Source organism: Brachyistius frenatus, unplaced genomic scaffold (genome assembly GCF_029030835.1).
Source record: "Brachyistius frenatus isolate BFR_SWC_R1_liver_20210118 unplaced genomic scaffold, ASM2903083v1 Contig_6, whole genome shotgun sequence".
Lineage (NCBI taxonomy): Eukaryota > Metazoa > Chordata > Actinopteri > Embiotocidae > Brachyistius > Brachyistius frenatus.
The window spans coordinates 2820120-2885009 of NW_027210605.1; the positions used below are offsets into that span (position 1 = coordinate 2820120).

The following is a 64890-nucleotide window of genomic DNA, read 5'->3' on the forward strand; positions in this document are numbered from 1 at the left end:
GATTGTAGTCCGGTTCTTGGTGGGGGTGGTGGTGGTGGTGTGTGTGTGTGTGTGTGTGTGGGGGGGGGTGCTGTTGGAGTTGTCACAGGCCGGTGCTGTAGTCAGACACTGCAAGTCGCTCTCCCCTAAAACCACTGGAATAACTCGTAGCCTTATGCCTAAAATCTGCCACTGAACAGAAAGCAAAAAGCGCTATGAAATAGCTTCTGTGAATTTGTTCAGCATCCTGTATGTAAAACCGGGCTTTTGTAATAGTCTATCACATCATCCCGTAATTCAAGGTCAATATTCAGGCATAAGCTATTAATCCTATTGATGTTAATAGCTGGTAAACAGCACATTAGGCCTGCAGGCGACACAGTATTGGATCTTTAATTGCTGTCGCTGCAAACTGGCTATAGTCTAGTATGTGCACATAATAAATGTTTCACATATGGTGCGAGCCCACATCTTTCAGCTCACTAAATGAATCATTCATGGCATCATCGCCACCAGTTTCGGTAAAACAACAGAGGGTCTCTCATCGGTCTTTGATTGGCGCCAGTCATCATGACCTAATATTTCCTATTAGTTGAAATCATCTGAAACCGTGATGTAATTTAAGTGTAAAAGCTATTTTCATCATTGCCAGTGGAGTGCAGTAGAGCCTTATTTTTGCGCCTTAGATGGATCAGTCCACAGCTATTACTGGTAATTAAATAGTACAATTCTACAATACAATTTGTTTTGTATAAATATTAGTCAGTAGAGGAAAGATTACAATATTTCCCTTGATAGAAACATCATGACAACAAGAAGTGCACTCGTGAGCACTTAAAATGATTATCATACGAGGCTACTCAGATAAATTCAAAAATCAATTAGGGAAGACTCATGATATAACAAAGACCTACTGAAATGATTAGGTAAAATTAAATACAGTACCCAAAATTATTTTTGGTAGATTCTTGTGCTATGTCTCAGTTTTCTATTTGATTAAAAATAATCATAATAATAATAATAATACCATGTATTACATGTACAATACAATAACTGTATTAAAAACAAGTTAATACTAGTTTTATGCCTGTAATTGACAAAGGGTTTTTAACAGATTATGTTCAGTCAAGGTTTGTCTGCATTAATCTACCACAAGGGGGCAGTGCGGTACTGTGATTTGCCATGAGATGCTCTAATATAGAACCATAGGCCCCTGTAGCATCTTTGTCACTTTAAAAATATGTGGTTGTTTTTTTTTTTGGCAATGTCGTGTGTTGGTACAAACTCATGTGGAATTTCTCTGAACTGACTTAAGGGGACGCTCTGCTGGTTCATGACACACCAAGCCTGAGGTGTGTCAGTACTGGCCGAGTGACAGCTGCCATTTTCCTGCACAGTATGTCATAACTGATGAAGTTAAATCTGCCTCCTGCTTTCTTTAATGGCTGAGCTGATAAATAGTTCTCACGGGGCCCTGTTTGACCCGTGATTAATCCTTCCAGCCATGGCAGTGATTTATGTTCCCACTCCTCCTCTGCTGAGTGAGCAAAAGGCTACTTAATGGTTTTTAAAACCGGCCAGGTGGAGTAGTCTGCGCACTTAGAGGTTCTTGAGGAGTCAGTCCAGCAATTGATTGTGTTATTTATCTCTTGACCTTTTCAGTAAAAGTTGAGAGAGCACACATGCACTTTTTTTTTAATACTTTGCAGTGTTATACTGAATATTAACAGTTGGGTGCCGGCCAGAAAAATTACAGTCTTCAGCTGTTTATGCCACAGAGTGACTTCACAGAAGCAGCTGTTAAAGGGCTTCTCAACAGGCGCTGATGAGAGAAGACATTGTTTCTCAATCAGTTTCAGTGCTGTCACGGGACTGAGATCCAGCTGATCAAAGGCACGAGCAGATAATGATAAACAAGCTGGATGAAGAGTCTGAGCGTTCCGGTGTTTGAGAGAATAATCACAAAAAGACAACCTTTCAAAAGGGAATTGCACATTTCCATGTCACACAGAGAGAAAAAAAAGACACTTAATATTAAACAGTATCCAATTAACTGCACCATCCAACCATCTGCTCCACAGATTTCTTTTCTGTCAAGGTTGAGAAGGCCAATGCTCGCTGAATCTGTTTATCATTCATGTGCCCTGTTATTAACAGGTGAGATGCTCCATGTCTCTCAGTAATTGGACCCCAGTGTGTGTGTGTGTGTGTGTGTGTGTGTGTGTGTGTCAGCATGAGACCGACAATGTATGTGTGTCTATTTAGGCAGGCAGCATTGTTTCACGTTCACAAAGTTGGAGTCGTGACTCGCAGATACTGAAAAACAGTTCAGAGAGTAGCAGCAAGTTAGAGGCACCCTCACTCTGTAATAAATATAATATTCAATAAATCAGGATTACGTGTACTTCTCCTAAACTTTAGTGTTAAAAACAATTGCTTTTGTTGAATACATTAATGTAAACCAGAAACTTTTATGTAGGCACTGTAAATAGTATTTACGGTAATAATAATTGATTTAAGTGAATTTAATTTGTTCATATATTGCCAAATGACAGCATAAATGACCTCAGGGGACTTAACACAGTAAAGTCGAGAGCTTACAATATTGATAAATTCATTAATTCATTAATGGACGAATTGTTGAGTTAAAAGAAAGGAGGAGAGAAAGCTTTAAAAAAAAAAAAAAAAAGTAAATCAAGCAAAGATCAAACAACAGATGGAAGTAAAAAATAGAGTGGGAAAGAAAAACAAGTCACTACAAGAGGTGTGCAACTTCTTGGTTGGGGCTGTAATAGAACATCTGGAAGCACTTCTGGGATTTGAATCACTTTTGTGTCCCTTAAAACAAAGCATTGGAGTTTCTATGGACAAATTTGTGTTATTATATACAAACACTACTTAAACAGTTTAGGTTCTAAAATTCTGTGTATTTTTTTTAATGACTGCACTGGTTAACACAGATTATTTCCATTATAAACACAGATCCATTATTCAATGTAAATTTATTCATCATTGTAAAAATTTTGTGACAGCTGAAAACTATAAAAGGAATTGTGTAAAATGTATTTTCAGATTATCCCGTGCTGGTTTTATTTTGGTGTAACATTTCCACATTTTAGATGTATAAAAACCATCTATTCTATCCGACGGAGACTGGGCTATTTTTGGAAACTCAGAGGACACTCTATCACTTGCCTCTGGTAAACAGTCAGCTTTGATGACGGGAACACTGCCAGCTAAAACACAGCTCCCAGAACACTGGACTCTGTTTCCAAAGATGGTTACAAGAACCACTTTTTGTCACATGTCTTTTACAATATCTCGAGATGAGATAAAAGACATTCGACTTTTGGTCTCTGGACACCTTGAATTGAGCTGATAAAGATCACCTGGTTCTGGAGTGTATTTTTTCACCTCTTCTTTCTTTGTCTTTCTTGTTACTTTATATTTCTCAAAAGGGCATTTTTATTCTTCAAGGTTGCCATTGTATCAAAAATATGTGTGTTTCTACAATATATAAAAAAAACTCAAGAATAAAAACAGTAATTGTAATGCATTTATGGTAATGTGAAAATCAGGAGCAACACTTCATCTCAATCAGTTTATTCAAAAAAGACAGCTTTTATCATGTTCCATACCATATGCCTCTGTATCTGTAAAGCAGATAAATATTTTTCCCTCTTTTGCATTTCAAACAATTCATCAATCATCCGTCAAAGTAAACCAAAACTGTCAATACTGACAGTACATCGGGTAATCTAAAAATAATAGTGTGTTTTCTCCTTTTTAACAGTCAATAACTCACATTACCAAAAGACTCCTTGTCAAAGGACACATGGAAGGATGTTGGAAGAGGAGGTTTTGTGTGTTCGAAGTTTATTTATTTATTTAATTCATTTAGTTGTGACTTGAGTGTCATCCTCATACATAGCTGTTTGCTGCTGCCTCGAGTGACATCAAAGGTGCTGGCTTCAGTCACAGAGGGAATCTTGCATCTGAGGAGCTGTCATGGTGTCCTGATTTCTGAGCATCTGAAAGTACAGCGCCGCATTCGGGACAGAAACAGGACGGAATAAAACCGAGGCTTGTCCTTTCTTTTTGTATGTGTGTGAGAGATGACACACAGTGTAGCTGGTCAGATGGATATTTCCCTCCGCTAAAACTCATATTATGCATCCTAACTGTAGAAAAGATTCTTTAATATTTATTTGAGACGTTGCTACATCCTCTTCACTTATAAGCATTTAAATTATTGCTTTATCAAGCAGTCAGTGATTATCATGTGATCTCTGTGAGCCCCGCATATCAGTTTCATTAATAAAAGACTAAAGTATTGTTACAGTATACACAGATTAAAGTGTATGTTACTCTACAACGCTCACACTGTATACATATATTTCTCTTCTTTATTAACGTCTCACTGACATACTGCAGATAAGTCACAATACAAAAAGATATATTGTGGGAATGACATTCAGCTGAAAGTGTTATTGTTGATCCTCCAAGCCTGCAAATTCTAAAACTTAAGTCCTGAGAGGAAAATGCAGTGTGACATGTGGGTGAGGAATTGATTATACTGGCATTAGTCAAATACTTTTAAGACCAACTCTAATTCCCTTTGAATACTCAGTCAGTGTTGTTGCTTCAAAGGGAGATGACGATTGACTGCAAGTTCCCTTCACTTCCATTACATCCATTGTCTGAATAGTAGCGCTGCACATAAATCTGTTTACACCATAATTCAAGAAATTATCCACATGTTTCTTGTGTCACTAGGATCGAAGGTTTATTTGATATGAAACCACGTTAAAGAATTTATTCATGTGATAAGTGGAAAACTGGGAATCCTGTCTGTTCAAAACTCAAGTAAAATATAAACCCAAGCTTCTGAGAAAAATTGTCCAATCAGTCCGATCCGAATGAGAAAGGAAAACAAAAGGAGATTTGCAATGATTGAGCAATAAACCAGTGTCAGGCCTCAATCATCACTCGGATTGTGGCTCTTTCATCTTATCATTATGTTACAGTGGGTACTCCTGCCTTGAACGGGGCTTTGTCTCTGTCTTGGTGTCTGTAAACCAGATTGGCCGTGTTAAATGAGAATCCTCCAGACGAGTTGGCATGTAGTCTATAGGCTTGTCCTCTCCCCTTTCACTTGTTGATCCTCTGCTCACATATCTGAAGACAGCAGCTCTTCCATGGCTCCTAGAGACGGATTGTGACGGGGGATGAGGGAAAGGGCTGCCAAATGGATCCAGGGATGAGCTAAGAGAAATTTCCAAAGGAGGCTGCAGAGAGAGAGAGGAGGGGGGAATACATAATCAGGATTCACATGGGTAGAAAAAAGCAGGCATTAAAGTAGTAATTGTTTGTTCACATCATGCCCTTTTGTAACCTCAGTGAATGGTCAAAACACATTGCTCTCTATTGCTATGTCTCAGTTAACGCACCGTGAAGTTGTTTGTCCGTCTAGTTTGCTAAGCCTTGAAAACACATCTCAGAGCCTCTCCAAAGCACAAGAACCCTCCTCAATCTGTATGTGACACCTTACTCTCATAGACTCCAGTGTAATATCAAGTGTGGCTGACCTCTCTTTCTGTAGCACGCTGCACTCAATCACTGAGAAACAACCTCCATAACAGGCAATCATTTAAAATGAAACACTGGAGGACTGAATAAGCAGTTTGATAATGTTTAATAATCAAAATGCAGAGATTTCATTGACAAAGTGTCTAAGGTTATACTACATGCCACCAACAATCACAAGCCCCTTTTCTTAATATCATTGTCTTTTTCTTTCTTTCGAAACAACAGATGCGACCAGGTGGTTTCCATGACAACTATCCTCAACTATGCTCAAATGACTCGAATGTCAGTGGGAAGGCAGACTTTCATCTCTTAGACTGTTGGCATTTCAGCTCCAAGTCCTCAGTGATAGCCAAGGAAGACGCACCACCTGTCTCAGGCAGATGTAACGCTGCACTGGAGTGAACTTGAACCAGGAAGCGATAGAGGGGCAGAATGGAGAGGCAGACAGGATGGAGATCCACTGATACGACTCGAGGCTTGCACAGACAAAGAGAGAACTGCTTCTCTGATGGAAATTCTTTTAAATGAGCTCCCTGTAGAGTCCTCAGAGAGATAGGTGCCGCAGAGGAGGGGAGGTGGGGATGTGTGTGTGTGGGGGGGAAGCAACCAGGCAAAATTTGCGCTGAGGAGAAATGACATGTTCCTCCTTCTTTGTCTGTCACGCTCAGAGTTTAATTCATATTCTAATTCAGAGCTACAGTTCAGCTGGCAGGCGCCACATGGAGCTCTGAGTAAAACTCTTATAGGATGGGCAACATCACAGAAGAGATTCAGTGCCAAAAGGTTACCTAGACAGTCAACCAAAGTGCTGCTGACAACACATCATTTTGCAGTGGGTGGGGTGAGGTGATTTATTGAGGTTATTTCCCACATCATAATTAGCTGCTATTCTGAAACATGGCAGATGGGTACACACAAAGGCAGAGACCGACTTTGATGAGAATGTGATATGCTGAGGAGGAAGGAAGTACTGACAGTTTATCATAGAGATATACCAACAACCGGTGGCTAACAAAGAAGAAGGAGGGCAGATCTCCCAATGGGCACTGATCTGAATCCCCCTCCTCCCCCCAAGCTTTCCAGATGTTACAACCCCTGCATGGTTCACACTACTGAGGGAGCTGAGGCTCTGGGCAATGAAAGATATCAACCTTGCCTTTCACTGACTGAAATAAAACAGCCTCGCCTGCTGAAAACACATGAAATAGTGTGAGTGAAGTGTCTAAAAATACAAATACAAGAAGCTACCATAGAAAATATAAGTAGCTTTCCCAACCATGTTATGTTCAAGAAGAGACATAAACAACAGACTGCTCTATACTATATTTATATTTGCATCCAACTCCAATGTTAGATGTCAGTATATTTTAAGTTTCTAACATTCATAGCCTGCAGACTTTAAAAGATGCTGTAAATGGTTTGTAGTTTGTTTTAATTACAATGAATTCCAAACATTTGTCAGTTAGTGTACTCCTAAATAATAAACATATGTGGAGAAGAGGGGGGTGGATTATGCTGCTGGACTTTTATTTATTGCAGGACTTTTTTACATCGTGATCCTTTTTCACCATGAAAGTAACTGTATTGGAACACATATTTGCTATATCAAGCCTTTCTTTTAAAGAAAAAATAGACTGTTGTTCAATATTCAAGATATTTTCTGTGGCTGCCTGTTTCCTTGTTAATTTTTTGTTTTGTTTGTTGCTTAAATGATACTCTCCACTTAAATTTTTTTGCATGACATAAAAAAGGCATTTTTAACTTGTGATAGTTTAATTATTCTTCAGTTGAGCTTAATATCCCCCTATTACCTCGAAAACAAATAACCTGTCATTCAGTGCACAAAGTATCAGATGTCATATGGATTTAGAGATGAGTGAAGATGACTTGTGTGTTGTGTAAAACATCAAATTCATAATCATGTTTCCATTCATGTTCTGTGTGGTAGAAGTACAGAATTAGTGGCCAATAAGAAAACTCTTTCTAACAGCTTCCTTCAAAGTGAATACATGTATGAAATGCTGCTGTTCACTAAGGGAGGGGGAAAAGAAGGTCTTGTCAGGCTTTGAAGGGATCATGTGCTCCTCAGAGCCGGAGGACAGGCTACAGAAAACAAACCAGCGAAACACTGAGGTCACCACAGTGAATCTTACAAGGGCAGTCTGGTTTAGTCTTGAGCTTCCATGATGTTGAGGGACTTGGGAGAGACAGATTAAAAAAGAACACTCATAGCTGGTGCAGTGGAGCCACAGATATCCTGACACACTTTTAATCTTATCTCTGCATCTCCACACTTCAGTTTGCAATGAAGGATTTCTGTAAACTGTTTAGTCTCAAGCCAGACTTTAAGAAGAACTACCTTCACTTATCAAAATGTCAGCAAAGCATGGAGATCATCTAACAGAAGTAATGTGATTCTATGTAGAGTGTGAAATGTTATTACAATGCTTTCAGCAAGTGAACCCGCTCCAGACAGATTAACATAGAGAGGAAAGTAGGACCCTGTAGCCAGGGAATAAAAGTGCTATCAGACAGGCTTTCTTTCACTATCCATGCCCCTTTATTAACCTCTTTACCCGTCTCATTTCTATATCTCTTTGATCTGTCAATGTCATCTGCAGTATTTTTCTCTATCAGTTAAACATCTCACCTCCAGTCGCAGCTCTCTATCCTCCTCTTTATTGCACGCTTGTCTTCCTTCCCCCCCTCAGGTCTTAGGTGCTCTTTTCTATCATTTGTCCTTTTAATTTCACTATCACAACTCAGTACTGCGTGCTATTTTTTAAGTGGAGTTGGAGAGAGGCTGAGAGAACTTGTAAAAGTTTACAGTCCTGACATGAATGATGTGAGACCCTTGTAAGAGTCAGGTTAAACTGTGCTATCATGGCTCCGATCGGTGACAAATGCACATCAGATTCAGCTGCATCTATATTTTGCAGCCCCTTTTCAAAAGTTATTGTGAGATCAATATTTAATTTTTGGTAAATCTGTTTGAGATGAATCAGACGTGACAGGCGGTATGACGGCTCCACTAAATCACACCAGAATTGTAAGAGCATTGGGAGAATCATTCAGAGAGAGCAGCTGGATGTGTGTGTGTGTGTGTGTGTGTGTGTGTGGAGGACACTGTAAGCGAAATATGAGAGCAAATGCTTAATGTGCATTAGCTCCTGTACGAGTCTGCCTCTTTCTTTGATGCCTCCTGCCGTTTTCCTTCCATTTCACCATCATCAGGCTTTTCCACACGTATCCCCTCCGATTTGGCAGTCAAAACAACAGCATCTTTTTTCATCCAATTCAAGGCAAGGCAAGTTTTGTTGTATAGCACATTTCAACAACAAGGCAATTCAAAGTGCTTCACATAAAACCATTAAAAGCATCAAAACATAAGGCAAAAGAAAATGACATTTAAAACCAATTAAGAACAGTGATTAAAACGTTAAAAACAGTGATTAAAACATCAAGCAAGCTAACAAATTGCTAAATAGTTTAAAGTCAATTCTCTGTGTAAAACCAGGAAGCCAGGAAGCCATTGTAAAGACCTCAGAACTGGAGTGATGTGATCCACTTTCTTGGTCTTAGTGAGAACTCGGGCTGCAGCGTTCTGAATCAGCTGCAGCTGTCTGATTGACTTTTTACAGACTTTTTACGGTGTGTAAACACACCGTTACAATAGTCGAGTCTGCTGAAGATACAGTAAATGCACGAACATATTTTCCAAATCCTGTTGAGACATGAATCTTCTAATCCTTGATATATTCTTCAGGTGATAGTAGGCTGATTTTGTAATTGTCTTAATATGGCTGTTCAGATTGAGGTCTGAATGCATGACTACACCTGGATTTCTGGCTTGGTTTGTGGTTTTTAACATCAGTAATTGAAGCTAAGCACTGACTTTCAATCATTCTCCCTGGGCACCAAAAACAATTACCTTTGTTTTATTTTTGTTTAATTGAATAAAATTCTGGCACATCCAGTTGTAGATTTGTTCAATGCATTTACAGCCCTTGTATGGGATTATAGTCCCCTGGCGATGTAGTTATGTAAATTTGTGTGTTGTCTACACAACTATGATAACACACTTTGTTGTTTTCCATAATCTGAACTAGTGGAAGCACGTAGATGTTGAACAGAAGAGGCCCCAGAATTGAACCTTGGGGAACACCACATGTCATCATAGTCCACTCTGATGTGTAATTAGCTACAGACACAAGGTATTCTCAGTCCTTCAAGTAGGATTCAAACCAGTTTAGTGCTGTGCCAGAAAGTCCCACCCAGTTTTCTAGTCTGTCTAGTAGTATGTCATGGTCGACCATGTCGAATGCAGCACTGCGATCCAATAAAACTAAGACTGAAATTCTGCCACTGTCTGTATTTAAGTGGATGCCGTTGAAAACCTTAACAAGAGCAGTTTCGGTACTGTGATGCTGTCAAAAGCCTGACTGGAAGACTTCAAAACAGTTATTTATGGCCAAGAAGTTGTTCAGCTGTTGAAAAATAGCTTTTTCAATTATTTTACTTAAAAATGGGGGGTTTGATATTGGCCTATAATTTTTAATTATTGTGGTTTCTAAGTTGGTCTTCTTTAGGAGTGGTTTAATAACTGCAGTTTTTAGGGCCTGTGGGAAGACACCTGAGAGAAGGGATGTGTTTACAATTTGTAAAAGATCAGTGGTCATGTAATTCGAAATATTGATAAAAAAGTGTGTTGGTAGAATATCCAAGCAGCAGGTGGATGACTTCAGATGTTGTACAATGTCTTCAAGGCTTCCATGGTTGATTGAATGAAATTGTGCCAGGATATTTGAGGGGATTATTTATAGACGGGGACAACACATATCCTGTGGTTGGTGTGGAGGCACTGACTGCTTGTCTAATTTTCAGAATTTTGTCAGTGAAAAGGGAGGCAAATTGATTGCAGGCCCTGGTGGATTGGAGCGCAGCAGCTACTGACACCGGAGGGTTTGTTAGCCTGGCAACGGTAGCAAATAAGGCGCGTGTATTGTTATTGTTTTTGGTAATGATGTCAAAGAAGGACTGCCTTGCATTTCTCAGTTCCAGATTATAACTGCAAAGTCTCTTTTTAAAGATGTCACAATGAACCTGAGATTTGTTTTTCGCTACCTGCGCTCAGCTTTTCTGCACTTTCTTTTCCCTATTTTGACTCCTCCTGTAGGCTCTCTTTCGGCGAGGGCATCTTTCCCTGAAGGTCTCTACGGCAATGCTGTGTGGTTATCTCTTGTTTAGACTCCTCTTGTCTCTTGTCTTTGGCAGAGGGCACAGATGGGTGACGCAGGAAGTGAAATAGGTTAGAGGTAAACAATTTTACCCCTGACTTGTTCAAAAGTAGAAATTGTTGCTAAAATGCACTGAATGCATTCAGTTGACAGCCATTTGTTCAGTGCAAACAGCCTGCTGAAATGTTCATCTCCTCCTCTGACTGGTGGGAGAGGGCCACTGATAACACCTCAGCATTGACAGAGCTGACTGTGTTTAACAGATCAATAAAGTCTCGCTTCAGAACTTTAGACTGTTGTTTCACAACATCACAGCTTCCTGTATGCACAATGATGTTTTTCACATTTGGATGTTGAGCCACGATGTCCAGGATTCTGTCAGAGACCTTATCTTTCAGAAAGCAGAGTATTTTGGTGTTCTTGCTGCACATCATTCTGACATATTTAACAGCAAAGTCACCCACAATCAGAGTCTCGGGCCCAGTCATTAGCTTTCCCTGCGGCCCTTTGCGTTCAGATTTACTCTCAGTTCTTACCCTGCTATAAGAAGATAACTGGTTATTAAGGTCATCAGATTGAGATTTAGGATCCTGCAACAATGGAGCACATCTGTTTTCAAGTTGTAGGTTTGGTTGTTGTGGGGGTTTTATGCTGGTTTTACTTTTTGCAGCTGTCCTGTGCTGTGTCCTTCTGAGTACAGGGGTTGAGGAGGTGTTTTGTCTGTGTGGTAGTGCAGGCCAGCCAGTCACGTCACCAATCTCAGGGCGCTGGGCTCTGCCTGTTAGTCGTCCTCCCACATCTTGAGGATATGATCTAGGCTTTGCACCGAGAGTTCCAGGGAGGGGAACCATTTGAAGATTTATTATCTGCTACACAGCCCTCCTGTTTCTTGGTAGCCCTAGTGGTGCTAGTTAGCTGTGTCTTTGCTTGTCCACTGTTTTGAGTCCATTGGTAAGGTGGTATCATTCCCACACAGTCCATTTACCTCCACGTTCACTTCTCGTCGGTGGATTTTTGCTTCCAGGTCTGCAATCTTCTGCAGGAGTTTGTGGTAGTCGTCCGTGGAAAAGTGCAGCATCTTGTTGGTACTTCGCTTTAGCTTCGCTGCTAATTAGCCTTAGCTACACTCCTGTAGTCATGAGGAGGTCATAAACATTTTTGAAAAATGGCTTAACACAAAAAGAAAAAGTCTGAGTAATCTGTAGGTTTCCAAGTGCAGCTCCTCATAGTTTACCACAAAAGAGAAACAAATAAAAGCAGAAAAATGCAAACAAAGGCCAGAGCCAGCAGAAAAGTGTCTGCATTGCTTGTGCTCATCAGCATTATTTTTTTAAAATATTTTCTCAGTCCAGCTCTACACAGTGGAAGAGTGTAAAGCCTGGCTAGCAGCTATGTGAGACTTCCATCCTTCCAGTCGGCCAGATGTAACACTAAAACCTGTAAATGTCAACCTTATGGTGGTGCTAGGGTAAAAATAAGTCATGGGATCATCAAAAACATGAGAATGTATAACCTGGAAGCCATAAATGTCTGTATAGAATTTCATGGCAATCCATCCAATAGTTGTTGAGATATTTGGACCAAAGCAGTGAACCCACAGACTGACAAGGTCATATCTAGAGCCATGCAACTATTGTGACTAAAACACTAACATAATATGAAATGCTACTGTAAGATGCTGACAATAAACTGCTAAGTTGTTACTTTGTTGTGCATCTCTCTCCTTTGATTCCTGTCTAATAAAATAATAAAATGCCCTCAGAATATTTAAATCACTAACATAGTGCTTTAGTTTTTGAGAGAAAGTTGACAGTGCTTGTATATTTGCCCATTGGTTGACTACAATATCTGTTGTCATGCTTTAGATAATTACAAGATTGTGATTGCTCAGTAAACTGTTTTCGTCAAGACCTGCACCCTGGCCCACAGTCACGGCCTTCTCACCACCTCATCACACTTCTCATTTTATTTAAAACGCTGAAACGTCCCCATTATCACTTCGACCAACGGTTCCCACCTCGTCCTACCTTCCTCACCTCTGAATACCCTCCAACCTTGCGAGGCTCAGGTGTTTTATGAGGCCACCACATTAGCGTGCACTTATAGCTTAGAGTCAGAGCCTGCTGAACTGGGAAATAAAATTTGCATTGGTCATTTAATAGAAGTGTCCAACAGCAATTCAATTTTTTCTCCTTACCACAAATGCACCTCTCAATTTAATTCAGTTTAATTCAATTTAAAATGCTTGATTGGCACTTCTCCTGTTGTGTATCTGCAAGGTGTGAGCTAAAATAAGGAGAACATAACAGAGTGAGTGAGTTTGGGTGTTACTACAGCAACGTAACCGTGAAATCCCTGGTTTGAGTGTGAATTTAAATACAAAGATTTTGAGTCCAGTATTTCAGAGTACCAATTTGAGACTCATTCGTATCATCACCGCCTCAAAGAACGGGCTGTTCGGTCTGTAGTGCCTTTAACCTCAGTTTTGATTTGTATGTATGTGGCAGTGGAATGAAATATAACTTTGTTTTTTTTAATAATTAATTCACAGCCAAGTTCAGTCCGGCAGATGTTGGTTGCTCTTCTTTTTTGACTGGTACTGCTGTTTTTTAATTGCAGTTGTTTTGTTTTTTTTGCTTGTTATTTCAAGAATCAATAACTTTTCTGACAGATTTGATATTTAAATTGTTTTCCAAACAGTTTTAGAAAACCCTTTGTTTAAACTATTTTATATTGTGCGATTCAATAACTTCAGATGAACTGTTTACAATTTTAAATGTCATCTTCCAGTCAGGAGCCCATTCTTATGACCTGCTTGGTGGTTTGAGTACTGTATGTTCTATCTCCTCTCCCTCCCTCTCACTTTAACAGAGCCGTGGGCTTTTGGAGATCTCACAAAATCTCTGGCTTCATAGAGGGTTCATGTTGTATCTCAAAAAACTCTTTCAGGCCCAAAAGCACGGCTCATGGAAAGATAAAAATGGACACAAAACACGTAAAGCACTTACCTCGAAGCAGTCTGTAGTGAGGAGGAGTATATGAAGAAAACCAAAAAGTAACAGCATCAGCAGCATGCATAATCAGAAAGTGAGAGTGTGAGCTCGTCAAAGTACAGAGACCACTTCATTTACTTGTTTGAATGTGACTGGTGATTATAAGAGCCCTTGCACCATGAGTTCGTAATGATCAGTTGATGGCAAAAATAACTTCATTGCTCAGCCTGTTTTAACAAAATATTCTATGTCTGTCTAAAGCACTTAGGTCAGGAGAGGTTGGGGCATTTAGAGCAAATGGTTATGCAGTTATTCTAAAAGGCTTGATAAATCTCCAGATATTTTTTCTCCTTACTTGAAGGACAAGGGAGCAGATTGGACGCAACTAAAGGTACAAGCTTGTTGCAATTCCCTTAAAATGCTGCAGAGTCCCTTTCATTTGACACTTTTGCTCAGCCAGGATGCTGCTGCTGCTGAATATAGGTCATGATCTTGAAGATTACAGTGCCCAAAAGAAAACCTGAGTGAAGTAGCTATAAGGTGCTCGTGCATTTGGCTCTGAATGCAAAATCGTGAAAAAGAGGAACTACAGCCATTCTCATCTCTAAATAAGACTTTTTGAGGGTGTAATAAAATGAAAGATCTCTAAATATGTATTTATGTTTCCTCTGATCAATGTGTAGTATTTATCAGGGTAGTTAAAGGGAATAATTTGTTGTAAAAGCTGAACGATCCAAACAGTCTCCGGGGAACATTGGAACTGAATTCCAAACAGCGAAATGAAATAGTGCGGCTGTTTCGCTTTGAGGACTCATAGCCACCAATGAATACAGAAAACAACCTACAACTATCACAACATCAAGAAAACATGCTTGCAGGAAGCAAACCACATCAGTTTCTGAATCCAGGTCAGCACTGATTGACTGAGTCGAGTTTATTGATGGCTGCATAATAAAAGTGTTTACCAAAGTCATCATTCAGAGGCAGTGCAGCAAACCAAGAGCTCCCGTCAATAAAGCCACACAGCCACAAACAATTGCGCTTGGATGTCCAGCTCCACGTATGTCACAGCAGGCCTGCATGGTCTCAGACTGCCTCCTCCCAATTTTGCCAAACACAGCTGCTCTCTCCCTGCTTCTCAGAGTCTTTCACTTTCTAAAAGATGTGGGACACAATACCGCATGGAGATACACAGCAGCATGTTTATTCCCACAAAGCATCTTGTTACTTACTTCGACTGAGGAGCTGCAAGTTGCGGACCTCTTCTCTGACCTGCAGCTGGAGGACTTGTTGGAGAACCTCCTGCCGCAGCGTCTCCTGGATGATTCCCATCCTCTCCAGCTTCTCCCCGTTCAGACGTAGCAACGCCCGTCCTGCCAGGAGGAGGCATGAATGGGTTAAGTTTCTCCAATAATTCAGAAAAATAGCCTTGTTTGCAAGCATTAATATTACCATAGGAATTGAGTAAATCAAATTAGCCTTTGTAAACAAATTTTCAGTCTGAAAGATTACAAAATAATCAACATTATGGTGGTTGTAAAAAGATGTTTATTATTGTACTATATTTGTCAACAATTATAAATCTTCTACAAAGTCCCTTTTCATATAATTGCAACTTTGTTTACTATGTCATTCATTATGAGTTTACACACCAACTTACGCTTTTGGGAGTTAATGCTTTGACAATTACATGAATAAAGACAAATAGCTCCTTACGGCGGCATTAAAGTGTGTTACACAGTGTTTATTCAATGTTTATAAACTGCTTATTAATGATAAATGGAGCAATTTAAATAAATAAATAAACGTGTAATTGACAGGTATCTCTTTAAAATACAAATTTTAAGGGTTAAGCACATGGCCCAAAAAGGCCTCCAGGTTCAAAACGCAACTGGATTTTCAGGCGTTTTGCAAATTTTCCAAAAGTTAATTTACATTTCCTCCTAATCTTTAAACTTTCTGAAAGGAAACTTGAAATTAGCATATGGGGGCATTCATATTGCATTTGTTGAGAAAGTGTTTGCCAATTAATGTTTGACATTTACTGTCCCAGTGCCCATCTTAATTTATGTTTTTAGCTTGTCGATTCACTCTGCAATTCACATAAATGGGTGAGGTGTTTATTTTCTGGTGAGCACTGCAGCTCCCCAGTTAGAAACAATAAAGAGGCTGGCAATGGGAGGATTACACTGGCTGGCTGTTTTCTGTGGTTACGTTTTACTATAGGGTTTGGCATTTAACCCTGGGGACACACACATTTAACATACCATTACCCACAGTAAACAGCTTTTACAACCAAGCTGCACTTGCACAAACACTGAGACAATATGAGAAACTTGCATGTGTGGAGGTGCAAACACACACAGAGGTTACTATGGGCAGGAGAGCTGTATCCTTCACTGCTGCAGAAAGAAGAGGAATCCATCATACCTGCAGCAGCTCTGTGCGATGCCCAAATCATAATTAGACTCATTACTCATGCAGCTCCCTCCTCATATCATTTCATTCATTCCCATTTAATTTCCCTGAACATCAGCACATCATCTGTCTTTTTCTCTTTTTCTGTATCTGTGCTTAAATATGTTCTGCAGAGGAAAAGTCCTGCAGATTATGTATGTAAGAGTACAAGTATGTAGAGTAGGTACTTCATACTCACATTCACTCTGTTTCTCTGTCTCTTTCACTCACACACACATTAAAACCCAATTTATTGTTCCTTTATTAACCCACAAATAAAAGAAGAAAGAATGGAACAAAATGAAACAGTGGAGGACCAGAGAAAAGAGACTGAAAAGAGAATTAGAGTCCTCTTGTTTCCACAGTCTTTTTCCTGAGCCGATGAAATATAAATACCCCTAATTAAGAGTCTGTAGTCATATTTTATAAGACATGGTGGAGAACGTGTGTGTGTGTGTGTGTGTGTGTGTGTGTGTGTGTGTGTGTGTGTGTGTGTGTGTGTGTGTGTGTGTGTGTGTGTGTGTGTGTGTGTGTGTGTGTGTGTGTGTGATAGTGTGTTACAATAGACTGAGGTAGGTGTGTTGTGACCCTCAGTGGAACCAGACATGTGCTAAATTCTTCTAAAACCATCTGTAACAAAAAATGTAACATGGCCCAATGCCATATTATCCTCAAAAGTTTAACCACAGCAACACGGGTAAGTTACTCGTAAAAAGCAATAACCTTCAGGTGCCCCAAAACTGATACAGTAACAATACGACACTACTCCAAGAAAAATGTTAGAGATTTTTTTGAGTCCAGATTAATCTAACAGATTGAAAATTCTGCTACTGGAACCCTTTTGTTTGCAGCAGTCTATGCGGCTTCACTTGTTGACAGTCTTTTCCATGTTTTCAGCTGCACTCAGCTGACTCATCTGCTGACCGATGCACTCTCACAAATCAAACTGCAGCTCTGTCTATTCCAATCTTAATTTTATTTCCTTTATGTAACTACTGCACTGTGTATGTATGCGTGTGTCTGTGTACCCTCTGGACGTCGACTGAAATAGGATTTCAGATTGAAAAATACATTTGATGAAAGTATTGAGATTTAGAAATTTGTTTACTTAGTCCAGTCTCTCGAGATGGCACTGAAGTACTAATCTGTACTTCTAATCTGTACAGTTTCCACTGCCTAAAGGGTACAATAGAGAGAAAACGTTTCAGTTAAAATGCTTTGTTAAAGTTAAATGATTGATATTATGTAGGGAACCAAAAGACTACTGAACATTCTATCAAAAAGCAGCAATAATTATGTTTGGGTTTTTTTCACATGCCAGCTCTTTGAGATTTGACGTATAACTCTCACTGGAACTAGACAAGCCAAATGAGGACAGAACTGTTCAGCCAGTCTTTGCCTTACAGACAGATGGGCTGGAACAATACAGACAAGAGATACCTCTACTGTGTGTATGGCTCCACTCCCTGTGAGAAAGAGCAATGACAAACCAGTTATAATGGTTGAATGGTTAGCGTGTGTATGCATGTGTGTCTACATGTTGTTTAAAGGCAGATTATTTGCTTCCCCTCAGAGTCCAGGTGCTCCCTGTTTCCAGCACATTCAGCTGAACAATCCATTTTGTGTGCGCACAACTGTCTTGGGGATACAACAATCATCATTTTCTATGTATTTTGTGGACTCTTATTTTATTTTTGCACACACACACACACACACACACACACACACACACACACACACACACACACACACACACACACACACACACACACACACACACACACACACACACAATTCTGTCTGCATGCACACACTCATCAACCTCTTCACCCCATCCCCACTAAAGCCCTCTCGTGTGTGCTTGCCAACAGCAGTGCCTGCGTGTCCTAGAAAAAACACTGCCCTTCCTCTGTGAATGTGCGTGAGTGTGTATGGGTGTGTGTGTGTGCGTGTGTGTGTACAAATGAGACAAAGCAGATGAATGGAGCTCAAATCAATTCCCCTCAGACAGACTTAATACAGCTCCTAATAATTGCCTGCAGAGAGGCAAAGTATGCTGTCAAAGAGAGGAAAGAGACACAAAAACAAAAGCTCTTTCAATAAAGATCACTTCTCTCAATTTGGCCCCAAAATAAATTGCTTATTAACAATGTCTATGGGCAAATGGGAAGCAGTTCTGCCTGGGCTAGGGCAATAATGACTCTTAAAGGAGTCTGAAAAGCAATCCAAGAGGGAGGAAAGTAAAGACTTAGTTTAAACCTTTGATAGTAGACCAATCCTCTTCATGCTGTCCCTAAAGGCATACATACAGTGTTACATTTCTGTACGCCTGTATACACAGTGCCAACAAGGTTGTGTGGCTTCACAGCTGCATTTACTATTTAACCATCCTTCACTTTACTTCACCTACAGTATGTGGTCTATATACACCGTAGGTTCTCTTTATATCTCCATCCATTCTACCTATCTGTCACTCACACCTGGTATGAAGTTAGGATGTATTACCCAGATAAGGAAAAAAGAATATTAATACAAGGTGTATATTTAGCAGCAGCTGGAATGCAATCCCGTTTGTAACACCACATTTGGAGGTGGTCTAGCTTACTTTGTGATCCGATCTCAGTTTGTGAATGCAATCTGTGACGTCTGCAGCCACGTCATGACAAAGTAACGGTACACAAGCTGAGGATAGCAGGTATCAGTTTATTGACTTCACACCTGCTGACCTACTGTACATTAGCAATTTTTTTTTTATCACAATGTGGGCAGAAAGTGGCTAAGAAATAATAAACAAAATAAAAACACATGGCATAAATGCAATTCGTGTGAATTGGAGTCATTTTTCCGAGAATTCCTCCAGACTCAGATCGGATTTTTTTTTAACTTGAGGCAAAAACAGCCTTCTGTCACTAAACCACATGCACATCTGCCAGTTTTCAGTGCTGCAATTGCCAAACAACAAAGTATTTTACAGTGGTGGAGGAAGTATTTAGATCATTGAATTACATTAACACCATAAAACTCAAGAAAGAAGAAATTATGAATTATAAAAGACCTTATGTGACAGCTTCTTGCTTCTCTGCTCAGCTTGGCTTTCTTGCCCTCTTTTTCATTCCAATGAAAAGAATCCAAGCAAAGCAGAGGTTGTAGAAGTCTAGTCTGACTGATAGCCTGAGGTGGCTAACGTTAGCATGCTTCTAATATAAAGTATATCAATTATTGCAAAACTAAAAACTAAAGTGTAATTCACGTACTTCATGACGTCTTCTTTATACGTGTTACTGTTATAGGACATTTTAGCATTGACCGTTACAGTGGCCACTGTTTCAATAAAATAATAACACAATATGAAATACAAAAATACAGGTAAAAGTACAGTATTCAAAATGTTCTGCAAAGGCACTCATTCGGCTGGACAGCCACTTAACAGTTATCATACACTTGCCATGCAAAACCTGAAACTACAAAATAACTGGTACCAGCAGCTGTCAAGTAAATTTCATAAAATGCAACTATAAAATTCAGTCTAAAGTTATACATACTTCAATATTCAAATAAGTACAAACTCCTCAAAGTTGACAAAATTGAGGGAAGTCTTAACCATTTTCTGCAAGTGGACAAGCTCTACATACATCACTGTGTGATGGAGCAGAATACTAATCAAATTGCACACAGTCTGTTAATATAAAACCGGATTTTTTTTTTTTTTACATGCAACCAACGTGATTAAACAGACAAAACAATGAAATCAGTCATATAATGTAGTATAGTACAAATACATCAAAAGATAGCATGGATCTTCATGGACAAATTAATGTAAAAGCAAAAGGCAGTGTAGAAGTTACACTGATCTCCTCAGGCAGCTTGTTTCAATGTAATGGCAGCCTCTCTGAGAGCCTGAGAGAGATACATTTACTTTTGGGTCACTGAACTAACATGATACAGACACAGAATCCATTTCTTGGCTGTTTGTGGGATCCAATTTTCTTCAAAATAGGCAGAGAATTTGTATGAGCAACATTTATTCATGTGATTCGTTGATGCTGTCTATAGTTTATGCAGCCACAACAAAAAGACATATTCAGACGACATTTGCACAAGAAAACACAGCAGCTAATAACTGAGGCAAAACGAAATCCAGCTGGACATCAGCGAGTGAATACATAAGGATAATTGGATGTGAGCCTCGCTCTCTCAGTCCTCCCGTTAGAGATTACATAAATAAAAATGATCAGATCAGAGCTTCTGTAGCTATGGCAGTCACAGCATTGTTAACCCTGAAGCCAGTGTGTACGTATGCGTCTAAGTGCCAGTGTGTGTGTGTGTGTCTGTGTATGCAAATGTGAGTGAGTAGTGGCTGACCCTACGGCACAGAACAGCAATCTGTTCTCTGTGAGACACTAAAAAGAAACTGCTCTGCTATCTGGTCTACTAAGTGGTAATAAATGTGTGTTGTGTGGGTACACATTTGTACACACCTAGTCATGTGCGCCTATTGGAGGTGTGGTTTGTGTCTACAAGCACCTGCATGCGTTTGTGTGGGCTTGCTAACAAATAAATGTGTGTGTGAGCGTGTTGTTTGAACTCAAAACATGATAACCCACCCTTTTTTTTCTGCAGCTTTGCCTTTCTTCTCCAAAAATAGGCTGCACTCCTTTCGTTACCTCACATGAATGCCTTTTAAATCTCCTTTGCAGAGATTTGGGTGTAAACCTGTTTCCAGTTGAGAAAGCTAAGCTGCGGAACCACAAACCTAAAAATAAAACTTGTGGGAGATTTGCTATGCCTTTTATGGCATTGTCTTTAGTCCAAAGTAGCATCACTGCTTATTGAAAGGAGCACAGGTCAGTGAACAAGATCTAAGGATATTAACATCAAACAATGCCTTTTTATATTTTCATCATGTGTTGTGCACTATACCTGTGATGGCATGATGGGAGAAGGCCTCTACATAAGTCAGGTAGTTGTGAGGACAGTGTTTCTTAAGCCACTTGCAGACATCCTGCTGAGTCCACAGCACCACAGGTTTGGACAGACAGGAAAGCGTAGGACTGGTGTGATACACAGTGAAGGCTTCACCTGGACGCAACTGAAATACACAAGAAGCAGAGAACTTTGTATTAATTAATGTAGTGTGTGCACCGTAAGTGAAAAGACAGTATTATCAAGAGAAAGCCAGTGAGCAGATGTTTGTGTTTTAATTTCCTGAGGTAGTATATGATGCAATTCAGAGCATTGTTTTTTTTTGGTGTTCAGACAAACACCTTGTAATTGCTCGAGCTTACTTAAATATGCTACATGCGGAATGTTCTCATTAACGTGAAATTAGCTGAGATGATGCATTCTAATGCAACAAAATCCCTTCTGGTAGTCTAGTAAATCACAAATTGAAAATATGCAGAGTGCAAATAAAGTTATGCAATGGTGAGAAGCTTTTTAAATGTGTACAGATTACTGTGTCGCCTGCAGAGTTATTACTCTCATACAAATCAAAGATGTACTTGTGACCTTTAACCGCTGGAAATTTGACAGGGCAATGACTTGCTCTTTGTGTGAAACAAATGAAATTCAGCATATGTGTGCAAACATGACTCAAACTAACAGTAAACATGAGGCTTGAAAGCTTGTAGGCATAGAAGTGCAAACAGATGCTGTTCTTTTGATTAAAATGAGCACCCAGTTCTTCACCTTTCAACCCCAATTTAGAGAGACAGATGTAAAGCTGCCATTTGTACTCCATCTCCATATAGTCTCATAGTTTGATGCAACCAGCAACTTCACCCCTCTGTCAACAAAATATATTGATATAGTAATTATATTCCATACATAATTTCTACCTGTAAGGGTGCTGACATTATGTTATAGTCTTTTTCTGAAGGCAATTCTTACTAACAGCAGTACTTTCATTATGCAGTCAGCACAGCATTAGCGTGGTTTTCTCATCTTCTATCTTTCAGTTACGTGAACGTGTCTCTTTTCCTACCACTCCCCATTTTTCTCTCTCTCCTTCTACACACACCTTTGTCTGATCCCTGAAAAGTTGTTAGATAGCAGGCCTTCTCCTTACTGTGTCATTGCTGTGTGATGGGAATTAATAGGGACATTAATAAAGTCACAAGCAGATCATGTGGGCAGCAAACACAACCGACTCCTTGTCCCCTCAGTCCTCTTTCTTTTGTGTGACTTAGTCTCCCATCTAATCCAGGCATTCATGCTCTGACTGAGCCATTGCTATAACAAAGGCTTTGGCTGATTTTCAACAGAAAAGCACAGAACTGGTGCCAATCGTTCCACCCCATAACTGACTGCATTTAATGGGATTATGTATGCTGAAATGTCATACACACAAATGCAACTTGCACGCATTCATGTCGCTTAATATGCAATGTTCTCCCTGCCGCTTTTTCATTAATGACACAAAGATCAGCTCGCACAACACCTTCACATCTCAATATGTGATAAACCCAAGTTCATAACTATTTACATCTTTGCCAGCTGCTGTAATAAGCTCTCCTCCTGTCAATTTAAGCACCAATCAGCCCTATCAAGTTCTGCCTGGTCCACCCGCTAAGTGTGTTCTGCTTTGTAGGCCGTAATTGAAAACAACTCCATTTCTCCGCTCCAGTGTGTTTGCTTGTTTCCTAATCACACACATACTTCTCCTTCGAGTCAGTGGAGCACTGAAGCCATTTTAATAACCCAAATTTACTGCTCACTCCCAATCATTAATTGAGATTGAGCTGGAAGAGGTGTGGAAATGGTCGCTCTTGTGGATGATTGAGTGTGGACGGTGAAAATGTTCCCCTATCTTTGGATGACCATGACGTGCCTGCCTGTGTTGCAAATGAAAGCCTGCCAATTTAAATCCTATCATCGTTACAATCTTTATATTGACATAGTTGAGTAAATATTGGAGTGAGTGGGGGCTGCAAGAGCATAGACACTCATTATGTGTGGTAAATTTAACAAGTCAAATGGGTTTTTTGCCTAGATCAAGTCAAGGGCAGGAGGACCTGCTGAGCAAATAGAGAGGTCATAATCCTGTGACCTAGAGGTCTGAGAGGCGTCACAGAAAACAAGAGGGATCTAATTTGTGAGCGGATGTGGAGACTATTTTCAGATGTGCAAAAAAATGCATGTTGAAGGAATGTTCAACACTTTGAGAGCAACACTTATTCACTTTCCTGCTAAGAGTTAGATGTTAGATAAGATGATTGATACCTTTAATCCTTTTGCTTAATGTGAGCAGTTAGGCATCCAGCAGAAGATGCACCGGGCCAAGAAGTACTGTAATCCACTTAATAAACCCCCATAGAGGGCGCTTTGTTGTTTTTGTTTTGTTGTTGAGACTAAAGTGATGGTAGGAGTCTTTTGTTATTCGACAACATAGCTAAGATTGTTGATTCCCCCGTTTACAGTCTACACACTATGCTAAGCTAACCTGTTGCTAACTGCAGCATCACATTTAGCATACGGACCAAGCAGCAACCAACAATGACATCACCCATTGGTTTGTGAACTGACGTTCTGAAGCTTTGAGTTTAGACTTTTGCCATCTTGCTATTTTGGAGCCAGAAGTGACCATATTCCAACGAGCTGAGGATGAAGCGAGCAGTGAATCTGACCTTTTCTGATTGGAAACCCGAGTACACTAGACCCACCCACCTATAGTGGAAACCTGACTGCATCACAGGTCAGTCAATCAAACAGACACCCCTCAAAAATGTGGCTTTTTGAGGCCTGATATTTAATTAATGATGGCATTATTTTCAGAAAGACGACCAGAAAACTAAGAAGGAACGACTTTAACGAATGATACCATAATGACTTGTGACTTGTTATTTTTAAAAATGTATTGACTTTGTATTTCATGAGAGAAGTTTAATGGTCGTCTATGGAGTCTTTCTGGATCCAACCCCTGGCATCCCTCAGTGGCATTGCAGTTTAAGGCTCTTCCACACCGGTCTCATTTTTCAGACCTGGAAACGTACACTTTTATATGCACTCTATGATGCGGACATAAGAACGTTTACCAAAATGTATAACTATTATCTTAAAATATGGCTTCTTTTTAAAAAAAAAAAATTATTGGATAGAAATAGAGATGGGTTAAATGGGTGGAGGTAATGGGATGAAATACCGCTGTGGCTGCTGGGGATAAGACTAAGGTTAATTTAGTGCTTTCTTCTTACCGCTTATTGTACGTGCAACAAGAAATTATACCTATTCTAAATGCAAAACATGACCAGTCCCATTTGAAGCAGAGACTTGGAGAGTACTACATTACATAACAAAGAGAAGATAGGAAAAAGTATGCAAAAATTGTGTGATTGGAAATCCACAGTTAAAGTAAGAGTAAAAAGCAACACAAACAGAGTGTTGCACTCACAGCTGGAGAGAGCAGATTTCCCTGCTGGCTGTTCAACCCATAACATTAAAACATAAATCGACCACAGAAACTACAGTTCAAATTCAGCAGGCAGATTCATAATATACCAGGGTCCTATTTTGTATGACAAAATAAATTTTAATCAAAAAAAGATGATTACTAGATCTGAAAAAAACATATCTTTTATGCTGGCTAAGCCACAGGGCCACTGCCTCATTACAGATGGAATCAAATGTACTGTAGATCCACAGAGTGAGCATTGAATATCATTACAAATTGGGTAGACAGATACAGATCTTTGAGTCATTATTGCAAGTATGCCATTTATATGCACTGACTTAAATTTGTTGACATGTACTTAACTGTTCTGTAAATATGATGAAGAACTGAATGAACGACGTACGGACAAAGAAAGATGAACAGATAGAGACAGAAAAAAAATTACAAAAGAAAGAGAGGACAGTGAGCTGGGGAGGGGGGGAGGGGTACTCTTTGTGTGAGTAATGGCCTTCATCATCAGGAAGCCAGACAGAAGGGAAATGAAATGATAGCTTCCCATCATCCCTTCTTCTCTCTTCTTTCCTCCCTCACTTCTCTCGCTTCGCTTATTGGCCATCCATCAGACTGTATCTCCTCTGGCCAGTCCTCTCTCTCGTGCACGTTCACCCTTTACTCCCTCCCCACTTCTCCTGAGACCTACTTCTGTCCAGCTGGAGGAGGTCCCTCATTTGTTACATACAGAAGAGGAGGGGGAAACGTGGAGCCGGATGATGGCATGGTGAGTGAGGGGGCATAAGCAAGGTGGAAGCTGAATATGGAGCAGAAGTCTAATGAGACATTAAGGACAGAGGAGAAGGTGAAAAAAGTGGGGGAAGGCAGGAAATATGGCATATATGCACCGATACGTCACAGTCAGCATCAAAGTGTAATTAACGATTTCCCATGAGAGTGTGCTTTTAATACACCATTGTTATATTAAATAGAAATTTTTTGTTGTTGTTTTTTTTCAAGTTAAACCGTTTGGTAAATATACTTATTAACTTTCTTGACAATAGTTAGATGCCAAGATTAAGCCACCTGCCGTAAATACGAAGCTACAGCCATAAACCAATTAGCTTTGCTTACCATAAAGACTGGAGACAGGGAAATAACTAGCATGGCTCTGTACAAAGGTAATAAAATCTTCTTACCAGCACCTTTAAAGCTCACTAATTATTATGTCACATGTCTTTTAATGCTCAAAGTAAGAATTGAATACCCAAACAAATCTGGGAAACAGATACAGATCTACTCCCAAAAACCTTGGCCACAATTCTTAATACCAAAGCCAAATTAAGCTCTATTCCGGAAAAGCAGTACAACTCGAATGCATTTGTAAACCACACACCAAGTTAATCATTAATATTGACAACATGTCACATCAAGACTACCTCAAACCGTTCCAAATGGATCTGATAATCCCAGACGAGCCCCCATTATTTACTAATGGCTCAAAAAAAGTGAGAAGTAGGGAGTCCATGCAATGAGATTCACTTAAATTTAATTTAATGAAATGTAACTAATACAAACAAAGAATGGAGAAATCAACACAATCACCAATGTGAGCAGTGAATGGAAGAGTCATATATGCTGTGGAGATGTTAAAGGAGCAAACACAAAAAAAAAGGTTGATACCAGATTGATGGAGGAGAGGGACTGAACATATGGGCTAGCCTGGAAGGTGCAGGTGAACTGCATTAGCTGATGACCCCTCTGTCAGCCGATTTTCCTCCAAAGGCTAGGACTGCCTCCAAGACAGTGGAAGGGGCATCACAATAATCAAGTGTTTGCTTGATATATTTTTATAATTTCATCTTGACAGAAGCTGACACACAGACACCTGATATATTAGAATAAATTATAATGAACAAATACTCTATTATTAGGTGTCTCTATGTATTTTGCGGGACAAGTTCTGATTCTGAGTTACTCCAGCCGTCTATTCATCTTCCTGCTTCCTCACATCCTTTTCCTTCTCTACACACAGATGTGTTTCTCCGCACTTCCCTATTGATCACTCTGTTTGTATCCTCGAACAGCTCATTTGTCCTTCCCTGCTTGTTTTGTTCTATCATGTCTCTCATACCCCCTGTACTTGCTCCTCATAAATTGTATCCTCTCCGTGCCTGACACCCTCCCTCCCTGTCCTCCCCTCCTCGTTTCCCCACTTCGATCTTTCTTCTGCCTTGACTTCTGTGCACTGAGCTACTTTTCGGCCATTTAAGTGTGTGTGTGTGTGTGTGTGTGTGTGTGTATGTGTGTGCATGGCCTGTGCCTCTGTGAAGCTGAATCAGGGATTATCTTAAAGTCAGAGGAGCGTGGGGAATCCTTAAAATTCATTCTTTGTGACCGATAACACTTCTCTTCCGATGACTGCCTGCGTCTCTACAAATCCAGACGCTGCGTGAGATTGATCAATGATGCTATGGCAATTAGCAGTAAAAATTTGAACGTGGCTGTACCTCTGTGTGTGTGTGTGTGTGTGTGTGTGTGTGTGTGTGTGTGTGTGTGTGTGTGTGTGTGTGTGTGTGTGTGTGTGTGTGTGTGTGTGTGTGTGTGTGTGTGTGCGTATTTGAATTAGTGAATCGATGTTGTATGGTATGCATGTCATGTACTATATCTCACACCTGCCCATCCCACTCTGCTCTGCATCTTTTCTGGCTGTCACTTCATCTCTCCACAGGATAATAAATACTCGTCCTCTATCATCCCTGTATTCTCTGCTGTCCGACTGAACAACTCTGTCATTCTCCACATCTCTGCTGTCATTATAGAATTGGATCTACAATCTGTCTCTTCAATCCCAAAGACCCTGACAAATCCTGATCTTTCATATCTCCTTCACACCTCTCTCACCCACTTCTCATTGCATCATATCCTTCATTCCTCTCTTCGTTGACCCCCCACCCCCTTCCCTGGTAGTTTGTGTTGCATCATTTAGCACCCTTGTGTCTCCCATTGCTCAGTCTAGCCTTGTGCATTTGTGTGTTTGAGTGTCACTGTGATTCCGAAAATGTTTCAGAAGCTTTTGTGATTGTCTACTTGACTGTCCCTGTGCAAGTAACTTTGTGTGAGTGTGTGAACTGTCAACCTCCGTCAGCTTTGTTCAACTCTGCCTTTGGTTGTCCTCAGGACTGAGTGTGTAAATGCCTTGCACTCATGCAAATATGAACAGTCTCTCAGTGGGTGGACAAAGGGCCAGATGGGATTTTCGCAAAGCTCTCTATTTAGCATGCGTCAGACATGTGTCTTGGACAGAGCAACACAACACTGAGTGGCAGGACAAGGACAATACACACTGAAGCATTTCTGCCTCACTGCCCAGCAGCACTCATTTTTTCCTCTCTGTCTTTCAAACTAGCAACCTCCAATGAATCATCACCACACCAGTGCAGCCATTAGCCACCAAAGCCATACTGTGCATCCTGAACATCACAAGGACAATACTAACATGCTGATGATTAGCAAGTAAAATGTTTATATGTTAACAGGCTCAGGAATATAACTATTTTTGCATGTATTGCACAAAAGACATTGGGATTCATACGCTGGGGAGCAAGAATGTTTGTAAAAGGTTTCGTAATAGCTGTTGGGATACTTCAGTCTTTACCAAAGTAAAGAGCCGTAGAACGACAGAACAACTCACATTACCATCTGCAGAGCATGAGCATGCCTTCAAAGCAAGTACAGTAGATGGAGTCTACATACAGAACGATGTAGTACGTAATGTCGACAAGCAGTTTGCAAGTAGTCCAACTCAACACAGCTCAACACAATGATAACCTAATTTATACGCACATGATGCCTGTTGGTGAATATGGCAGTACCGAGAGTGTGATACAGAGCACTACATGGCAACATACTTACACTGATGATGTCAGTCCAGTAGTGTACATTAAGCAGAGTTTGGCATAGCTCAATTGGCATTGCCAAAACAGACACATAGGACAATCACAAAAAACAATAGTAACTAAAGGAGGATTCTATATAAATAAAAATAACACAACACTCTTTTGGTAGAAGACAAGCAACCAAAAAAACCTCGAGTCCGTCTTATTAATTTCCTTTCAATAATTGGTCAAAGTTAACAACTTTGGTTTACTTTATTTGTGTGTTTTCTTTCCATTAGTTCCCTCCTTTTGTTGTGCTACTTAGAAGGTGTGTTCTGTAATAAGATGGGAAAAATAATCGCGGGCTGCTCTTTTTCATTCACCTACCATGCATGGTACATTTGTGAATAAGAGCTTTACTTCCTGTAACAGGCTTGGTCCTGCTTTAGCAAAAGGAGGCACCGTCTGCTGTTACTTCCTAAATTGTGTCTCTGTTACTCCACCTATTCCCCGGTCTCATTTAAAGGTTCCGCTACGAGTCTGTGTGTCAGACAGCAAAGTGAGCCCACTGCAAACCCCTCCCTTCACCCCATCTGGCTTCACAAACAGCAGCCAATTCAGGGATGGCACAGAAGGTGCGCCAATTCCACAATAACTCATTATTTGAAAAAAATCCTGCTGGCAGTTAGGTCTCCATATAGGTCCTCCTGCAGAAGTGTAACAATACAATGGAGTATATAACCTTGATTTTGGGAAATCATTCATGATGTAATTGGTGGTGTGTGTTGACATTATTTTACTTGTTTCCAATATAAATTGACTTATTTGAGGTATAACTTTCTTTTAGTAATCACCCCTTACTCTGTCTTCTTTTAAGACACTCGGTATCATTTCCAGAAAGTTGGTGATAAATTGAAACAGTGTACAGGGAACAGCCTCCCACCATACTGGTGTTTTGACCCTGTAAATAAGAAAAAAAAAATATTCTTGCAATGTGTGCTCCTACACTTGGTCCGTACTGCAAACATATTCGTTAATAAAAGCCATGTTTGTGCATGCATGACCGCCAATATATATCTAAGACTTCTGTCCCTTGTCTTTGCTGTCACTTTTTCTTGTCTCCCCTGAGTTTGTAATGTTGTGCATGATGTGTTATATCTGCTTTGTTAAACAGATAAGGAAGATTCCCCAGGTCCTATCCTATATACTGAAGTTGAGCTGTGTTTCACTTAAATGGCTCCCTCATTACAGCTGATGTGTGCACAACCAGTGTAATGGAGAATAATATAATCATCACTCCTGAGAGACCTGGACGCAAAAACAACAGCGCATACTACACATACACGAAGATGCATATATATACAATAATGGCTACATTTACAGATGCACGAACGGATACTGCAACATTTTGTGAATGCATACACATCAGAGGGAGCTGGACTGCTCTCCCATTTGTTGAATAATGTATAAAGAGGCTTGTTGCCACAAGGAAATGATAAGCCTTACTTCTCATGGTATAGAGGAGGTTTAATTATCCAGTCTCTGTGTAATCACATGGAAACAGCTTCCCACTCGTCTTTTATTAAGCCTTTTATAGCTGCTATAGCTGAGGGGGGCACTCTTTTATAAATTATTGAACACATTTTGCAGTGCATATGTACGTCTAACAGCTTCACAGTTGCAAAGTTTCTTAAAAGCAGAGGGAATACGAAACAAATGACCTCCACTGGGCTATCTGCTCTCTTTCATTTGAGGAGTCGGAGAAAGGAAGAAGGCTGTTGTGTCATATGCCGTTTTAGGTCAAACAGGCGGAATGCATTAAAATACATTTTCTTCCTCTTGTTTTGCCCCTCTCTGGTGCTGCACAGATGGGATTCCATTTTGCACAAAGCAATGTGTGGAAGTAAATGAGACATTGAGCCACCAGATAGGCATTCTTCACCCACTAGTCAGTTATGCAAAATCTGTTGCTGAGTTTTGGGGGAAAAATCTTGCATCCAAGGAATACATTCCATTTTTAGACCTATGGGACATACAATATGCTTCTGAAAGTCTATTTCCTGTGCAGTATGTGCTTGCTTGGACTCTCTAAACACAATTACGTCACAATCTGTGAGGTAACATTTTTCACACCATTCCTCCATTATATAATCAGTTTCTCTCTGGCGGCATCTGACAGGCCCAGGTGAGACCAGCCAACGTTATGTACGAGATAAAACAATTAGACTTACTGATACCTCTGAGATTTGACAGCAAGAGAAGACGCACCGACGCTGATGCATGTTCTCTCCTGTCTCTCCGATGATAACAGATTATCTGACACGGCGTGTGTCTGGTTCAGGAGATGCTATTCAACCATGAGTCGGGAAAATGTAACTATATTTGCTGTTGACATGACGATGGAGGTTACATAACTTTAAGGAAGTAGTAGCTTTAGTGCACAATATCTTTCATTAATTGTTTTAGCCCAAACCATTATTGTGCCTTAATGTTCTTTTTCTGCCTAAACCTAAACAGTGGCATTAGTTTAGGAAACACTCCTTTGGGATGTATTTTAAGGTAGGAATAAACTACCTTTATGTTTGTATGGGTTGAAGGACTTGTGATTCCTTTTACTAAAGCTCCTGTGATTCCCCACAGGCTGGAATATGTTCCTTTTGAAAAATTCAAATTCAGCAACAGATACTGTGCAAAGCATTTTACGGGAGTTTACTTCAGCGAAACCAATTGTAGTTTAGGCCTCAGAACCTTTGTTCCTTTTTCCAGGTTTGTTATGGTCCAATCTACCGAATCAGAGTTGCCCCTTGTCTTATTTTAGTGCTTTATGATGTGTTTTTGTAAGTGAGAACAAGTTAGAAACTAATTTTCATGCATTGAAAACACTTATCTACATAGCTTTTGGTCGTTCCGTACAGATGTCTTTATACCTGAATTCCCTCTGTGCCGGGCTGCTGCAATAGTTTGACGGTGCGTGTGTGTGCTGTCTTCTGGCCACGGCCGTCGTGCCAGGTCAGGTTGCTGCCTCCGGCTCGACGCGGCAGCTGGTAGCTCAGCTCCTCAGCAGACACCGTGTGCTCCAGGGAGGCACGGCAAAAACTGAAGCTGGACGCCGCTGAGAGGTGAGAAACAAAAATGAGAAAACAGAAAGACATAAGCAGAGGGGAAAAGTGAGTTAAGCACTCAATTTGTCTTTGTTTAAAGAGTTTTCATAACGTCTATAAAGTGAGAAATGGAAAAAAAATAAAAATAAATGATTGATAATCCTCTAAAAGATTAACATTTTTCATTCACTCCAGATTACATGCTTTGTGTGCTGACTCCAGTACAGCTACAAACAGATGGCTGTTTTGGTGGTGGTGGTGGTGGGCAGGAGTGCTACACCACTGTGATCTCCAATTATGCTGAGTGCATATTCACAGAGGCGGTGCATGATTTTTGGAACTGTGTCTCTCTTGCCAGATTAGTCCTTGATTATTTAAATCCTTCATCATGAATATTTGATTTTTTTTTTTTTAATTTTTTTTATTATTATTCCCCATCCTTCCTTTCCTGTCCTGTGAGTACTGAGTGTTGTGAGATAGAGAAACAGACAAGTTGTCAATGCAGGGTCAGAGTACATTTCTGAGAGCCACATCGCATCCTTCTGCAGTTCACATAAAGTTAAATAGGCTGCTGTAACTGTGGTTGGTCACTCTGTAGCAGTGGATATATTTCAAAAGGTACACATGCAGTCATTGCTCCCTTTACCTAAGTACTAATTTAAAGAGATGTGATGTGAACAATAAAAAGGAATGGTTATTGTCGTCTTTCTGCAGTGACCTGATTTTTAAAATGGGGGTGTAACAAGAAACCTGTTCATAGAAGTTAAAGGAAAGCTGGTTGACACAGTCAGGCACATACTATCTGGTATATCATGTAATTAACATGGTTCCTACATGTGTGCATGTGTCTTCAGAAAAGAAAACAAGTATTGGAATGGAACAGGAAGGAATGGAGCCAAAATAATTAACTGTAATTGTTGCAGGGTGAGGTGTGAGGAAGGATGGTCAAGCTTGGGGGAGGAAAAAATGTTATGGCAGCAGAAGTGAGATGGAAAAATTTCAAATATGTTAAACTGTTAGATATAGTGCAGAGCCGTGACCCTTTCAGAGTGCCCCTCCCCCATCATTCAAAATAAACAAATATTTGTGTATCGTACAGTATTTATTTTAATTACTATTGTTTCACTATCCAATCAAACCCGAGAGCGTGTCTACTCATACACCACATAAAGCAGCAGCACACGATGGCTTCCACAAAGGACTAAGACTGTGACAGGTGATGGCTTTTAGAACTTAATGTATTTTTAATGCTTATCTTTTATATTTTTCATTAAACAAATACACTTGCATTACTCTGTGGTTAAGCACCATTGTGCCTCTTGAAACTAATATTGAGATTATAAATTAAAGAAATGAAATATAAAATGGTATGAGATTAATGTCAAACTTTCTCCTCAAACGGCCTTAGCATGCAGTGTGTGTGTGTGTGTGTGTGTGTGGGGGGGGCACATTCTTTTATCTCCAGCATCACACACCAGTGGTGTTCTGTACATGTTAAATATACCACCACTGGTTCAAAACGGCAGAGGGGAAATCAGATTACTTACAATCTGCAAGTAATGCAGGGTTACAGTACATTTAGAGAACTTTCCAATTTCCTATGTTAAGTAGACTTTTTTTAAATCCCCTGGTTTTGTTTGTACATCTAAACACAGTTGAGACAGACTTGCTGATGACACAGCTAAAAAGGGAACAAGGCATAATGAATGGATTCCATTACTTTTTAAAAAGGAAAAAGTCTCTTTACAAGAGAACAATGTCAGAGCATTCTGTGAGGGGGGGGAAAGAAAATTCTCGTTTCATCTCCCACGGATGACTTCTTAATGTCTTTTTGCCCCTACTGAGGGGACCAGATTTAAAACTGCGTCGGATTGAATTTGAACACAGATAATCTCTTTCTAATGTGTTCATCTATTTATGTTATTGCTCTCTTAAAGTGCTTTTTGTCCCCATGGTCATGCCCTATATCCTCTCATAATGTTTACTAAAAAAGGAGAGGTGAATAAGTGTGAAGACATAACTGAGATGTATGCAAAGTGGAAAAAACTAAACAATTAACTTACACCATTGCTTCAACCAACAAAAAAGACAGGCTTTCTATTCCCATTTTAGAATTGCACAAAAGACCACTGAGACCTGCTGTATGACAGCCGAGGTTTGTGGGAAACACCTGGCTGCAGCCGAGAGGAGAAAGGGAAAAACTATTTTCTCAACCCAGAAGTCTGTTTAAGTGAGCGGTGGTGAATACAGAGTTCAGACATTCATGATGGAGGAATGAAAAGAGGGTGGAGATGAAAAAGAAGAAAGGATTCTGTCAGGAATCACTGATGTGTAACCTTTTCTGCCTCTCTCCCTTCATATACCGCTTTCTCTCTGCACTCTCCTCTTGCACTTCACTCCGGCTTTCCTCATTTGTGTATGTTGCCACTTTTGTGTCTCTTTATGCAGTATATTTTTTGTTTTCCATAGATTTTTTTTCCTCTCACACTGTCTTTCAGCTTTTCTCAGTCTCTTTTCTGGTTGTCAGGCCTTTGGGGTCATCAGGACAAACCAGACCCAACCCAGATGTAATTACTGCCAGTCAGACTGAGGGGGAGGAGACAGGAGGAAGGAACATGGGAAGCTAAGCGCCTTGCCGCCCTAAAGACCTGCCAATCTCACAGAAAGAGACAAGAGAAAGCGCAAGAGCAAGACAGACAAGAAAGAAAGCGTGAGAGCCGCGCTGTAAATTAGGATTAGATCCATCCAAACCGATCAAGCTGCATCAAGGTAAAAGAGCTCAGAAAGGAGGCAGGGAGAGACGTTAACAAACCACTGAAGAACTTCATTTCACACGCTGTTAAAGACAAAGCTTTCCAGTTATTAGACAGAGACCCTACACTTAATGAACAACACTTTTAACATGAAGAAGTGCGGGATAATGACTTCCTTCTTCCATCGAAATCTCAATCTTTGCCACATCGCCAGACCTTGCCACCTCCAGCAATCATAAAATGAAGACAAAGCACCCATTCTGCAAACTTTAATGGACTCGGTTGGCTTAACCTTCTGGCACAAGATACTGCAGAGAATTTTAAACCAGCCAAAGACGATTAAATATCCATACCTTCCCACTGACGTCACTTTTGAAATGACATTGGAACGTATGCCTCGGCCGGTTGCTTTTCGAGCCACAAAGCTTTAAGGAAATGTAAATGCAGTATATTGGAGCTGTGTTAAATCGCTTTGTGATCTGGAGTGATTACTATTCTCACCATTCAGCAGGAGGGACTATATGTCACCTTTCCTTGTCTGTCTCAACATGCATTTGATCAGCCTGGACAAATGCCAAATCTGCACTGTCCAATTTGTCACTATATGGTGTTGTATTATCGCTCACTGCCCTTGTTGTAGTGACTTTTATCACCTCCGGTTGAGGGAGGGGTGAGAAGACGAGGGATGGTGGGAGGCGAGATGAAAAGATAAAAGCAGGATATGCGTCTTGCAAGTTGCAGTGAGTTAATTGGAAAAGAAATAAGATATCCAGGGATGGAGTGCATTTTTCTTTTTAAGCTCAGGAATCTGTACCTTCACCCTCACATGCCCAGAAAAAAAGGTAAAAGAAAGAGGACGTAGACGTGCCAAAATCAAGGGCACAGTGTCAGACAGGTGTGTTTGTGTGTGTGTGTGCGTGGGCAAAGGGTAGGTAGGTCAATACGACTCAGCCCAGTGAAGTGTAACCTCATATCACCTCCTTTTGACTGAGCAGCATATCTGCTGTGCAGAGTGGCTGCTAAATCTCAGAGGTATTCCCTTTTGAAAAGGTAATTAAGCCGTTAGGTACGGCACCCTGGAAGGTCGTTCCAAGCCAAATCCCACAGTACATTAACAGGGCATCACCCAACATTACTCATTTGACTCCAAAAGAGAGCATCTAAATTAGTCCGTGTGGACTATTTTGCTGTGTGGGCTTTTTGCAGAAGTTTGATTTTTGCATAACCTTGGCATCAACTTCCGGGCGCATGTGTGCTTGCTTCATCATCTCGCATGGAGGATGAGGCAAGTGGTCTGGTTAATCCACTTTATTTCAGGCATCATAGAGAGGGTGCCATGGTGTATTTCAGCAGCATGATATTGGCATCAACTCTCTCCCTGCTGAGCACCCCTTATTCGACTCAAAGATAAAATTTCTATTTGCAGTCCAAGTTTTATATGAAAGAGGGAAGAAAAAAAAAATCACAGTCACTCTCATTCCTCTGTAATCTCCAAAGGGGTGAAACTTCATCATGCAGTGATTTCATGCCTGTATAACACATTAAACCTGGAGTTCTAAATATAGCATTGAACCAACCAATGCTGCCAACTCCACTAGTACATTTACCAATGATCCCGATTTGTTGGTTCTATAGCGTGTTGTGGATAAAGCAAGGGACTATTTACAACTCTTCCACTCCACCAGAGCCCGTTTTAACCCCAGGAATGAGCCATGAAATTACTCTATTTGAGAGAGCAAGAGGGTGGGAAAAGAAGAATCTGGTTGCAGGTTTAAAAATAAATATAAAACCCAGGACCCCAGGTTGTTGTTTTTTTTACCCATGATGCATTGCAGTCTATTATCCTCTCTGACATGAGACATTGTTGCAGAGGCTGGGGCTGAGGTTTACCTTTCACAAACTATCAGTGTCATGGGAACACGCAAATAGGGAAATGGTTGAAAACAATGGGCATCCACAACGCAGACTCCAACTCTCATTAAGGCACAGACGAGAGGAATGCCAACTAAATCTGTGCTGTGTGTGTTAACGAATGCTAGCATGCTCATACATACATGTATACAATGTGAGGCCAGCATGCCGACTCGGATATTCACACATCTGCATAATCTCTGTCTGTATTTGCTTGGACCAGTGGATCTGAATGGAGCTGCAAAGAGGCTGCAGCCATGAGGATGGAGGCTGAATTCTGGATTCAAACTGCAGGGCAAGTATAGCTCACAATGTACAGCGTGGCCCAGAACACAGGTAGAGTTGGCATTTCTGTTGTGCTAGTGGGAGCAAAGACTACCCCGAGAGCACCTAACAGAGAATAACAAATGCTGGTACTGTATAAGAAATGCCAGGCCGACCTTGGTTTCCTCTCTGTATAATGACACAAAAAAGCAGGAAGGCCCAGCACTAAGGACAGGATGAGTTTTATTCTCTAACTCTGCTCCTCACCACACTTTTGCAGAGACAGACAGAACTATTGATTATCTTTCACTGTGTCAGAGAACATACAATTACAGATCACTTTAGATAAAACATACACAGACACAGTCCACCTCACTCCTCCACTCGAGGCCACTGGCTGTCATATCCACTCCTGTTCAAAGGAACTCACTACATGTTTCAAACAAGAAGAGGCAAAGGAAGAATGACACAGAAGAGGAGATGAGTTACAGAGGTCTGACATGGTCATGCCCTTTTAAGAGGATGAAAGAATGAAGCCCAGGGTGAAGGCAGGAGGAGAGAGTCAGGGAAATGGGTAAGATGGCAAGTAACAAAAGAGAGAATAGATGGAAAATTAAGCTTTAGAGAAGAGCATTAATATTAATTGCATCAGAAAATGAAAGGGGAGAAAGACTGAAGAAATGAGCCACTGAGAAGATGAATATATGTAGCTCATGCATGTCTGTTGTTTTCACCCACTCAGCCAAGCCCTCATACGATGACATGGGAGGACAGATTAGATCTCTCTGACAATCAATAATCCAGAGTGAATGTCAGAGGAGGAGGGAGGATGAGAAAGGACAAGGAGGAGGAGATGAGGTTGAGTAATGGGATGTGAGGTGTGATCGGGCGTGATCAAACCAGGGAACAGACAAGATAAATGAGTGGCGTTGCATGCACACTGGTGACTTGGTTATCTGGTGATCTGGTTTGTGGAGTATTCCACATATGTGTTCCACATATCCTGGTTTTTAGATACCAGTATCTAATGGCTGAAATACTCAGAAATGTGAATACATGTGTTGCCAATAGTTCCATAGTAGTTAATCAGTAAACCAAAAAAAATCTAAATGCAATAATGACCACATCCTCAAAGGGAATTGAAAAATCGGACTTGGAAAAGCATAAATTGTAAACCTTTCACTTTCCATTACAGATGGATCCAGCAAAATGGTTAAGGCAGTAGACTACAGATCATATATAGCGGTACATGAAGAACCAGCTTTCTCATTGTCCATACAAATGTATTCTGAATGAGATAATTATGGTTCAAGACTTAAAACTGGAATACAAATGTGCATTTAAAGAACATACTCAAACAAACAGACTCATGTCTATATGCTATTTTACAGTATAGCTGTTGTGATTCTGAAGGACCCAAACACAGAAGGAACAGAAGGACATTAAAAAAAAAAAAAAAAAAACTTAGATACTGGAACTAATTAAAAATAAAAGGAGAAAAAAACTAAGACAGGGAGGGAAGGACAATGAGGGACAGATGAAACTGATCACGGCAGGGCAGACAATCACACAAACTACAAAGTAAACAGGAAACCCACATAACATGAGATAAAAGACTACAGAACATAATGAACGTAAAATGAAATCCAAATCGTAACAATAACTGATAGTTTTATAACAACAATGTGTCTAATGGCAATGTGAAGACACTAAGCATGCAAAAAGGGTTGATTTTAGTAATAACCTACAGAAAAGTAGCTGAACATCTGAATCTGAAGATGTTTTTGGAAGAAAAAGACCTAAAACCCTGTGTGCGTCACTTACTCTGGACACGGTGAAATAAAAACAAAGGGGTGGGATCTAAACCGAATGTAACATTGATGAATTCTGTTAATCCGCTTTATCAAGCTTGTGTAGGTGTGGATTGGTCAGAATTGGCTGACAGAGACTCAGCAACATGAGCAAACAACCCAGCAACTGTATTTACATTTTGATTTAAACAATGCTAAATCCTGATTTGGCCACAGAGGTATGTGACATCACCTTTTTTCTCTTCAAACCAGCGAGAAATGACTGCCACAGATCTTCAAGGGCAAAGAATAGTGTGCATTTGTATATTTCTTGTTCATGAGATATTGAAATATTATTCAACAAGCCAGTCTGATTGATGAGGTAATCACATGATCAGTCGGTCCACACACAGTCACAACACTGTTGTCCTTTGACAAATTCATCCAAATTAGCCTGTTTAGAGCGTCCAAATGAATCAAGGGAAATGTGACAAGAGCATGAAATGGTTGAAAATTACATGCAAAGGTCAAGCAGGCAGAGCATAGATAAATATACATCTACACTATTTGAAATTCACATGGCAGTGCTATCCACATGCTCACATTACAAGCTAAATCTAACTCAACCCATCCAAAGTGTGCACTCTGCAGAATCATAATTTACTATTTCAGATGTTTCAGTGCATTTAAAGTGAGAGAACGGCTGCATTATGTTCATCTGGGCACTGTATGTTAAATAAGTTATTTTTGCTGTCATATTAAAAAAAAAATATCATGACATGCTGCGATCTAAAGTGTCTTCAGTTTGTCTGTCATACAGACAAACATACAGACAGTTTGTTTGTCATACAGACAGTAACTGTGTACTCCTCTCTGTAAAGATGAAAAATGGTGGTGGAAATTAGATGACATAACTTTGCAGCCCAGACAAGACTGGCTTTTTAAATATTTAGTGTTTGTTTACAGCTGCTCCCCTGAGTGGCAAAACATTCTGTCTGAGTGGATTAACGGATGTTTGGACACAAAATATTACAGCTCTAAAATTCTCCATTCCTGTCTTAACTTAGCACCACGTCCTTGAGAAAGGGGGCAGGAAAATGAGTAATTTAGCAGGTTATCATAAAAACAGTGTCTGCATGTATTTCAATATCCAAATATTATCTTTTGATTCCAAAAACAATTTAAGCCAATCATTTGGAACAGAGAGCTACAAGCCAGATGGTCTGCTAATGAACTCTAAAGTAGCTCAAGCAATGGCACTAACAGGTTTTACCATAATAATTTTTTTTAAAAACTGAAATCAAAGAAGCAGTTCACACGAGCTAAATATGGCATGCCAGTTCCAAGTTCACACATACCTTCAGTAATAGCCTGAAAGGCTGTCCAGCACGGATCCACCACACTCTGCCTCCTGACCATAGAGAAATCAGCTCTTTACACTGTCACATTATAACTCTTGACATTTACTCACAAAGAGACGGCCATCATCAGCAATAACTCAACTTCCCTGTGTGATCCGAGCGGAGTCTGTATACAAGTTGGCACTTATACATACACACACTAGGCTACAGTGTGTCACATGCGGTCTGTAAATCAATGCAGTGCAGTCTTGCGGTAGCCTGGAGAGAGAATGGGATGTGGAGAGGTTCAGTACTCAATACTTTATCGAGTGTCCTTAAACCATTGAGTGTCACGCAAGTACCCTACTTTGTTTGCTTATGCCTGTCAGCACCCATGGACCAATGTGACATTAGAGAAGACACGTCCGGGGCAATGTAGCGTGGCGAAAATGAGCAGTCGATACCAAATAATGTACAAGTGCACACGGACATTTGCATAAATAAATACAAAGGTTACTGAACACAGAGGGGTTTGCAAACAATGGAGTGAATAAATGACCAGAGTGAGAGTTAGTTGATAATCTGCTCTACACCATCCCTGCATCAACACAAAGAGACCAGGATGAGGGGATAAAGGAAGATAAAGAGCAATGAAAAAGAGGAGGAAATAGGCTTACAGAATGGGCGGAGGGCTGGTGGGAAAAAAAAAGATCAAATTTAATGCTCTGTAGAAGCGGAGCGGTAAATAGAAAGAGGGAAAAGTGCACAACAGAGAGAAAAGGAAACGTGCCAATGAATCAGAAGCTGAGATAGACAGGCAGAGAATAAAAATCGCAGACAGGGAGTTAGGTTGTAGATTCATAGCATGAATGATTAGAAACAGCAACTCAGCAGCAGCAGCGATGGCGGTGATGGTGGTACTTCTGTCAGCCGACTGAAATATAACTCAGAGATTTGAGGTTTTTAAAGTTTGGTGCACTCCTGTGTGATGTGATCCAGTAAGCTTCCTCTAATCCTTCCTGGAGGGAAGGGAAAGAGGAGGAAGAAAGAAAGAAAAAAGGTGGGTAGAAGATGCAAACGTTGTGGCAGGAGGCCACACTGAGAGGCTCAGGCAATACTACAGAGACAGGTGAGTGGAAAATTGCAGCACTTCCAGCAGCAAAAACAATCAAACTGAGACATAAAATTACTCTGCTCCATTTCCTCTGCACATTATTTCAACAAGCGACAGAAGATATAAACCCAAAACTTTGCTAGCACTCTTCTTCCTTTCAAAGCGTGTAGTTTGAAAAAAGACGCAACAAAACCAAGATACTGTCAGCAGCTGCAGCAGGTGTTGTTTTGTGTGCGGTATGTGTGCACGATACATTTTGTTACAAGCCCTTCCGGAGCGAGTTTGTTTTCAGTCCAGCAGTAAGACAAATTAGCTCACTCCTGGGGGCACTCGTCCATTCTTCTTGTCTCCGTATCCACTCCCTGTCGTCCCACCTGTCTCTATAAATCTCTGCACCATGCTGTGGTGATTGGAGGTCTGGCTCTCCCAGCTTAATTGCCACGTTATCAGCTCTACTCCTGCACTGCCACTTCGCTTGGACCTTTCAGTCAGATGGACATGCCAATTACTGCTCCTCTACGCACACACTTGCTCCTGCTCACTTGCATGGTTTCCTGAGGCTGCACACAGCAGACAGTACAAAGCCGGCCGTTTGGGATGAAACAGGGAAGAGAATCAAAGCTATTTGTGGCCCCTATGCACACAAATACACACCTCAATACACATAAAGTCTCAGCAGGAGCTTCTTCCACAGGCCAAAAGATGCCTGGGGGAACCCCGCTCCGTCCTTCCCTCTTAATCCTTTACTCTAAACACACACACGCGCACGCACACACACACACACACACACACACACACACACACACACACACACACACACACACACACACACACACACACACACACACACACACACACACACACACACACACACACACACACACTCTGTACTTATTTCTTAATAGTTTTCTTATCTTTCCTGGCACAGTTCAACAGTTTGGAAATATACACTTATTCCCTTTCTTTCTTTTTCAGGAGGAAAGTGACACCAGTGTTGTGTGTATGCACCAAATATGGCGCTAGACCCAGCAGGGGGGAATCCGGACTCTGACCTAACCCTACCAGCAGCTCTAAAAAGCTCTAAAATTGAAATGTAAGAATTAATGACAAATTGTTTTTCACAAGTTTTTACATTTTGGAACTATTACTTATCCCTTTTATAGTTCATCGTGTTTTGTACAGATTAAACAAACAGTATATTATATGCTTATCAGTGAACTTTAAAGGTGCTTGGGCATGTTTCATTTTCACATTTTAAAGACTAATTAAAACTTTCAAAGATGACTCCACGATGAAAAAAAATGGTAGTTGTGGCTCTTTCTAAAATTGAGAACCAGAAGCACACAGGTATTTAATAGATAAACAGCTACTAAGGATTTCTTCTAATTTCTGTGCATAATTATCTGTGAATTCGATCATGCAACAATCTGACTTATTTGTGTAATTGCACAAGATACCAATCACAGCTACAATATTAAATATATTCAAAAACAATCACTACAAATGAATGTCTTTATGTATTCTTTGTGGCATGTTCATTACACATGCTCATCAATGTCCAGTTTTCCAACACTATTAACTCTCTATTGATAACTCCCTGATAATGTGGACCTCTACGGATGCCAGATGTTTCATACACAGCACAGTGACATAGAAACTGCTTTGGGCTTCTCAGAAACCTACCAATTAATCAACCTTAGTGTGTGTGTGTGTGTGTGTGTGTGTGTGTGTGTGTGTGTGTGTGTGTGTGTGTGTGTGTGTGTGTGTGTGTGCGTGTACATGCTTGTTACAGCTGACACTGACACATCTCCTGGTGTGTGTCGCAGTGGGTTCCCTGATTCTGTTCCAGCACTATTTCCTGCTCTCTCTTCCACGCCACTGAGCCATTTCCTTACTATCACCCAGCAACTCAGAAATAACAGACAGACAGTCAGACACACGCTGACTAAAATACACTCTAATTATCCCACAGATACATCATGTTAACAACAGGGAATTAATAGCACATTTGCCTTTCCTCTTTCTGTCTCACAACCCCATGTCTGTGCCATTACATCTCGTCTTATTAATGCACTGGCTGATTGTGGACCGTTTTCACTTTAGATAAGAGAGGCAGGAGAGAAGAGTTTTATCATCCAGCCCCTAATTATTTCACTTTCTGTCAAATTGGTTCACCTCAGGCCCATCACACTCAATATCCCTCAGTATAGTCACTGTATTTCTCTGCTGTCACTCATTACAGACGCCGCTAAATGAGTTTAAAAGTTACCATTGATTAGTTTCATGTCTTGTGATGCTCATGGAAAATCTATTCCATAGTGAAGTCAGTTTTCAGCAAACTTTATACATGGCGTGTGTCAGTTTTTATTCCAAGCTGAAAATCTTTCTCTGTGACACAGTTGGTGACTCAGCCCGCCAGCGAAAATGTGTACATGCGTGCATGCAAGTGCAAAAACTATATAAATGTAGTTTGAGCAATGTGTGCAAAAGTATGTGTGTCTGTGTGTGCGTTTGCTCCTGCCAAGACCCAAAGCCTGCAGAGCACCAGTGACCTGATATGTAGGGCGAGACCGAAACACTGGGATGACAGCCGAGAGCCCGCCCCCACTAACTCTGACTGACAGCGCTGTAACCTCGGCTGCCTCCCGCGACAATAGTTTGGTCTTGGTTCCACTTTAACGTCTGTCATTCCCAGTTTAATGTAACAGCTATTTCTGGAGCAAAGTTCTATAAAAGCATCATAACATGGCTGGAGGACAAGACCAGATGAGGCGGAATGAGAGGAGATACAGTAGATGTTTTTAGAGAGGTCTACTGGGACTCAGACAAACTACTTGCTCTTAATTCCTCAAAGCGACTGTCAGGATCTGCAAAAGTCTTCTGTTGCTCTAGGTGCTTGTCTGGAGACAAAACTACATTAGTGTACATGTATCGCTTCAGGGCTTTTCTGTCTTTTAGTTTTACAGCCTTTGTGGCTAATGTAGCACTGAGGCAATCACATCCTGCTGCCTTCATCTCCCATTTGTATGGGACAGATCTATCCTAATCTATAGACAAGGTCCAACAGCCGCATGTCTCTGTGGATTCAACTAAATCAGGTCAAAGGGGTGGAGACACTCAAAAGACCATTATTTTTCACAAAAAGTGCACAGAGTTAGAGCCAGTGTTCCCACCATTTGATGCAAATGAAGCAAATGACCAAAGTAAAGGATTAAACTATGGATGTCTAGAGCTGATCTCAAAGACCTGTATCAGGGCAGATTTTTTAACTGATCAGTATCAGCTATGTTGATATTCAGTCCTGATCTATTGTTTTAAATCAACCTTTGCATGGGTGTCATAAAGGGAGAGCACCATTTGTTGCAGGACGTTGAAGTATACTCTGACATTTGGCATACATACGGTAAAAACACGTGCAGAATGTTTCAAAATCAAAAACAAAACCAGTACAAAAGTCTCATGTAATCTCTGCTGTGTGAGCATTTTGTAAGGTAGCGGAGCTGCGTTCAAAAATAATTTGAAATGGCTCCTTTAAACAACTCAGGTAAATGTAACAATGTGTAATTGTGAGTTTTATTCATTGTGAATGTTTAGCCTAGTTCAGACCAAAGATTCCAGCTGAGACAAAACTGTTTTAGAAGGTTTGAGGGAAAAGTTGCATCAGTGTGAACAGGCCCATCTCAGCTAGACAAAAGCTGGCTGACAGTTTCGTCTGACACTCATCTTGTCAAGTCGCAAGTGGGCAATTTTAGACTGTGAGGCAAGATTGTTAGTGCTTTTTCTGCTAATTAGAGGATACACCAACTCCTCTAAACAATAAAAGCACTCCGGAAAAGATGGAAGAAACTGACAAAACAGGGAGGTCTCCTGTCTCAAGTTTATGGCATAAATTTGCACGAGGCTCCTCGGTATTCTGTTGAGGCACCCATGAATGGCTCTAAATTTTCCACCTTCACTATCCTCATTCATATTTTGAGATGCTACAAATTAAATCCAGCTCAAAAACCCATAAAAATCTAAAAAAAAAAAAAAAAAAAAAAAAATTAATTTGTAAGAATATAAATACAAATTATTGTAAAAATTAAAAGCTTGGATGCTGATTTTTGTCTCATTGAAACATACCTATTTACATATAAATTGGATTGATTTTCATAATTTTATTGAACTTGAGGTGTGCACGGTGTAGTTGTATAATCAAGGAAAATACAAGTACCGGGTCGGGACAACCAGAAAAGAATGTAAAACCTAGGGGTAAACATATACAGAAAGTGGTACTGTTTAGACTTTAGCTACTTCAGCAGGATGAAGAGCACGTATGGCATTCCAAAGAAAAAGAAAAGATCAAAATTAAATCTTAATTTTAGCATTATAAGATCTGTGGATGTTGTATAAAAGACTGACTTTGGCATCATAGCCCCAATCTCTTTTTGAGAATGAATCATTTAAGAAAAAGTCAGGAAGGGACATATGAGGTAGTGGGCTACATTTAGGCTAAAAAGGGATCTCCTTTACAGCCTCCAGGACATCTTCTGGGATGTGACATTAAAGTCAGTTCTTATTTGTGACTGAAAAGCAGAAAATCAGATTATCTGTGCCCACAAACGGAAACCTGCATGTCATATTAAACTAGTTACAAATACCCATGTAGTTTGAGCATGTTTTAAATCTCTGCAATACATATTTACCATGTCATGAGGCCCTTTTTGATAGTTCCATATGGCTTTTACATCAGCCAAATAATTCCCCGTGGGCTCATGGAGCATGGGAGGGGAAAAAAGGGAAAAGTTTGTGAAGTGAAAATGTCACATGCTCAATGAGCATGCAAGGAATTGTGGGATTGATGTGACTGTGGAGGGACTTTTTTTTTAATGTAACTCCAGAGAGATACCGCAGGGAGTATGATAAGACAGAACAGACTGCCAGAAATGTTGCGATAAAGGATGAGCTGGAGGTGGGGAATAAAGTGCATTTGAGAAAGAAAAAGGGAAACATACAATAAATGCAGAAAATGTGTGAAATAAAAATGTTGTAAAGTATGGAGAATTTTAGCTCTAAGAGTAAAGGAGTCACAGAGTGTTGAGCTGCATTTGAACAACTCTTCCTCCCCACCTGAGCTGTGGAGCTGACACGCTGACACTTGGCTGCCTATTGACATGGTAAATTGAGGGCCCATTTGAGCAGCACTGTGGCCAGAAGATGCCATAGACTCTGCCAGAGCTGTATATTCACAGAAGCATTGTAATAATACACATCAGGGAACAGCGCATTAAAGAAGAGAGAAAGGCAGTGGACGGAGGAAAGGGGAAGGAATGCAACTGACGGTGAGCTGTATGGAGGTAGGACGATTAAAAAAAAGTGTGACAGTGGCGGCCGGAGCAGCTAGAGGGAGAACAGAGAGAACGAGAACAGCTAAATGATAAGAGGGGAGGACAGAAAGCAAAATTGATTTCTATTTTTAGAAGACTGATGGGCAGAAAGAGTCTAAAACATGTTCAATTTTAAAGTCACACAAACACATACTTGGATAGTTCATGCATATACCACCACACATGCAGATAAAACCTGCCACTGATCATGCAACTAGATTGCTTGCGGTAATGTAATTGCTTTTCAAGTGGGTGAACGTGACTTGTGCGCCTGAATGTGTAAGGATGTATGCCTTGTTAGGGTGTAACTGGAGCCATTAGCCATTTGGTATCTGCACCACAGGCTTCACTGACCCTCAGCACTTGGTAGGAGGAGCAGGCCAACCTATTAACAAAGAGTGAAAAGCTCCGAGCTTACCCTATCACACAAGGACACACTTAATTAGGCTGTTTGTTTAGCAGACTCTAATGGGAAGGATGGCGAATGGGGGAAGAGGTTGGCTGCTCTCCTTGAAACTGCAGGCTGGAAGACATCTGGCCAAGGATGAGATGGAGGACACCAAGATATAAGTGGAACATGGCCTCATCACATTTGGCTATCTCATTTTCTCAGGACAGATGGTAATGATGGAGAGCTACTATGGACAATATCTATAAATGGTAGGTTGAGTCATTACAACTCCACTACCATAATTAAAGTCGAAAACAAAACTTCCCAAATGCTTCATCTGAATGGCCAAAACACATTGGTTAAATTGAGAGAGGGAAAAATACAGTGAGGAGGAGACAGGGTGAGACAGTGATTGAGTTTATATGTATTAAGCCAGTAAGTAACAACAGTGTGATACATGAGGGACACAACCCCTGTATGAAATTACAGCTAATTAGTGCAATCCTTCAGAAAAATTACATCTCTCTTTCTCTTTCATCCCTTCATCCCTTCACCCCTTCAGCTCTTCTCCCTTGATCCCTCTCCATGTGCAGAAGGCTAATTAAAGGAGAGAAATTGGAAATGGGCCCTTGCACACTCTAATTCAGGTAGAGGAAGGAGTGGGAGTGAGGAGGAGGAGGAGGTGGGGGGAGAAGTCGGACCTAGGACAAGGACACTGGATCAGAAAGGTGAGGCCTTGTCATTTGGGGAAGTATTACAGAGATGGAGAGGGCAGCAGTGAGGACACTGGACAGACTGGATGAGACAGATGAAGTGTGACGCCTCCAAAATCCACCAAACTCCTGCTCCTGTAAATCCCCCGCTGATTTATACCAACACACGCCTCTCCTCTTTCACCACTTCATTTATCTCTGAAAGGTCTGTAGGATCAGAGCACAAATGTTAATCTACGGAATCATCCTGCATCCATCCGAGTCCTACGCACTGTGTCAGAGGTCAAAACAGTTGGCGGTTGGTCTGACAGGACCACTTGACAAATGTATGAGATCAATAACTCATTGAAAATGTTCTCCATCAACAGTAGCTCTCTGATGGTAATCTGAATTTGAATTAAATGGATCATTTTATTAGTGAGCTGTCTATGTGTACACAGCTTTCAGTTTTCAAAGTGTTTTGAAAAATGTAAATTGATGAAATCAATGACTTGCTTGCTGAAACACTGATCATGAGAAACAAGGCGTTTCTTGTAGCGATTGTTATTTTCAGATATTTTCCTACATTTCAGCAGTCACTTTGGTGAGTACAATGTTATCACAACCGGCAGAAATGATGGTCAAAACCATAAAGAAGTCGAATCCAAAAGCTATAAGAATAATATACTGCGTCTCTCAGCTGGCAGAGGAGTTTATAACAAATTTCCAAGAGTCTTGTTAGCGCATTTGGAGAATTCTAGTCTTCATACCAGTTTATACAAACACATCCCTCTCCGTCTCTCCTCTCCCTCAGTCCACTTTGTCTTTATTCCACTCTCGGAGACTCTAAAATCCACAGGCTCAGGCCAGGTGCTGCTGCAGAGTGGTGGATCAGAGAGTTGATGATGGATGACGGAAGTGTGTGTGTTTGTGTGTGTTTGTGTGTGTGTGTTTGTGTGTGTGTTCAAGAGGATTCTCCACACATTAGTCTGAGTCACTCATTCCTGCTGTGAGGAAGCAGGGGATGATGATGGACAGGGGAAAGAGGTTAACAGCTTGCATGCTCTCTAACATGCTATACTTACATTAAATTGTTGTATAACCCCAGGATGCCACTATCACTGAGAGGATTAACAATCGATTACCATATTATTTAACAACAGTGGCCTAAAACACATTTGGCTCCAACACCAAATGGATGCCGTCTCGAGCAGGCAATGTAACGCACGCCAGGAAAACAACAAAGGGTGTGTTTGTCTGTTTAAAGCTAACACTACTCCTCCCCCACCGTCCCACCCACTGGGGTCCTGCCTCCCCTTCTGCTTCATCTGCATGTTCACACACACAAACATAAACACACGCATGGACCAAAGCACACGCACACATACAGACTGACAAACTGTAGCATAGTAGGAGCATCCCGGTGGAAAGGGGCAATTACTTTACCGTTGACTGAGACTGTGTGATCTGATTAGAAGAAAGGGTGTGTTTATATGCTGTGTGGGTTTTGAGGAAAAGGGTTGCCATGATCTGGAGGGTTAACAGGACAATAGATAATTCAGGAGGACTTAAATTTTGGCTATAGTTGTACACTTTGTCAATTATTTTGTGGTAAAATGCTACAAACGGGAAATTCCTCACATATTTTCCTAATACATCTCTCAAAAGAGACACACATGTTTTTTAATTTTTTTTATTTCAGTATTGCATCTCAACTTATTGGTAGAGATCTACCGAATACACACTTCTCATCTATTCCCCCCCTCCTACTTATGTGTCAATAACGAAGGCAGCACATAGACATTATTGACCCAGCGGACTGTCTACCGACATGCCCAGAGAGACGTGGGGGTTGAAATAAATAAATGGGTTGTTTTTAGATTCAGATCCAGCTGTGTGCTCATCTCTATGTGGGCCTGTCAGGTCAGTGGTGAGCGTGGCTTGATGCTTTTTTGCTTTGCGCGTGTGTATGTGTACAAATGTCTAGCAGTACACAGATGGATGGAAGCCACCCTGCCCTTCTCTGCAGTGGTGCAAATCTTTGGATATCCCGCTGCTGAGCTTTGCCAGGCCTGCCTCTCGGAGTACACACACAGGGTTGCCCCTATGTCTGTTCTTAATGTGAACGGGGGATAAACCACGCTGCTCTTTCCTCTGAAAGAGATCCCTGCCTCGGAACAATGTCCACGGGACAGCACAGTTTCCTCAACACTAGCACCATTTGTATGGCTGCTTATCTCAGATATGACAATACAGCCAGATGTCCTGGGCGATTTAACCAAACGTCTGAGGAGTTTCATCCACTGAATTGCCAAACATGGAGGAGAACATAACCATATAGCGTGACTCGCTGTGCAGCAGGCAGCAAGGAAGAAAATGTAATTCTCCCAGCAATTTACATGGAGATGAGGCAAAAATGTCAATTATACCGTTCAAAATGCAGATCACCCCTTGAGAGTGATACTGTCACAGGCCCGGAGCTGACGGCCCACCTAACAATAACATAACATTTCCTCCTGATAAATGGAAATCAATGCAAATATCATCAATCAATGCAGTTGTTACACTGTGCATACCCAACCAAAAGAGTTCACAAATTGGGGTCCAGGGTGTCTCACAGTTTACAGTTATCTAAATCTGGATAGATATTTCTCAAACACCATAAATCTTTTTGAAAAGCTCAAAACCAGAGACCAAATCTTACTAAATTAACATTTGCGCTGTAACATGTAGGAAGAGTGGAAGTAAATCTTCGGGGTCCTCGGTTTCAGTCAATGCTACAGGTTATTAATCAAGCCTTGTGTCTCTTCCAAAAGTACTTGAGTCTTTTTGGACCAACACTCATTAAAGTTTAAGTGGCACAGCACACTGTCAGGGTGGCATCACCGCCCAAGGCCCTGAATAAATTAATGATGCTTAAGTAAACTATGGATTAATTATAGATAGTCCAATGTGTCAGAAGGCATATATGCATATCTGACTGAGCCTCTTACCTGCAGCCATGCTAATGAAGAACTAACCTGCCTCAGTAGACAGAGGACAGATGGAAAAACACACTTGGCACTATACTGATGCTCTTGCACACAGTATTGCCCTTGAGCAGAGAAAGGCTCTGATTAGGCTTCACTTACATTATTTAGCCTGGAACAAACAACAACCAGCCAAGCGCAGGAAAGCGAAAGGGGCAGAACAGCAAAAAACAGCACAGACAATTGAAAAATACAGAAGACCATTTCATACACAGTATATTAATGTCTAATTGGTTTTGTCCCCTGAAGCTGGGGGACATGGTGAAAACACTCATAGGCATATAAAGAGGCATTAGTTTTAAGCTGAAGCTGCATCAATGTGGCCTCATTTATCAAAATGTTTTATTTACTTCAACGCGTATTGACAGAAATTTGGGGTTTCTGAGAAACCTCTAAAATCCAGTCATCGGAAGATTAATGTGCAACTATTTTGATACTGAAAATCTAAGAATTTTATAGTTTTTTCCAGCAAAACTACTTGCTTCTCAAAAGCTGTTTAGTGGTTGTTGTTGTTTTTTTGGTTTTTTTTCTTAAACTTTATGGACCAAATAAAAATTAATAAATTGAGGAAATAATCAGAAGATTGACCATTTAAAAAAACAACAACAACATTGCAGCCCAGAATACACAAAAGAGTTGAATATAATGTTCCTATGGAACAAATTCAGTTTTGAGGGGGTGAGGTGTTTGAGTTTGGCATACATTTTGGGTCATGTCATATTTCATACTTATTTTTGTATAAGATAAGAACAAAAGCATGAGGAACAAAGAATGCTGCATCATTGTTATATTCCTGAGATGAATACTGCCTGCAATTTAGCCAGGTGAGCCAGGTGCTGGTCGACATACAGCCTCAGTATATAGACTATCAAGTACAAACAGAAACAACTTCCAATTCTCTTTCTGTTAAAACAAAGACTTTGGCCACTCTAAATATGAAAAGATTCTCAACATTGCACCAATGAAACTCTGCTTTTCAGATCCACTTTATGACTGCTAGTTTGAGGTTTTGACAAATTATACAAGATAACCTGACAGAGAAGAGTACATATTTCATTCTTGACAAATCCTGTCTTGTCTTATCTTAAACCCTGTCAGAAACAACTTTGGTGATTTATTTTGGTGAGGATAATGGAGATCCAGTAGGTTGAAGAAAAATAAATAAAATATATAGTATAGTCTCTGCGCTATATCCACATTTCCTGCAGCTTGTAAAGCATTTTTTTCTTACAAAAAAGTACAATTAAATGTCTGAATAAGCACATGCTCATATGGAAATATTATACAGCTGAGGTGAGATTTTAAAGAAAATCACAAAGGTCACTATGAACTCTTTTGTGAATGCCACATTAAGCCCCTGTCTAAATGTGCAGCTGGTTAAGATGCTTTAGTGAGAGCAATAGTAAGCGCTCTTACCGTCCACAGCCATAGTCGGTCTCAGCGTGTATCTCTCCGTGGTGTCAACAGGACTCTCCCATTCTTCTGGCAGACGGATGAAATGTAGGTTACTCAGAGTGACGATAAAGAGCCCTTCTTGCCCCCCTTTAACCTACTATGTGAGCATGGAGACAGCTCTTACTGTAGTCGCGCTGAGAGAAAAGAAACCTGGATCACACTCTTCTTCCCTGTCGGTTCACGGCCATTTGTTGTCCGAGACGCCGGGACTGGTCCGATATGAAACAGCTCCCTCTGTATCCCCGCCCCCCTCTCCGTACCTGACCGCCGGGAGACAAAAGGTCATTACACACCGACACCAGCTGTTACTGGATACAGGCTGGATACTGCTGCCTCTCCCTCTCTTTATTTCTCTCTTTTTCTCTCTCTCTCTCTCTCTCTCTCTCTCTCTCTCTCTCTCTCTCTCTCTCTCTCTCTCTCTCTCTCTCTCTCTCACGCCACGTACAAACACACACACTTCCACGCCTCATTTTTTTTTTTTTTTTTTTTTTTTTTTTAAATGAAAATAGCAATCCAGTTTTAATACAATGGATGTCCCACATACCTATAATATGTTTTTATAATTTCCAAGATTTATCTAATTAAGGGATATTAAAGCTGTCAAAATGCCATCCTGTTATTTTCATCTTTCCCCATACAATTAATTTTAGTGTCAAGTTTACACTATTGGTGAATAAACCCTACTGCAGTCACTGAGACCAGTACACTAAAACTACACGACCATAACAAACCAGAGCCATACAAGGGAATGAACAGAATCAGTTTTACATGTGATAATTGATATTTGTCAATAAATGTGTCTCCTTAAATTACAATTTCAAAATCAAAGCAAAATATGTCTGGTGGCAGAGGGAAAGTAATGAATCTGTTCATGGGAGTTTTGTGACTTTTCATCATGAGAAACCTTCACTCAACACTTCCTTTGCGCATTGGAAAATACTGGCTGAGCTAAAAACAACATTAAAGAAGGAGCACAAGCCTCCTAGATTTCCCAAAAACTTCAATTTAACAGAAATCTTCGCTCTTGCGTTTGTTTGACTGAAAGTAAACACAGAAAGTAGTCCCCCGGGGAATCTTTCCACTCGGTCTCCCCTTATTGCTTCCTGGCAGCGATGAAAACTACAGTGTGTGCCTTTTTGATTTAATTTTTGCGGTTTGCAAACTTGCAGGTACAAACCATCATATTGCATTCACCACTACTTTCCTATGCAAACAAGTTCAATCAAAAGTGAGCCACTGTCTCAGACTTGCATAAACAAACAAGCACACACATTCATGAACACAGCAAGTGAGTCAACTGGCACACTGACAATGCAGATCAGCAGCTTTCTGTGTTTACTCAAAGACGAGTTTTTCGATGATTTCTGACATGTATTTGTTTGTTTATTGGAGGCTTTGCATCGGTGATTCAAAATTTTACCAATTCTCCAGAGTTGAGGTGTTCAGTAAAATATAATCATGATGAACTGCAATGGACAAAAATAAGACAGAAGGGTTCAGGTTATCACATGCAGCAATTTAGTGTTGTACTTCCAAAAAGTTAGGGTCAAAGGTCAAAATCAAAGCAGCAGAGGTTCAGATAGTTTTATAATCAATTTGTTTTCTGCACAACCACAACTGTAAAGCAGGTGTTTATTATAGTAACCATGATGACAAAGGTCCCTTACAGAAAATTACAGTCATTTTAAACCAAACCACAATGTTTAACCAACCTTAACCAAGAAGTTATTTTAATCTCACGATACTTCCCTAAATTTAAACAGATTGTTTTTCTTCCATACCTAACCAAATCCGGGCTCCATCGTCACATCATCAAAATCCCATAAAGCATAAATAGCAACTTTCATTAGACCCTTTCCTCCTCTAGACTTTAGAAAAGCTCTCTATTGAACTACAGAGTAAGTTATACAGTTGCTTTGCCTGCTTCTATCCATGATGAATAAACTTATTTTTTGTCTTTTTTTTTGGTGGATTGCCAACAAGTGGAGTGGGGAGAAGAGGTTTGTTGAAACAGAAGAAAAACAAAGTGCATGTTTTTGCTATCATCTATGCAAACAAAATCTTTTTGGGAGGAGATCCAACGACATAGGAACCAGAGAAACTGTCCCAGTTGTCATCTATGTAAGCAACTATTTCCCCTTCAAACAGCCAAGCTTTACTTCAATGCAGAGAATACGGGAGCAAGTTATGAATGTGCGTTTGTCAATGTAATCTCTCCACATACTCCACTAATTGGCTCTGCCTGCATTCTTTTTTTTTATTTTTTATTTTTATTTCACTTTATTAATCCCCAAGGGGAAATTTCTTCGCTACAGCAGGGGGGCGCTCAGGGGGGAGCTGCTGCAAAAGGCTGCCACTAGCGCGGCGCCAGGTAACCTGACCTGAGGTGCATGTTTTTGGATGATGGGAGGAAGCCGGAGAACCCGAAGAGAACCCACGCAAGCACAGGGAGAACATGCAAACTCCGCACAGAAAGGCCCAGGACCGGATTCGAACCAGGAACCTTTTTGCTGTGAGGCGACAATGCTAACCACTGCACCACCGTGCCACCCAGATACATGCAGGTACATGCAGACTGCTCTGCACTAGTTCTTTTTTGTAGAACAGGGAAGAGATATGTCCTTGAAAGACTCCATTAGCCTGTGTAGAAGATGAAGGCCCATCCCAAAGTCCAGACAAACGGTGAGCAACAAGGAACAAAGAGCCAGCTGGTCCATCAGGGCTTCACCAGAAAACATGCTGACTGGCAGGGAAAGAACTATAATCACACACACATACAGAGTTAGATATAATGGTATAAACTCACATATGTAGAGGCACACACATGCACCCACTCATACTCTCCAAGACAGAGCTTAATTTAGAAGTGTGCCTGTAAGGACATTTTGACATGCAAAAAATTTAGCTGTGAAAGCTTGTATTTTTAATTCAGAGGGTGGTCAGTGTGGTGAATAATGAATAGAATGGTACCCGCAGAAATCGAGTGGCAAGACTTTCAAAGCATCTGTCCATAGGGTCTCCTGTGACAGAAACACATCAGATAAAGCAGGATGGACTCGTGGATAGAAATGTTTGCACAGTATTGTGTATCGTTGCAGAAAAACATGGGGGAATAGAACCTCAGGAAAGTGTCATTGTTTATATTCATTCTTTACTCTGTGTAGTCATGAGTTTCCACTGGGTTTGGTTAAGGCATCTTTTTTGGGTGATAAATCAGTGAAAGGTAAGAGGGATGGAGACTCAGAGACTGGTGATTTCTTCATGCAACCTATACATTACAACATATACAGTGGTGTGAAAAAGTGTTTGCCCCCTTTCTGATTTCTGATTTTTTTGCATGTCTGTCACGCTTAAATGTTTCAGATCATCAAACAAATTTAAATATTAGTCAAAGATAACACAAGTAAACACAAAATGCAGTTTTTAAATGAAGGTGTAACCCACATTAGTTTTACCAGCAACTAAAGGGTTAACTCAAACATGCAATACCGACGTTCACCAGAGGGGCGCTGTGGTGCACGTCGGGAGATCAAAGCCTTCTCCCGGTAGACGACCCTTTATGCCTTGAATGAAACAGCAGCGTCATGATCTACACCATGAAGAATCTCATTTGGTTGATTTTTGCTCACTGCTTTTGAGGATCTTTATTTATTTGATCGTTAACCAGACCGACTCCGAAGGAAAAAGTTTCTTTAAGTCTTGAGAAGAATCTCCGATTGGTTTTTTTGTATGGATCTGTGATGGAGACAGCGATCCCCAGAAACCTCCACAGAGCTGGAGCTGAGTGACCCTGTGACCCCCGATCATCTTCTCCGTGGGTGAAGCTGCATTTGGGCTTCTTGGATTCTCCTGCCGGAGCACCGACAAGCAAGAAGATTCAGATAAGAGTTCGGCTGAGAGCCTCCAGACATAAACTACCTGGTAGTAGACTGAAAGACAAGAGACTGAAACTGACTGACTGTGAGAGAAATACAGGTATTGGGGTTATTATTTGAATTTGTTATTTTTCTTTTATGCTGTTCCCTTGATTTTCTGTGTTAATAACTAATAAATTGCAGTTCAGTTCCTTGTTTTAAACTGCAAACATTTGCCGTGTTTCATTCACTCCCAGAGCGACCTAAAGACAGTCCTAAACTAAAACACAGGAAATCTACTGTGTTACATAGATACTACAAAGGTTTTTATTATTAAGGGAGAAAAACAATCCAAACCCACATGGCACTGTGTGAAAAAGTGTTTGCCCCCTCCTGTTAAAACACAACTTAACTGTGGTTTATCACACCTGAGTTCAATTTCTCTAGCCACACCCAGGCCTGATTACTGCCACACCTGTTCTCAATCAAGAAATCACTTAAATAGGACCTGCCTGATAAAGTGAAGTCGACCAAAAGATCCTCAAAAGCTAGACCCCACAACAACATCCAAAGAACTGCAGGCTTCACTTGCCTCAGTTAAGGTCAGTGTTCATGACTCCACCATAAGAAAGAGACTGGCCAAAAATGGCCTGCATGGCAGAGTTCCAAGACCAAAACCACTGCTGAGCAAAAAGAAAATTAAGGCTCATCTCATTTTTGCCAGAAAACATCTTGATGATCCCCAAGACTTTTGGGAAAATACTCTGTGGACTGACGAGATAAAAGTTGAACTTTTTGGAAGGTGTGTGTCCCATCACATTTGGTGTAAAAGTAACACTGCATTTCAGAAAAAGAACATACCAACAGTAAAATATGGTGGTGGTAGTGTGATAGTTTGGGGCTGTTTTGCTGCTTCAGGACCTGGAAGACTTGCTGTAATAAATGGAACCATGAATTCTACTGTCTACCAAAAAAATCCCGAAGGAGAATGTCCGGCCATCTGTTCGTGACCTCAAGCTGAAGCCAACTTGGGTTCTGCAGCAGGACAATGATCCAAAACACACCAGCAAGTCCACCTCTGAATGGCTGAAGAAAAACAAAATGAAGACTTTGGAGTGGCCTAGTCAAAGTCCTGACCTGAATCCTATTGAGGTGCTGTGGCATAACCTTAAAAAGGCAGTTCGTGCTGTAAAACCCTCCAATGTGGCTGAATTACAACAACTCTGCAAAGATGAGTGGGCCAACATTCCTCCACAGCTGTAAAAGACTCATTGCAAGTTATCGTAAACGCTTGATTGCAGTCGTTGCTGCTAAGGGTGGCCCAACCAGTTATTAGGTTTAGGGGGCAAACACTTTTTCACACAGGGCCATGTGGGTTTGGATTTTTTTTCTCCCTTAATAATAAAAACCTTCATTTAAAAACTTAATTTTGTGTTTACTTGTGTTATATTTGACTAATATTTAAATTTGTTTGATGATCTGAAACATTTAAGTGTGACAAACATGCAAAAAAAAAAAGAAATCAGGAAGGGGGCAAACACTTTTTCGCACCACTGTAACTCTCATATGATGCCATTAAACCTTTACTGAAATTGTTGTACCATCACATATGGCTTGTCCTCTGTGTTCTTTTGTTATGACAAAACACATCCATAATATAAATGTTTGGGCTGCATATATATATATATATCCGCATACACACACTTATCCCTTAAGCAGTTTTACTTTTCAGAAAACAGCTGAAACACACAAAAAACAATATGTTTGTACTGCTAACAGCCAGATTGTGACTGATAATATGGTGAAAAAGGACTGTCTTAGGCTTGTGTTAAAGCTCCCTTCAAAGAGAGAGAGAGAGAGGAGAAGACTTCCTCAAGAGACACAGTGAAGCTATTGATACTGGAGTGTGGCATCAGCCTTGCCAAAGCTGGTGTCAGGGTGAATGGTTGTCCCTGAGTTGGCAGAGAAAAAATGGTGCCAAATAGAACAGAAAAATTGAAAGAAAGGAGTAGTTGAGGAAAGACCGGATAAACTTTGGGTGCATCTAAATGCTCAGAAACAGAAAAGACTCAAAGAGGTTGGATTTCAATGAAACACAAGAGTTCTCTTCTGCCTGTACTTAATCTCATCTGAAAGGGAATGCTTTTTCAGGTGGAAGTGAAAGCAATCTAATGAATTCCCATAGGAAGCTATTTACTCCACTGAGATGAGTGCAGATGATAGAGAGGAATCCACTTTATAGTGTTAAGTTGTGGCCCTGAGCTGTTTTCCTAATCAGAGACCTCAGGGAGTTTTTGGTAATGCTTTGTGCATACTGTAGAGAAGCCGCCTTTGAAAAAGCTGTGTCCACCTTCAGGATTTATTCAGAACGTGTAGCAAAAGATGACAGACCCTATTTGAAAGATATATTCTCTTTGCCACTCCCTGATCATCACCTCTTGTCTGGTGTTCTGCACCCTGTGTGTGTGTGTGTGTGTGTGTGTGTGTGTGTGTGTGTGTGTGTGTGTGTGTGTGTGTGTGTGTGTGTGTGTGTGTGTGTGTGTGTGTGTGTGTGTGTGTGCGTGTGTGTACCTGTATGCATTGTATTTGTGCTTCTGTGTGAGGATGTTTATGTATGCACATATGTGCAGGGAGGGAGGGAAACACAATTCTAATTCAACTCACTCCGTGATGGTGACCTCACTCTTATGCAAATGACCACCGTGTGACAGACTGTCTGAAGCTGTGCGGCGCTACAAACTCTTCCTGTCACACACTTACACATCCACACACACTGTTCAATCACATCTATCTATCTATCCATCTATCTATCTATCTATCTATCTATCTATCTATCTATCTATCTATCTATCTATCTATCTATCTATCTATCTATCTATCTATCTATCTATCTATCTATCTATCTATCCATCTATCCATCTATCTATCTATCTATCTATCTATCTATCTATCTATCCATCCATCCATCCATCCATCCATCCATCCATCCATCCATCCATCCATCCATCCATCCATCCATCCATCCATCCATCCATCCATCCATCCATCCATCCATCCATCCATCCATCCATCCATCCATCCATCCATCCATCCATCCATCCATCCATCCATCCATCCATCCATCCATCCATCCATCCATCCATCCATCCATCCATCCATCCATCCATCCATCCATCCATCCATCCATCCATCCATCCATCCATCCATCCATCCATCCATCCATCCATCCATCCATCCATCCATCCATCCATCCATCCATCCATCCATCCATCCATCCATCCATCCATCCATCCATCCATCCATCCATCCATCCATCCATCCATCCATCCATCCATCTATCTATCTATCTATCGTCGTTACACATCATAAATGCATGTTTCCTTCCCAGCAAAGCAAACGCTACATTTAAAAAAGCAAGAATGTCACCCTGCGCCTGTGGCTGAATGTCACTGATTCCTCTGATACTGTGACACAAAATCAAAAGCACTGGATGTGTGCTATGCATGCATGGATGTAACACAATGATGGGAAAGTCCCCCATACAAATAGGGACGAATTTAAAAAAGAATCTGAAAAAAAATGCATGCAGAAACAGAACAAGCCACATGCTAAAAAATTAGCCACTGACATCCCATCATGCCATGTGACAAGGTGAGTGCCCGTCTGAGAGTTTGGTGATACAAAAACTAAGGCACTGTTGTAAAAATACGTAGATAAAAGAGGTGCTGTCAACTAAGAAATTCTTCACTATATTGTGAAAAAGCGAGTGCATTCATGATGGAGAATGGTTATGGTTTGGTATGGTTTGGATCATCTTGTAGACACCTTACTGACTCAGTTAATGACAGTTATTCCTGAACTGTAGCTCTGTAATTTTGAGCCTTCTCTATGTTTTGAATGTAGATGGAACCTGGAGGAACAGCCCAGGCTTTAAAACCAAACCGAAGGAGTCGTGTATTTCTACATTGATTGTAAACACTCACGCCCTACTTCAATTCCTGCCGTTGTGATAAATTACCCCTTCCTGATTAGTTTCATCAATCCTTCATTATCATCCTCTCCCTGTAGTTAGTCTGTGAGTTCCCCTCTCTTAATGTCAGTTCATCATTTCCGTTGTCCACATCCTTCTCCAGTTCACTGTGCTTGTTGTCTTCGTCATGGTTATTGTCGCTGTTGTCCTTGTGTTCTGCCAATACCTCGCCTGTTATTGACTTCTTCTGTATCTTGGCCACAGTCTGCTCCATGTGTTTAAGTTGCCTATTATTTTTTGCCTCTGAAACCTTTTGTTCCAGCTCCTTGGATTGGTTCTCCTGTCTGATATTTTCTGCATCTGGATTAAAACTTGCCTTTTGTTTTGAACCTGTCTTGGTGTTGTGAGTTTTAGGTCCTCTCCCCTGTTTAACTGTAACAGACTGACATAAATATGATCACAGTTGTATAGTTAGGAAGGGGGTAATGCCGATTTTTGTGCTATACTGGCCCAATGTAAAAGAGAAAGAGAAGAAAATAACACAACAAATTGAAATACCAAACCCTTGGAGTGAAAACAATAAGCGATAGCACTCCTTTATATGTTGGCATGTCTATCACTGGTATCAGCGACTCATTATTACTGTATATATTCATAGAGTGATTAAGATACTTGTATAATAGGACTTTTCTTACATTCAAAACATACATTTCATCAATCAAGAGGACAACAAATTTAATTATTACAGTGACAAAAGTAGGTAAAAATCTAGTATTCAGCTTTGAATTCAGTCATAATCTCATAGGACATAGTTGACAATTAACTTGCATCATGAATATGCATTGTAAACTCAGCAGGTAGACAACGTTTGAAACGACTAGCAACATTGTCATTCATAATGAATAAGAAGTTCACATATTTACAGATAACAGCAACAGTCTCGGCCACGTGATGTTGTTGATGCTGTGATACATCAACGTCTATCATTGCTTTCTGTGGGGCTAACGCTAGGTTGCTGCTCCCTGTCTGTTTTGAGAGCTGGTTGGGGAGGATTTGACTCTCAGACCTCGGCTGTATTGTCTGACTTTGTTTGTGTTCTCTTTGTAACCTTTTGGAGACAGGCAAACATTATCGTAAGGTTAATGGGACGTTACTTTGACTGGCCGCAGTCAGGAAAGAAAGGGCAGGTGAGACCGGAAGGAGAGCGTCCCGTCGTTCCCTCTGGGTAATGCAGTTTACTTACGGCCATAATCAATCACCGAGATAGCCTGATATGAAAAGGCGATGAGGACTACTGGTGGACTCAGCCTCCAAGTTAAAAAAAAGAAAGAAAAGAAAGGTAGGATTTACACCGTGAGGATTTTTAGCTTATAAAGAGTCTGTTTTTTTAAAGGTCAAATTAGCATCTTTTAATGCTTTTACAAGCAGAATGAAAATCAGTAAGAATATGCATAATATAGTGCAGAAAGTGCTCTATTTTGGTAACCAAAAGAAGCTACCCAGTAATTATACTGGGATAATCAATTTTAAACAAATTTGATCTAATCTGAAAACCACTTATACAGTACAGAGTGATAGTTTCCTTATATGTCAAAACTAGTTAGACCTTATTTTTAATACGTAACTATAATATGGAAGTATACTATGAAAATACAAATTAGTGTTCTTTTTTTAAAAACTGGAACTAATTTAATTTCAATTTTCTGCTGTCACTCACATTCGCTCATGGTGGCTGGTTTCAGGGCAGTACATTAAAACAATCAACTCACTCGTATTGTGTTGTCTGCCTGAACACAGAACGTCTGTTATTATCCTTACATGGGAACAGTAACAGTTGAATGCAGAACAGTAAAAGACCATGCAAAGTCAGATTGGAATGAGATGACAAGAGACGAAAACTATACTACATTCATTTAATGTACAGTGTACAAAAAAAGACGCCTCTTTGTGTCGTGTCCTCAGAGATTATTCTGATTGGAAAGAATCCAAGTTAAAACAAGCTTCATACTTCTGAGAAATGGCTGAATGTTCAATCCCTGTCTGTGTGTCATTCCCTCCGTATGTCGTTTTAAATCCCACTCATCTCTTGTATTTTCCCTCGGTTTGTGTTTTGCTGTCCATATTTGTCGAAACTCAGGGAACATGAGAGAGAGTCTCCTCTCTTCTGCCTTCTTCTCCTCCAGCCTGTCTCCACTTTAATCCTCTCCTCTTGAGAAAGACAGGGTAAGAGAAAACCAGAATGCATAATGATCTGATTCACTCTGTCTAAGTAACCTACAGCTGTCTCAGGCAGACAACAGGTCAAGAGAACAGCTTCTGTCAATAATCTCATCTGCTCACCCATCAGGGAAACAAATCAGCTTGGATCATGTTTGCTGTCAGACTTTTAATGTGCAGAAATATGAAAACCTCTTTCCAAACCAGTGTGAGTGTAATTCACTTGTTCCCTTTCTTTTCGAACACTGATTAAAACTAAATGCTTACAAGGAGACATGTAGCATAGCAGCAGAGAGATGCTGTGACATGAAGTGTAAAGTAAAGATGACAGCTGGAGAATACATCAACCACTTTTATCAAATGAGTTTAATGTTGTTGTGCGTGGATTTGTTAATCTCGGCCATGCAAGTCTTCTCCTACAGACTCAAAGTGATCCAATTACTGCCCAAGGAGAGGAGTGCAAGTGGTACTTTTCTTTACACAGCAATGAATCACTTCCATTGACACACAATGCACATATGCCACATTTATCAATGCATTATTATTCCCAACATAAAAAATAACCATCTTTTCTTCCCTTTGTATAGTGTCTCAGATCCTACCCTAGACTAATTATCGGACCGTCGTCATTCAAAGCTGTGTTGTTGCACGAAGCTCAGCCGATTAATGAAATTCCATTTGAACATCTGTTGCCCAAAAGGACTCTGGATGGCCGGTTCTAAAAGAAGACCCTAATAGGAATTAACTGTCCTTTCACAAGGACACTTCTTTTTGTTTCCAAATAACACACAGTTGGTAATCAGCATTAAATAAATCATTAATCCTCCCAGGACTTCCTTTTATAAAGTCAGGCGTTGTACAAGTAGACTGCTTTCAACTAAAAGACAATAATTGCCTTTAGCATCTGTGTGTAATATTGAAAAATGATGATGTCTGTGTTGTTTTTTGTGATTTTTTTTTCTTCCTTTGCCCACATTGTATTGTTGAATGTAATGAGCTAAAATTAGCTCACAATGCAGCCCAGGCAGCATGAATGATGTGTCTGTGTTTCTTTGTGTGTGTAGGTGTGTGTTTGTAAGTGATGCATAAAGTATATCAATAAATCTGTCATCTTGACTCATCTTCTCTTGCGCTTCTTTCTTGCAAACAGCAGCTTTCTCTCAGTTAGTGGACCGTAAATGGGACATTATGCTAGACTATATGCTTGGATATTTTATGCTTTAATTTTCAGTATCTTCCTATAGACTTCTATGGACCTACATTTTACAATCCACAATTCACTATCACGCTATGGACATCTGTTGTGACAGAGAGGACAGACAGTCCAGTGGTCTTCCCTCCATTCCCTGTCATATGCATTGAGTAAACCGATTAAATGGAGTCATGCATCCATGCAAACTGGCACACACAGGATCAACGTGCAAGAGCACACCGATTCCTGTATCCTTGCATAAATATACACACACTATCGTATTCACAGTGCATTTCATCTTCCCAATTACACATTTGCTCACACATCAATTTATCACCATATCACAAATTAAAGTATTGTTTACAAAATGGGGGATATTATTTTTGTGAATTCCCCTCATCCAAAATGCAATTCTATCCAAATGAAGTGATTAGTCTTTGTTAGAAAATAGGCTGAGCCATTAAATCACTGTTTTTCAGTTTTGCTTACAAAGACAAATCCTCCTAATGACATTCTCTTGCCTTCAGCATGAAAAAATATGTGTCAATCAAAAGCCTCATTTCTATTATGACCTTATGCATTTTCCAAGACGCTTATAGAAAAACTCCTATTTCAGTGCAGATCAAGTGTAGAGGTCACATCAGTCCCCTTCAGACTTTTGTGCCAACTTGTCTGTTATACAGGTAAACTGGAAAAGAATGTTTTTAGAGTTTATTCATTCCAGACACAGTTTCCAACTCACAGCTTCGCTTACAGGAAGCATTGCCAAATGTTTTATGGTGGCATATCAAAGGAAATGATAATAGTATCATCTCTGGTGAGACCATTGTTACTCAGTCAGCCTTCATAACCCCCAAGCAGATATCTTCTGCTGCCATCGTCATCACCACTGCAGATTTTAATGTGTACACGTCTGTATGTGTGGTGGAGGTTGGTGGATTCCTATTGAAGTATTTTTTTTCATTGGAAAAAAACCTTTATTGTCAAAATGCAAGTCAGTTTATGGGGAACACCTTTATTAGCCATAGGTGTGACAATGTGACTGCTACTCATGTATTAGCAAAGATAAATAAATTAGTTTGTGCCAATTAATTCGAAGACATGTGTGCTTGGATCACTGTTAATATTGTCCACAGTATATGATTTATTTATCACTAACTAGACTGGCCCGGATTGTTCATCCATGGCGCAGCATTAAAATGAGCAAGCAGCCATGTAATCTCTGGTTTTCTTCACTGTCTTTCCCCTATTGCACAACTATTCAAGCTGCACTTTTAAATGTGATTAGAACAATTATACAATTACAATCAAATGGTCATTGAGAAAAACAAAGGAAAGTAAAAGAGACAAATGAAATCAAGGCTTGAGCCATACGCTTCATGTTGAAATTGGTCCTTTGGCTATGCGAGCCATATATCTTCAGATGTGTCTGACAGTCCATTTTCATCATAACATCTTCTCCCAGGAGTAAAATAATGTCTGCCCTTCAGGCGATGTAAATGAAGAAAAATGTAAAGGCTTGAGCCGAGGTGCCGACTGTGAACGGGTGAAGTTAAATGTGATTGAGACTAATTGATGTATGGCCTCAATTCATCTCACGGGATGGAACCCAGAAATGTCATGTTAATATATAATTACCTCTACTGCAGTCTCCTGTCTCATGTTTTAATATAGCATGGATAATATGGATATTTTACACTCATAGTTTTATATGAATTATCGCTGTAACAGTTGTCTGTCAAAACTGCACTAAAATGACTTTAAATATATAGCTCGATTGACTCTATGTAAATATCCTCTCTCAGAAGGTGGCCTGGAGTCCTCTTCAGGAATACTTGATCTACCCTTTCTGAGAGCCCTGTGTTTAAATGGGCCCAATAAAAATTGCTTCAATGTGAAATACAAACTGATCATTTTAAATGTAGGAGCCTGGTCTAA

General features: G+C 40.4%; 2 protein-coding genes across 8 annotated transcripts in view; both read right to left on the bottom strand.

Annotated features, from left to right (window-relative positions):
* Positions 1-22, bottom strand: part of znf512b (zinc finger protein 512B) — a 32918-nt gene extending 32896 nt beyond the window's left edge. For 4 of the 5 annotated variants that reach the window (XR_011312315.1, XM_069724794.1, XM_069724805.1 and 1 more), the window contains exon 1: positions 1-22. This exon is cut by the window's left edge. The gene's annotated coding sequence lies outside the window, so the exon portion shown is untranslated. The other variant, XM_069724828.1, reaches the window with a different exon arrangement.
* A 3544-nt stretch (positions 23-3566) lies between these two features.
* Positions 3567-52135, bottom strand: samd10b (sterile alpha motif domain containing 10b). Of its 3 annotated transcripts, none has more exons than XM_069725019.1 (6): positions 51844-52135; positions 51681-51743; positions 31441-31625; positions 21176-21344; positions 15031-15171; positions 3567-5267 (listed from the first exon to the last, which is right to left on the bottom strand). In XM_069725019.1, the coding sequence occupies exons 2-6, from the start codon at positions 51691-51693 to the stop codon at positions 5245-5247; spliced, it is 531 nt and encodes a 176-aa protein (XP_069581120.1). In that variant the 5' UTR covers positions 51694-51743; positions 51844-52135; the 3' UTR covers positions 3567-5244. The 3 variants fall into 3 exon arrangements, with proteins under 3 accessions (XP_069581120.1, XP_069581112.1, XP_069581105.1); XM_069725011.1 differs by having other exon boundaries at positions 51681-51746; XM_069725004.1 differs by having other exon boundaries at positions 51681-52135.
* Between the last annotated feature and the right edge of the window lie 12755 nt (positions 52136-64890).

Coding starts and splice junctions, on each gene's coding strand:
- samd10b (XM_069725019.1), bottom strand. Junction 21,345..31,440: donor CCGGCACAGAGGGAATTCAG/GTATAAAGACAT, acceptor TGTGTATTTCAG/TTGCGTCCAGGTGAAGCCTT. Junction 15,172..21,175: donor CTCCCATCATGCCATCACAG/GTATAGTGCACA, acceptor TCCTCCTGGCAG/GACGGGCGTTGCTACGTCTG.